The sequence below is a fragment of the Colossoma macropomum genome, unplaced genomic scaffold (assembly GCF_904425465.1).
Source record: "Colossoma macropomum unplaced genomic scaffold, Colossoma_macropomum, whole genome shotgun sequence".
NCBI lineage: Eukaryota > Metazoa > Chordata > Actinopteri > Characiformes > Serrasalmidae > Colossoma > Colossoma macropomum.
The window spans coordinates 3,424,348-3,496,436 of NW_023494787.1; the positions used below are offsets into that span (position 1 = coordinate 3,424,348).

The window sequence follows — 72,089 nt, forward strand, 5'->3', positions numbered from 1 at the left end:
AAATCCATTCATCATAAAATTTAAGTACAATGAAAGGACAACAGGTATTTTCAAATTATGTCAAAATCAGAAAAATGACAAAAATGGAGATACGAGGTCTTCTTCCGACAACAACGATATATTAACGTTGCCATACTGATAATAAGGTAGTTAAATATGGAAACTTTCAAAATAAAACCACCACGATAAGACTATCACAACGATTATTCGCAGAAAAAACAAACAGGCGACTGAAACTTATGAAAGCCATGCTGACGATGATTAGAACCGTTAGGAATAAAACATGATGGTTTTGCTTCCTAATGGGAATTGGCTTTATGGTTGCTGTTAGAAACCATTAGGAAACGATCAAATTTATCTGGAATCAGTCCCAAAACACCAGATTACCATTAGGGACTACAGAAAACCACCCAACAGACACTTTTAATGGGTTCTATGACATTTTTCAGCAGGGAGGTGCATTAAATGTAACTCTCTAGCCGAGTTATGGATGAAAAATGGATTAAGTGATGATGTCGCTAAGCAGAAGCAGCCAAAAGTTACCGTGCCGTCTGGCTGCTTCTGCCATTGTGGCAGAGAGTGCATGTGCACGTGACGTCACTGGGGCTGAGAGTGCATCTGTCTGAGAGTGCAGGTCTGCAGCCAGACCCTATTGGAAGCTGGAGGTCCACTGGTGTTTTGCTCAGCGTTTTCTGGGCGGTCCACCAGTAGTTATGCAGAGTATTAGACAAAATTCCACTTATCATCACTCATTTTCCACTCACAGTCCAATTTAATTATATTTCCTTCCTTCCTTTCTTTAGTTTAGTAAATAATTTTAATCCAGCACAGAGTCAGCAACAACATACAGCACACTAAATGGGCAAAAGTATTGGGACACCTACACATCACACCCACAGGAGCTTTTATGAGTCCCATTCTAAATCCATAGGCATTAATATGGAGCTGGTCCCTCTTTGCAGCTCTAACAGCTTCCACTCTTCTGGGAAGCTTCTACAAGATTTTGGAGTGTCTGTGGGAATTTTTGCTCTCCGTCCTTTTTTTAGATATACTTTGTGAATTAGTTTAGTAAATAATTTTAATCTAGCACAGAGTCAGCAACAACATTTCTATAAAATCATTTTATATCCGGCCTAGTCATGATTTTTCTCTCTCCTACTTGCTTGTAACATTTGTCTAAGTTTATCTTCTAAAATAAAAGTCTCTGTGCTTTTAAAATCTGTTTGAGGAGCTTAAAAACTAGTTAGATCTTGTATGCAGGACAGTAATCTGGGTGGTCTGAGGGTGGACCAGCAGTGGCGAACAGTCAGTGGGGTGCCAACCTTATCAAGCCGCCGATATATGCTTGCTATCTGGGACATACCACAGAACTCCCTTATCTGACTGTAACTGTCCTCACATCTCCTGCTTTATGACTTCTCAGCTCAGTCTATAAAGTGAAGCATTAAAACCTGATGGTTTTGCTTTCTAATGGGAATTGGCTTAATGTTTACCAATGGAGACCACTAGATTACTGTAGGACACCTTTAGCTCTCATTGGGAAACCATCAGATGTACCTGGAGTCCCAGAACATCTGTTAAACTATTACGGTCCTTTACGTTGTCATATCAACCCATCAGATAAATACGTGACTACTGGACACCACCAGACACCAACAGAAACTTTTAATGGTTTTTATTATTTGTTTCAGCAGGGTGGAGCTACGAGGCTAATGTAGCTAATAAGTAATGGAAGCTAACAAGTAATTAGCATGGTGCTAACTACATGCCTAAATCACACATTTTTCTCAAAGCGTGTGGAGCTGTTCAGTGTCTCTAATAGACATGATTATGTGGTTTCTGACACTAAAGCACACTAAATGGACAAAAGTATTGGGACACCTACACATTATTTACACCCACAGGAGGTTTTATAACATCCCATTCTAAATCCACAGGCATTAATATAGAGCTGGTCCCCCCAGCTCTAACAGCTTCCACTCTTCTGGGAAGCTTCTACAGGATGTTGGAGAGAGTCTGTGGGAATTTCTGTCCATTCATCCAGAAGAGCATTTGTGAGGTCAGACACTGATGTTGGACGAGAGGGTCTGGCTCACAATCTCCATTCTAATTTATCCCAAAGGTGTTGGATGGGGTTGAAGTCAGGGCTCTGTGAGGGTCAGTCAAGCTCTTCCACACCAAACTCACCCAGTCAGGCCTTTATGGAGCTGCTTTGTGCACTGGGGCTCAGTCATGCTGGAACAGGAAAGGTTCTTCCCCAAACTGTTCACACAAAGTTGGAAGCACAGAATTGTCCAAAATGTCTTGGTGCTGAAGCATTAAGATTTCCCTTCACTGGAACTAAGGGTTCTAGACCAATCCCTGAAAAACAGCCCCATAGCATCATCCCTCCTCCACCAAACTCTACAGCTGGCACAGTGCAGTGAGGCAGGCACTGCTGTGTCTGATCCACTCGTACCAGCACAACACACACTAACACACCACCACCACGTCAGTGTTACTGCAGTGCTGAGAATGATCCACCACCCAAATAGTACCTGCTCTGTGAGGGTCCATGGGGGTCCTGACCACTGAAGAGCAGGGTAAAAGGGGGCTAACAAAGTATCAGAGAAACAGATTGACTACAGTCTGTAACTGTAGAACTACAAAGTGCACCTATATAGTAAGTGGAGCTGATAAAATGGACAATGAGTGTAGAAACAAGGAGGTGGTCAGAATGTTATGCCTGATCGGTGTATTGGCAAATGAAATCATCTCAGATCTAGTCAGTATCTCTAATATTTCTATTATTTAACAGATGATATCCTAAAATGGGAAATATTAGATATATTTACAAGAAGGTTACTTATTTTTAGGTTTTGAAGTTAGTTTTGGCCTAAAACGTCTCTGACCTTGTTTACATCTCAACGATTGTGTGTGTGTGTGTGGTCAGTGTCTCTAATAGACTTGATTATGTGGTTTCTGACTCTGTATGACTCACTGTTATCTATAAACATGGGCTAAAGTACATTAGCATAGCTAGAAACAGTAGCAGCAGAGCCATTTGAGGACTGAACTTTGCCCGTGTTTCTTGTTGACCAAACTGCCGCTTTAAAGGAGCTCAGGGAGCAGAGAGAAAGCTCTACATGTATCACAGAAACCAGCTGACAGTAATAAATGACTTCATTAATTCAGAGTAAGGTGAATATTTCCCAGCTGCCTGTATGGTCAGCGATGGAAAAAAGGACGCATGTGATTTCGTGTTTTTCATTTTGAACAACACGCTGAAAATAACTCGTTAACCCGCCACAGCGGAAGTGACATGTCAATGGTCATTGTGTCCGTCTGCACCGAGCCAAGCGAGATAGCCCCGGGCCTTCTGTATCTGCACAGGCCTCGCTGCACAGGAAGTGATGTAAGGTGAAATGGAAAAGATGAATTTGTGCCTGAAGTAATGAGCACGAGCAGGTTTCTGCTGTGGAATCTGCGTCAAATTCTCCTGAGAGCAGTAAAAGTCTGGAGGCCAAGAGCCAGACAGAGTTTTTTCTGTGTCTGAGGGCAGTGCTGCAGCTGTTTGAGGCATTATAATGTGCTGTATTCTGTGTTCGCCACATCAAACCACTGAGTATGGAGCATTGAAAGCACAGATTTTTATGCAGGTCCTGTTAAACTAAGTTAAACAGCAGTGGAGAACCTCAGAGTTCAGAGAAAAAAAAACACGTCTGTAATTTTCAATTCATTGCTATTCAATATAATCATCATGCTTCTTGTATTTAAACTCTGCAAGGATTGTAATACTCTTAGGCCCAGTCCCATTTCTTATTTTTACCCTACCCCTTGTTTTTTAATGGTTGAAATCTTCCCTCTTGAAATGGGACCCTCAAATAAAAAGAGCATCACTTCATTAACAGCTACCAGCGCTGCTCTGTAGGCGACCCTGCCAGTCTGCAGTGACAGCAGAGGAGGGTAAAGTTCAGCTCCTCACTGCTGGGCTTTAGTTACATTTAGGGCATCATATGATCTTCAAAGAGGGGGGCAATTATTTATTATCACCCACCACTAATTCTTCAGTGATATGAAGCTGAAGTCAGATATTCACCAGATTCTTGTTTAAATTTTCCCGTTTCACCTTAAATGGAGCAGCAGTTACATCCTGGCACTTTAGGTGTCAGAACTACGTCACTACTATTTAAGGTGGAGTGGGTAATTTAGCTAGCTAGCTACCAAGACATCAGCATTAGCAATATTATTATGCTTCTTATGAAGAAAAGGACCATAATACATTGAAACGACATTAAACTAAGATAAAACAGTGGTTATTGTAATTTATAACAGACAAAATTCTCACATTTGTGTGTTTCTTTGGTCTCTTGTTCTCCATCTTGCTGGTTTTTCTTTTTTTCTCATAACTCTCTGTTTGGAGTCTCTGAAAAACCTCCGTTTGGAGGGTCATGTAGCCCCAACGCTTCGCCCTCCCCCTCTATCTCAACAAGAATCGGGACACCCTACCCCTAGACGAGAACGCTCAAAACAGAGGGCTAAGGGCTAAGTGGTGGGGGCGAGGGGTGAAATGGGACTGGGCCTTACTTTATTTTTCTGTTTTGCTTGAGGTTAAATATTGAAACGTCCAACAGAAAATTATCCAATCAGGATTACTCTCTCTGTGGAATCTAGGTACATACATCCATCGAGCTCTCTCATTGGTTAGAAATGACCTAATTAAAAATCAACCAATCACATAGTGATTTACAAAAAAGGAAAAAAAAGGAAAAAAGGTCACTCTGATCCTTCTGGAGGATCTAGATACGTCACTGACTGTGAATACGAGTCGTAGTCTAAGCAGGTTTGGGTTAGTTGTTAGGAATGTAAAACAGTGGCAGCAGCTCTATGCAGGACTCTTTACTAAAGACTACAAGTACGAGTGGATCAGACACAGCAGTGCTGCTGTAGTTTTTAAACACTGTGTCCACTCACTGTCCACTCTGTTAGACACTCCTACCTTGTCAGTCCACCTCGTAGATGTAAAGTCAGAGACGATAGCTCATCTGCTGCTGCACAGTTTGTGTTGGTCATCCTCTAGTCCTTCATCAGTGGTCACAGGACGCTGCCCACAGGACGCTGCTGCCTGAATATTTTTGGTTGGTGGACTATTCTCAGTCCAGCAGTGACACTGAGGTGTTTAAAAACTCCAGCAGTACTGCTGTGTCTGATCCACTCAGACCAGCGCAACACACACTAACACACCACCACGATGTCAGTGTTACTGCAGTGCTGAGAATGATCCACCACCTAAATAGTGCCTGCTCTGTGAGGGTCCATGGGGGTCCTGACCACTGAAGAACAGGGTAAAAGGGGGCTAACAAAGTATCAGAGAAACAGATGGACTACAGTCTGTAACTGTAGAACTACAAAGTGCACCTATATAGTAAGTGGAGCTGATAAAATGGACAATGAGTGTAGAAACAAGGAGGTGGTCAGAATGTCATGCCTGATCGGTGTATGTTAATGTTATTATCTTCAAATATAACACATGGAATGTGTCTATTTAAACTACAATGGCCAAAAAATGTTCATGTTAATCCGTTAGCTCACCGCTAACATAATACTAGAATCCCAGAGGGGCATTAACGAGAACACAGAGGTGTTTTTTTTTACAGCCCGAATTGAAGGCCTAGCTCTGACAGTCACAGCTCACCACTGTCATCCACACACCGTCCGTTATGACCCACATGATGAGACACAGGCGGGGACAAATCAGAGTGCATGGGGTTTGTTTACAGCTTGTATCTCTGAATCAGTTAAAACTGGCTTGTTTAATAATTTACTTCGTCAGTGAACTGCATTATGCTTGTAATCAGAATAGAGTCACTGTAGATAAACTAATTAGCGGCGACTGATAGCATAATCCCAGCGGGTGTGGAACATGCAGAGCCTGCACGTCACAGGAGTCTGTCCCAAATTAGTCTCGTGGGGCCAGACATGGTCTCGTAATGAGAATGCATGTCTAGGTACACCAAAACAAAACTGCAGCGAAATTCACTGCAAACACCCTCTAAACCCCGCCCCCGAATTCCTCTAGTCCACAGGTGCTCAGTCCTGGAGATCTACCACCCTGCACAGTTTAGCTCCAGCCCAAATCTAGCACACCTGATCCAGGTAATGAATATTAGTGACAGGCATGTTGGATCTATACTCTTCAGGGTGGTAGATCTCCAGGACCAGGACTGGGCACCCCTGCTGTAGTCCATTGGTCTTCAAATCTAGACCTAGAATCCAGTTTCCAGTCCTGGATTTTGGCAGGTATGACACTGGGTGGCCAATTAGTTACATCAGCCGTTCAAATAACTACCAGCCATTACAAAATCCAGAACTGGACATGGTCCAGATTTAAGAACCTCTGCTCTAGTCTGTGCTCTTTTGACATCTGGAGTACAGTCCGTAACACAAGCAAAACAAGCTGGCTAGCAAAACACCATCATTAGCTAACAGAACTGTTGTTTCTCTGTAAGAGGTACTGTTTATTTTCACTGCATGTAATGTGTTCACATCTACATGCTTGAATGTTGATGACTGGACCAGCGCCCCCTATTGTGAGCTCCACTCTCACCAGGTATTCGATCGGCTTAGAAATTTCACACTCAGTTTTTCTCATCCTAGTAAGCCTACGTTCCCACAAGGGCGGCATGATGAATCATATTTTTATTGTTATTGTGATATAAGTGCAATAAACACACTGTAAAGGCCCTCACATGCGATAGACTGGCTGCAACGTAACATTAAAAACTCTATAAGTGCTTCCCTGCACTTGGCTTGAACCCTGCTCTCCCGCATGGAGAATAACTAAACATGTTTAGCTGATTACAAAACACACATGTGCACAGCTGAACTACTACCCTGTAAAAATGCTTAAAATGTCATTACTGCTCTCACTGTGTTGTGTGTAAAATGCATTGACAGTATGGTAAAATGGCATACGTTCCAACAAACATGCATCACCATAAGCAGCTTTTCAAGAAATTAAATACATATTTATTCATTTTTGTAAGACTATAGAGGAGATAAAAGATAAACGCATTTATTCGTGTTTGTAGCCTGACTGACTGAAGCACCTCATGGAATGGGGGCACCATTAGCCGTCAAATAGCTTTAGATCAGGCATGTAAAACATTCCAGGTCAAAGCGCTGCAGAGATTAGTGTTTCTCCACATCTGACACTCTGAATTCAGTTCATGAAGGCCTTATTAGCTGATGAGCTGAATCAGGTGTGATTAATGAGGCAGTGCGTTGAAGTCTGCAGTGTTGCGGCCTGCGAGGACTGGAGCCTGACACGTGTGCTTCAGATGCTTCATAAGAGTGTTCTCATATTGTCAGTGTGATTTCCAGCAGCTTTTTTGAACATCACATTTTATGTCCATATAGCGCAGAGGCTGTGAAAAAAGCAAAAATGCCATTTTTTTCATTGACAACCTTCTTAAATCACTCCTCAGGGCTTTTAAAAAATGTGAAGATGCTGACGTCAAGCCGTTAAGTTGCGTTTTCATTTATGACGTATGCAGGACTCTGACTGAAATATGACCTACGACTGAGTTGTTTCTGTGCGTTTAGCGATTCGGAGGTGATTTAGGAGTTACAATCATGTTTCTAATTGAATTCAGCTTTACTTTTTCATTTAACCTTAAACCGGTGCAGAGGTGTCAGAATGTAACATTACTGCACTCAGTTCTTGTAAACGGGGCGTCTTCTCCGCTGCACATAATAAAAATATCTCAACGACTCTAAAGATATGGCTTGATGATCATTAACCAAATTCAGATTCTATAATTTTCTAAAACTCTATAATTCAAATGGGGCAAAAAGCCAGAGAAGTTCAGCTTCTCTGCCTGATCCGGACTGTGCGGACATTTCAGAAACAGTGTTGTAACCATGGCAACACGAACAACCCCACAGCAGGCGGCAGATTTCCTTTCAATTTATAAAGCTTTTATTTTTGGTAGGAATCAGACTTTGAATCTGCGACAAATTACGGAGATCTGCAGGTCAAAGTCTACTCTGACTATTAAACAGGCTACTTGTGACCTGTAATAAAATATATTTTCATTTGATTATTTTTCAGTTTTCTCAATTTAAATTTTTATTTGTTTTATTTTATTTTATCTGGATTTTATTGTTATTGTGGAGTTTGTATTTTTATGGATGCTAATGGTGTTTTAGTATTTATCAATATTTTATACCACTTACTCTTCTGTGTTAGACTTGTTCTTTATGATTGTGGTTTTGGTTTTACTTGGTATTTTTATTTCATTTCTTTTTTGTCTACACTGAATGTAAAACACCTTGAGATTTTGGATTCAAAATGAAAAGTGCTATGTAAATAAAGATTATTATTATTATTATTATTATTATTATTATTATTATCTTTGTGCTCTTGGGTGTGTGTAGATTCTGAGAACAAATCCCAAATAAGAAAACATTGGTGAATGACAGAATCTTCGTAAAAACTGTATAAGTGGGTTTTGAGAAGTAATTTCTTCTTAAGAACGGTTGATGACAGAGGCCCAGTGTTCTTGAAATATACGACATCAAATTTGATTGGGTATTATCGCTGGCACGCTCAAGTGTTTTTGAGTCGTTTTGCATTCTCATATGGAGATTTTCAGAAGTGCTGCTGGTTTGGATGAAAATTTCTTTTTGAAAACATAAGAAAAAATGTTTTTAAAAATATCCAGATATGCGTGGACGAGGCCGAAGACCCAGTACACACTTTTAAACCCAGCATCCTCGAGGACGCTGCCCTGTACGGTCACATGTTGTTGTTGTCACCGAAGTGTGGGCTTGGAGCGGGACCATAGGCCTCAGGGCGCCTTTGGAGACAGGCCCTTACTGGCCACATTATTAGAAACCCCATTACTGTAGGTAATTAACTGGCAACTGAGTCTGTGTGAACCTGAAGTATGGATGATGAAACATACTGGGAACACAAAACAGAAAGTAACTGGATGGAAACTTTGACATTCACGTTTGACTTGTTTACAGCAAATAAATCCCATCTGAGCTTTTAACATGTGATTAACTGGCTCGACTGTTGAACGGCGAAACGGTTCGACCTAAACGAGGAGAAACCGCAGCCAAAAAAGTCAGAACGAGCCGTTTAACAACGAGGCTCTTTTGTGGCAGAAAAAGCTCCTTACGGGTCTGATCTGTTTATCCTGCTGTGACCCTGAACGCCACATTTTAACAAACGCTGGAGCAACATTATCACAGAGCGATAAGATCAGCAGAGATTACAGTGGAAATGTTTCTCTGACGGACGTAGTTTTTCTCCTTCCAGCCCTCTTACTGCACATTTTCCATTTTCAGTCGACATCAGCTTAAAATAAAACATTCAAGCTGATAATGTTGATATATTTTCCATTAATTACTGCCTCTGCCTGTGTGTTATCAAACATGGCAAACTAACCCCACCAAGGGAAAGCATTTATTTATTTTTGCTACAATTACTGTGATTATCATTATTGCACCACTAAGCAAACAAAAGCTGTTCTGTTTCAATGACGTCATCAGGACCCACATCAAATGTGGATGAGCTTTGTCTCTTGACGCTCACGACGCTTCAGGAAACCACAGACAGCTAAATATGAGGGGCTGAAGGATGTAAAACAGCTGTATAGACTGGAGCTGCTTTCAAAGTCTAAAACTCACTGAATTTTCTTTTTTATTTGACTGTATTTGTCAGTGTAATTATCTTCTAAATACTCTCTGTACTGCTGCTTATGACCAACTCACTTTATATTCTACATAAACATCATTCATTTTACTTACGTATGAACCATGTTCTGTTCATCTTGCTGTGATTGTGACACACTGAGATTTTTTTAAAGAGATTATTAATCTTCATAATCAAACATAACAATACTATTTATATTATGGAATTTATTATATTATTCAGGCCCTCACGGTGGGGGGCTGGAGCCTATCCCAGCTGTCATTGGGCGGAAGGCAGGATACACCCTGGACAGGTCGCCAGTCCATCGCAGGGCAGACAGACATACACATGCACACACTCACTCACACCTAGGGGCAATTTAGCATATCCAATTAGCTTAACTGCATGTTTTTGGACTGTGGGAGGAAACCGGAGTACCCAGAGGAAACCCATACAGACACGGGGAGAACATGCAGACTCCACACAGACAAACTACCGCGACCCTAGCTGGACTAAGCGGTTAACGACGATGATGATGACGATGATGATGATTCAGGCCCTGCGATGGACTGGCGACCTGTCCAGGGTGTATCCTGCCTTCCGCCCAATGACAGCTGGGATAGGCTCCAGCACCCCACCGCGACCCAGAAGGATAAGCGGTTTAGATGATGTATGTATGTATGTATATTATTCAGTTTGCCTAAGGGTAACCTCTTAAAAATCCCTTTAGTTCTTAATATTATTACAGTATAATAACTGTGCAAATGTTGTCCTTATTACTGTAAAGATATGTATACCTTATGCATGTGTTTTATACTTTCAGGACAACCTTTACAAACTTTTGCATAGTTTTTATACTGTTACTGTACTTTTAAGCTGCAAAATATATACGCACCTACAATACTGTATATATATTGGCACATAACTGAGAATATCCCGAATGCATTTCATATACTGTACACTTTGTGTACAATGACAAACTTGCTGTGCTTCGCCAAGTTACATCACTATAAAAAATGTTACTGTAACGCCCTCTGGTGGCTCCTGTGTAAACCTGCACTCTTTCCTCTACTGAAATACAGGCCTGTCTTCTTTCTCCAACTTCTGAGTTCTCAGCCCATCCACACTCCCGCTGAAAGATCACTGTGAACGGCCTTCTAGCATTGAAAATCATTGTGAACTGCCTTTGAACACAGAAACATCACTATGAATGGCTTTTCAACACTAAAAGATCACTGTCGATTACTTCTAATGTTGTAAGATCACTGTGAGCAGCCATCTAACACTAAAAGATCACTCTGAATGGCCTTCTTACACTTTAAGATCACTGTGAACGGCTTCTGTCGCTGAAAGATCACCGTGAACGGCCTCTAACGCCAAAAGATCACCATGATCGGCCTCTGACGCCGAAAGGTCACTATGAATGGCTTCTGTCGCTGAAAGATCACCTTATACGGCCTCTAATGCTAAAAGATCACCGTGAATGGCCTTCTAACGCCAAAAGATCACCGTGATCGGCCTCTAATGCTAAAAGATCACCGTGAATGGCCTTCTAACGCCAAAAGATCACCGTGATCGGCCTCTAATGCTAAAAGATCACCGTGAATGGCCTTCTAACGCCAAAAGATCACCGTGATCGGCCTCTGACGCCGAAAGATCACTTTAAACAGCCTCTGATGCCAAAAGGTCACTATGAACGGCCTCTGGCGCTGAAAGATCACCTTGAACGGCCTCTAACACCGAGAGATCACCGTGAACGATGTCTAATGCTGACAGCCAATGACCTTTAAGCCCCAACTTGTTATAGGAATTTATTCCGCAACTATTGGCAAAATGTCTTCGGGACTGAGGTCACTGAACAGTTTTACTTTTGAACTTGCTTTGCCAGATGAACTCTTTTGAATGTGGTTTCATTTCATCACACAGCACTGATTCTTCTTAAACGAAAGTCCCACATGATTTCAGAGAAAAGCTGCCAATTCCAGTTAAACAGGCAGAGGGAAGCAGAGTGGAGGCATCAGCCTGAAAGGTCAGTATGAAAAACAGCTCATTTCAGGACGGCTGTGCTGCCGTGACGAAAACAGCAAACCGTCAGATCTCTGCAGATGCCGTTAAAGAGCCCATGTCCTACATTTTCTTGTGTTTTATTTTTTTGTCTCGAATCCGCTGGTGTGGTTTAGCACATCAAATACAGTCATATTTCATTATGACTATGCAACACTAACGATATTTGCTTAAATATTCCGGTAGTTATTGGTAGTAAACCTGGGACCAGCTTTTTAAGTAAGACAAAAGAAATGTTAAGGAAGAAGACAATTTTAATGATTTTATAAATATAAACAATATTGTTTGCATTGATCCTTCACCTCTACCTTTGTACTCCCAGCAAAAACACCCTGTAAACGCTATGATTTCACTAGTTTTAACAGAAGAAAAGGTCCAGGAATGATTCATTTAAACATTAGAAGCTTTCCTTAAAGGATAAAATGGATCAACTGAAAGTTCTGATTAAACAGTCTGATCCAGATATATGTCTTGTTTTTTTTAAATATGTGAAAAAGAAATATTTCAAACAATTTTTTTCCAAAAATGACATCATTCCTAGCAGCAGTCAACAAACATGCCCCCCCATAAAAAGCAAGAATAAGAGACAGATTGAGTCCCTGGTTTACCTGGGAGATTTTGTCATTGCTTAAAGCAAGAAATAAGCCATGGTCTGTTGTCAGACACACTGGGGAGAGAGAACTGGCTTATATTCAGGCGACTGAGAAATAAATGTACCTCTGAAATTAAAAATGCCAAATCAGATTATTATCTCAGCTTGATCTCCAACTCTTCTAACATTCTAATTTTCTGGTCAGCAGTAAATTCCCTCAAAAATACTCCTCTGTTCCCCCGAACACAATTTCAGTTGATAATCATTTGATATGTGACCAGGAAGAACTTTGCCAAGCGTTTAACGTTCATTTTTCTGCGGCTGGTCTTATGTTTGAAATACTGACTTGAAGCTGTTCAACTGCTACCCAGAGCCACAGTCTCTCCACACTCCAGACTCTCTCTCCACACATAGTGGCTAATGCCCTCAGTGCTGTCCACTCATGAAAAACTACAGGTGAAGGTGGTCTGGACCCCTATTTCCTGCGTCTCGCAACCCCGGTTATTTAAGAACATACTGCATACATTTTTAATCTTTCCATTTTACCTCGCAGAATTCTCAGTATCTGGAAAACAGCTCATTATTCTGCTGCATAAAGTAGACGAGGTGGCAAATCTCAATAACTACAGAGTCTCAAAACTGAAACTGTCTTGTGAAGTTAAAATTTTAGAATCTTTAGTAAAGCCAACTCAAACTATTCCTTTATGGAAACACTGTCCTGTTTAACTTTCAGTCTGACTGTAGAGAAAAACACAGCACCACCTCGGCGACTACACTGGTTGTAGATGATCCACATGGCCTTAGACAGGAAGAAGCACCGTGCTGCCATTTTTATGGATTTAACAAAGGCTTTCGACACTGTTAACAACAGTCAGCTTTTGGGACACTTAAAAAGGACTGACCTTAGCAATAATGCAATGCAACGGGCCCAAAAGACAGAAAACAGTGTGTGGCACTGGGTAACCATAAATCAGATTGAACTCCTGTAATCAAAGGAGTCCCACAAGGCTCAGTCCTGGGTCCAGTTTTATTTAACATATACACCTATTTATGTCTGTGTGTGCATGTGTGTGTGTGATCTCGCCCACTGTGCACTTGTACACAGATGACATGATTTTATACTGTTCGGCCAAATCAGCTCATGCAGCAGTAGAAAAGCTCCAGTGCTTGTTTAACGCCTTACAGAAGGCTCTTTTACTTTTAAATTACTTTTAAATGCAAAGAAATCTACGTTTACGCTGTTCTCCAGATCTTCAAATATAGTTTTAATGCTGTAAATATTACTACCCTGACAGGATCCAGCACTGAGCGAGTCACTATAGGCTGAATGAGAAACTCAGATTTAAATCTCATATTAATTGACTAGGCAGTAATTGCAGACAGAGGCTTGGATTCCTTGCATTGATCAAAATAAGGCTTGTCTGCCTGAGTATGCTGGAAAAACAGCTGTGGAAGCAAACTTACTATCAGTTTTGGACTTTGGACTTTGGTGATGTAGCCTATAGACATGCGTCTGCCAGTACCTTCAAACCACTGGACTCTAGACTGGATAGACTGGAGTCTATCACTCCACTCACTAGCAGCTCGGCAGGAAACTTATTTCTGGCCTATTTTTATTTATAAATGACTCTCCAGCCGTCTGCCAGCTTATATCTCATCTATGGTCTCTATAAATAACATTGACAGTAATTATCAGACTCGCTTTAGTGACTGGATCACCTGTCAGGTACTGAGTTTCTACTGAACTGGGAAAATCTGCCTTCAGTTCAAAGAACCACTGAGCTGGACTACAGGAGTCTCACTCAGTCACTCAGTCATTTAAACTTTTAGTCTCTGAACACCTTCAGACACACTGAACCTGTTTTAGTTGAGTTTAACTTTCATTTTATTATGTTTTTTTTTCTAAGAAATTGTATTTTTTCTTTTTATTTGACTTATTTTTTATTTGATCTGGTTATTGTTTATTTTATTTTATTTTATTTTATTTTATTTTAGTTTTTACTTTTTATAGTCCTTGTACTTTTATAATCCTTTTACTTATTTACTTAAAAGTTTATTTTTCCTTATTTATCCTTTTATTTTGAAAGTTGTTAACAGGTTTTAATTACTATATCTTGGTTTTATGTATTTTTCTTGCTCCTCATGTTAATTAATTCTTAATTGTTTTCTTTTTTCCATTTTTGTTTGATTTTAATGTTAATCTGTTCATGTAGTTCGGTTTATTTTAGTTTTAGTTTTCATCTCTTTGTTCCTTTGCGCTGTTAATGCTCGGCTGCACTGAAAATGAGGGTCACCCTTAATGTATTTACAAGTGTAAATAAAGGCTGATTGATCGATTGATTGATTTTATATCACCATTTTTAACCCTTAGAAACTGAAACAGTCATTATAGCCTCACCTTCAGATTTGCGCAATATTCCCCTTTAAACTGCCCTCTAATGTGTAAATAATGAATACTAGTCATCTATTTGTACTATTTTATTTTTATCTTTAAAACACCAGATTTTACCTTTTTACTTTTTCTTTTTTCGGATTTTTAAAATGTATAATTATTGCCTAAGCCAAGCGATCTCATCTCTAGAATGTATTTTTACTTTTTCTTTTTATTATTCAAGATTTTTTAAAATGTAAAATTATTGCCTAAGCCAAGCGATCTCATCTCCGAAATCTATCCTTACGTTTTCTTTTTTTTCTTTACTACTTCTGTTTTTAAATCTATCACAAAAATGAATAACTTTTAAATTAAAGAGCCTTTATTATGACTCGGCTCTAAACGTGTTTCGGCGCGAGCGTTCACCAGCGAGAGTCACTATGTATAACTCCACACAGGTGATATTAATGACGTCTGCTCAGTCAGATTCACGTTTCTGTATGAGTCTGGAAGCCCATCCCACAAAGCACCTTCACCAAAAATGTTTTCTGTCTTAGTTTTTTAAACAGTGAGTGTGTTTACACACACAATAATCTGATTTCTGCATACATACATCATCTAAACCACTTATCCTTCTGGGTCGCGGTGGGGTGCTGAAGCCTATCCCAGCTGTCATTGGGCGGAAGGCAGGATACTCCCTGGACAGGTCGCCAGTCCATCGCAGGACAGACAGACAGACAGACATACACAATCACATCTAGGGGCAATTTAGCACGTCCAATTGTCCTGACTGCATGTTTTTGGACTGTGGGAGGAAACCGGAGTACCCGGAGGAAACCCACGCAGACACGGGGAGAACAGGCAAACTCCACACAGAAATGACCCTGGTCACCCGGCCAGGAATCAAACCCAGGCCATTCTTGCTGTGAGGCAACAGCGCTACCCACTGCACCACCGTGCCGCCTCTGATTTCTGCAGTTATCCGATACTCCGATCTAGGAATCCGATTAAGAAATCTGATAAAGAGGCTGGATTTTAGCTCAGTAATCAGATTTCTCAGTGCATGTGAACTCTTACTCTGATTTCTTTCGGATTTCTCAGTCAGAGCATGCGTGAAAACAGACTGCGGTACTGGAAATAAGCGAGCAGCGTCGCCGCGAGACGCAGCAAAACACTTCTGGAGTGAAGCTGAAACCAAATACATGATTGACAAAGTGAAGGATTTAAATTTTCTTCATCTTCCAGATGATGTATGTTCATATTTTCAGGCAAAGTGGCGCAATGTTTTTTAAAAAAATGAGGTCTGAATTTTCCATTACGTTTACGTCACGTAAACATCTGATTACTGTCTGACTCATGTACACCTGGAGTTTCCCCATTATCTGATTACTCAAGTGCATATAAACACATTGATCAGATTACTGACAAAATCTTTCTGCAGTTATCAGATTATTAAGTGCATGTAAACACACTCAGTGTATAAATCTTTATAATGTTTTTGGTAGGTTATTTGTTTCCTCCTCCGCTGAATCGAGGACTGAGGTTTCCTGAACCTGCAAAAGAAAATAAAGCTCAGCATCAGCTCCAACAATCTAGTACACACATTTTAAGTGATTTTATGTTTTATTTTATTTTTTCCCCAGTGTGTTAAATTCAGTAAATAAAGTAATGGTGTATTAAAATGTACAGTAGTGTGACTCTGTAGAGGATGTGTAACTTATTTACACTCAGAACATCAACAAATACATGTTCAAACTTCAAACTTTTGCACACAATTATAGTTTTATATTTCAGGTTTTCATGTTTCAGAACAATTTTTAAATCATTTTAACAAAACCATTAATTTAATAAGAGGTAAACTGACAAAAACAATGAATATACTGTATTACTGTATTGCTCAAGCAACATAGATACATGTTTAAGTACGCATATTATTCAATAATCTGTCTAGAACAATTATTACTGAGTGAGTTCTGCTTTATTATTTGCACAAATTATTTTTTGTGAGTTCTGTAAATATAGGTGGTGATTTATGCAACAATATTTCTCTTATTCAAGTCTTATTCTATTATTCTACTACTTATATGTAAATAAATACACTCTTATACACACTTATACACTTCTATAAAGAACCATAATACTAAAAGAACCCTTTGCATGATTAAAGGGTTCTTTCCATCATGAAATGGTTCTTCAGATTGATGGAGAATGTGCTGTAGATGGTTCTTCATGGAACCTTTTTGAAAAGGGTTATATATATTCTTCTATTGTTACAAGCTTGACATATAACAATAGAAGAACACTTTTGGGTGCTCCATAGAACCCTTTTCAAAAAGGTTCTATATAGAAACATCTACAGCACATTCTCCATCAATCCGAAGAACGCTTTCATGATGCAAAGAACCATTTAATCATGCAAAGGGTTCTTTGAGTGTTCATGGTTCTATGTAGAACTATTTTAAGAACCCTTAAAGAACCATCTTTTTTAAGAGTGTAAATAAATAAATGAGAAAATAAATAAGTTATGTTTGAAATTGTTAGATTACATTTTACTCTGTTACACTTGAACAAACGTGCGCAATTCTGTCAACTAAAACGAATTTTAGAGTAAAAGACTAAAACTGATCAATATGATAAAGATAGACGACTTTTTAAAGGACATTTTGGTCAAAAGACTAAAACTATCACTAACTGATGTGTGGGTCAGTGTCTGTTATAGCGCCCCCTTGCTGCAGCACTCAATGCAGCTTGCACTTGTTATGAAGTGATGTTTTAGAACACGTAAACACAATGAATTGATTTTGCTCACAGTGTTGGTTTTTGTGCTCATGTTTCAGGCCTGAAGCTGAACTCCAGGAAGGCTCACCTGCTCGTCCTGAGGCTGAGCGCTGATGTTCTGCTTTGGTTTGTGTGTTCTCGCTCTGTGTTTGCAGTGCGGAGGCCGCGGGCCCGGTGTCTGTGCAGCTGAACAATGGAGAGAGATGATGTTAAACTAACAGTGCAGAGTAAAATCATGTTAAAGCAGCGACCCCACTTCCAAAAGCAGCGACCCCACTTCCAAAAGCAGCGACCCCACTTCCAAAAACCCGCATTTATTTTCACTTTATTCCTGCTCCTCCACAACAGGAGTTCCACCTAATCTGAGCAGTGCAGGGTGTCGTTTACATATTAAATACATGCAATGGTCTGTAGTGATGTATCTAGAAAAGTCACAATAATATTTTCAACAAACAACTTTGGATGGATGGATGGATGGATGGATGGATGGATAGATAGGCAGACAGACAGACAGACAGACAGATAGATAGATAGATAGATAGATAGATAGATAGATAGATAGATAGATAGATAGATAGATAGATAGACAGATAGATACAACTTTATTGATCCTGACGGGAAATTGCAGTGTTTCAGTAACAAGACATATAATTGCATGTTAACTTACACATACTATGCAGAAAATAAAATATAGATATAAAAATAGACATAAATTAAGTATAAGAGAAATAAAATAAAAGTATATCTGTATTATTTGCATATTTACATGGCATATAAGACAGATTTGTTGAATTTACATGACAGCAGGCACTAAGTGGTATAATGTAAACTAAAAGCACAGATTATAGACATAACTGACTCAGAGTTGCAGCAGTATTACAGTGTAAAGTGCGCAGTGAGAGTCATTACAGTAGCAGTTATGATGTATTGCACAGTGTGTATTAACAGGAGAGGAGATACAGTGATGTGGTTCAGCTCAGTTCAGACAGCAGGAGATCAGTACCGTCTCTGCAGTGAGGAGACTGGTTGTAGAGCCGTGTATCAGTGGTTAAGAAAGATCTCACATGGCGCTCTTTAACACAGCGTAGCTGTAGCAGTCTGACACTGAACATGTGTGAACTCTGTTTATCCAAAAAAATTCTGTTTATCTAAAAATTATGGTCAAAATGGCCATTATGTATGAAATCATTTTCCAGAAATATTTGTGAGAGGATTACATACAAGATAATTCACTTGCATAAGGAAGAAAAAAAAGAAAATAAATGAAAAAAAAACAGGAGTTACTAAAAGCTCCAGAGAAAATGTGTCTCCTAACAACCACCAACTAGCTGAGTTTGACTGGGTCGCAAGCTTAGAGACGTTTCACTGTGCTAGCTGGGTTTGACTGGGCCGGGCCGCAAGCTGAGAGATGTTTCACTGTGCTGACTGAGTTTGACTGAGCCGCAAGCTTAGAGATGTTTCACTGTGCTGACTGAGTTTGACTGAGCCGCAAGCTTAGAGATGTTTCACTGTGCTGACTGAGTTTGACTGGGCCGCAAGCTGAGAGATGTTTCACTGCACTAGCTATGTTTTACTGGGTTGCAAGCTGAGAAACTCTTCACTGTGGTAGCTAAGTTTTACTGGGTTACAAGCTGAGAAACTTTTCACCGCAATAGCAGAGTTTGACTGGTTCAAAGGCCGAAATGACTTTTCACCAAAGGAAACTTTTCACCATGGTAACGGAGTTTGAGGGTATTGATTTATTGCTTTGTTTAAAATGTAAAGTATTATTGGGTTTGAGAAAGGTGCCATATAAATTAAACTTATTACTAAAAAACAGGAGTTACTAAAAGCTCCAGAGAAAATGTGTCTCCTAACAACCACCTGGAAGACCTTTCTGTCCATCCTTCCACTGTGAGAAGACGACTCAGCGCTATTAATTTACTGCATGTTAACAACATTTTAGATGTATGAGATTTGCTTGTGACAGCAGTGTTATGGCATGAAAAGGATGTGCAGACATAGCTCAGTGAGAATGAATAAAATAAGAACAATGTTGAGAACGTGTGGACATACCAGCGCGTGGAGTGGACATCATGCGGGGCATCTGCAAAGCTGGCCTCATGCCTCTCTGAGGCCTGGGAGTTGATGGCCGCATGTTGGCCGGCATGTTTTGGAAGCCTGGAGAAAGAAATGCCACTGTTTATAATCTGAACAATGAACTAGGACTTTGCACCACCACAGCAGAGTCTGACTGGGCCCTGAGCCAGGAGACTTTTCACCACGGAAGTGGAGTCTGACTGGGCCCTGAGCTTGGAAACTTTTCACCATGGTAGCAAAGTTTGGGCCATGAACCAGGAGACTTTTAACTGCGGCTATGGAGTTTGACCAGGCCGCAAGAGAGTTTTCACTGCACTAGCTGAGTTTGACTGGGCCACAAGCTGAGAAATGTTTCGATGCACTAGCTGAGTTTGACTGGGTCGCAAGCTTAGAGACGTTTCACTGCGCTAGCTGAGTTTGACTGGGCCACAAGCTGAGAGACTTTTCACTGTACTAACTGAGTTTGACTGGGCTGCAAGCTAAGAGATGTTTCACTGTGCTGACTGAGTTTGACTGGGCCGCAAGCTGAGAGACGTTTTGATGCGCTAGCTGAGTTTGACTGGGTTGCAAGCTTAGAGGTGTTTCACCGCACTAGCTGAGATTGACTGGGCCACAAGCTGAGAGATGCTTTACTGCACTAGCTGAATTTGACTGGGCCTCAAGCTGAGAAACTTTTCAATGCGCTAGCTGGGTTTGACTGGGCTGCAAGCTTAGAGACGTTTCACTGCACTAGCTATGTTTTACTGGGTTGCAAGCTGAGAAACTTCTTACTGTGGTAGCTAAGTTTTACTGGGTTACAAGCTGAGAAACTTTTCACCGCAATAGCAGAGTTTGACTGGTTCAAAGGCCAAAATGACTTTTCACCAAAGGAAACTTTTCACCATGGTAACGGAGTTTGAGGGTATTGATTTATTGCTTTGTTTAAAATGTAAAGTATTATTGGGTTTGAGAAAGGTGCCATATAAATTAAACTTATTACTAAAAAACAGGAGTTCCAGAGAAAATGTGTCTCCTAACAACCACCTGGAAGACCTTTCTGTCCATCCTTCCACTGTGAGAAGACGACTCAGCACTATTAATTTACCGCATGTTAACAACATTTTAGATGTATGAGATTTGCTTGTGACAGCAGTGTTTTGGCCTGAAAAGGATGTGCAGACATAGCTCAGTGAGAATGAATAAAAGAAGAACAATATTGAGAACATGTGGACATACCAGCGCGTGGAGTGGACATCATGCGGGGCATCTGCGAAGCAGGCCTCATGCCTCTCTGAGGCCTGGGAGTTGATGGCCTCATGTTGGCCGGCATGTTTTGGAAGCCTGGAGAAAGAAATGCCACTGTTTATAATCTGAACAATGAACTAGGACTTTGCACCACCACAGCAGAGTCTGACTGGGCCCTGAGCCAGGAGACTTTTCACCACGGAAGTGGAGTCTGACTGGGCTGTGAGCTTGGAAACTTTTCCCATGGTAGCAAAGTTTGGGCCATGAACCAGGAGACTTTCAACTGCGGTTGTGGAGAGATGTTTCACTGCACTAGCTATGTTTTACTGGGTTGCAACCTGAGAAACTTCTTACTGTGGTAGCTAAGTTTGACGGGGCCACAAGAGACTTTCAACTGCGGCTGTGGAGTTTGGAGGCTGTGAGAGAGTTTTCACTGTGCTAGCTGAGTTTGACTGGGCCACAAGCTGAGAAATGTTTCGATGTGCTAGCTGAGTTTGACTGGGCTGCAAGCTGTGAGATGTTTTACTGTGCTAGCTGAGTTTGACTGGGCTGCAAGCTGAGAGACTTTTCACTGTGCAAGCTGAGTTTGACTGGGCCGCAAGCTGAGAGAGTTTTCACTGTGCTAGCTGAGTTTGACTGGGCCGCAAGCTGAGAGATGTTTCACTGTGCTAGCTGAGTTTGACTGGGCCGCAAGCTTAGAGACGTTTCACTGTGCTAGCTGAGTTTGACTGGGCTGCAAGCTTAGAGACTTTTCAATGCCCTAGCTGAGTTTGACTGGGCTGCAAGCTGAGAGACGTTTCACTGTGCTAGCTGAGTTTGACTGGGCCGCAAGCTTAGAGATGTTTCACTGTGCTGACTGAGTTTGACTGGGCCGCAAGCTGAGAGATGTTTCACTGCACTAGCTATGTTTTACTGGGTTGCAACCTGAGAAACTTCTTACTGTGGTAGCTAAGTTTGACGGGGCCACAAGAGACTTTCAACTGCGGCTGTGGAGTTTGGAGGCTGTGAGAGAGTTTTCACTGCGCTAGCTGAGTTTGACTGGGCCACAAGCTGAGAAATGTTTCGATGTGCTAGCTGAGTTTGACTGGGCTGCAAGCTGTGAGATGTTTTACTGTGCTAGCTGAGTTTGACTGGGCTGCAAGCTGAGAGACTTTTCACTGTGCAAGCTGAGTTTGACTGGGCCGCAAGCTGAGAGAGTTTTCACTGTGCTAGCTGAGTTTGACTGGGCCGCAAGCTTAGAGACGTTTCACTGTGCTAGCTGAGTTTGACTGGGCTGCAAGCTGAGAGACTTTTCAATGCCCTAGCTGAGTTTGACTGGGCTGCAAGCTTAGAGACGTTTCACTGTGCCAGCTGAGTTTGACTGGGCCGCAAGCTTAGAGATGTTTCACTGTGCTGACTGAGTTTGACTGGGCCGCAAGCTGAGAGATGTTTCACTGCACTAGCTAAGTTTTACTGGGTTGCAAGCTGAAAAACTTTTCACCGCAATAGCAGAGTTTGACTGGTTCAAAGGCCGAAATGACTTTTCACCAAAGGAGACTTTTCACCATGGTAACAGAGTTTGAGGGTGTTGATTTATTGCTTTGTTTAAAATGTAAAGTATTATTTGTCTTGAGAAATGTGCCATATAAATTAAACACACATCTTTTAAGCCACTTATCCTTCTGGGTTGTGGGGGGAGCTGGAGCCTAGCCCAGCAGTCATTGGGTGGAAGGCAGGATACACCCCCCCGCACACACTCATCTAGGGGCAATTTAGCATGTTCAATCTGGATGACTGCATGTCTTTGGACTGTGGGAGGAAACCCACACAGACATGGGGAGAACATACAAACTCCACACAGAAATGACCCTGGTCACCCGGCCGGGAATCGAACACAGGCCCTTCTTGCTGTGAGGCGACAGCGCTACCCACTGCGCCACCGTGCCGCCCTGATTAGTTCACAAATAATAAAAATAAAATAATAAAATCTAACCAAATTTTCCTTCACTTTCATTTTTTTTATTTTTGCTAATGTTTTCTTTAAAAGATCTTATAATCTTTTAATCTTATAATTAGTTTTGACACATCGTTACAAGTGGGTGGGTCTTAGAAGAAGGTGTTCATTCTCTATTGGTCAATTGACCTGGAGAATTCTGGAGTGACAAAAAAAAGAGTATTAGAGCACTTATGCTGAGGTCGGATACCCTGGGTTGTCAGGCGTGGGCTTGGTCGCAACTGGGCCTTCTGACTGGTGGGGTAATAAGGAGCTCTGTTCCACACCTTTAGGGGTAAAAACAATTCAACATTAATAACAAATATACATAGGCTGTACATCACTAACTTCCCTCAAAATCATTCATCATATAACCCACATATCCTCCTGGGTTGCGGAGGGTGCTGGAGCCTATTCCAGCGCTCATTGGGTGGACAACAGTAAACCTCGGTCCAACTCAGGGCAGACACACACACACACGCCTAGGGGCAAATTTAGTATTAAAAATTGGTCTGGCTGCATGTTTTTGGACTGTGGTAGGAAACCCATGTAGACATGGGGAGAACATGCAAACTCCACACAGAAAGGACCCTGGTCACCCTGCTGGGGAATCGAACTCAGGCCCTTCTTGCTGTGAGGCAACAGCACTACTTGTTTTACATTTTTCAAGAGATAATAGACATAGACAATTTATTATGGCTCTAATCAGATCCAGATTCCTCCAAGCAGAAGCTCCTTACGATTCACCAACTCCACCAGGTGTTACATTAGGAGTGTGGAAAGACCTAAAAACTGCTCAGTGTTTGGCTGGCTTTACACGGTGAAACTTACACGCAACTTTGCTGCTACATGAAACTAAATTTTACTCACGACGCATAATGAAAAGCATCCTGCAACTCGTTTGAAACTCAGCCACAACAAGTTCACGAAACAATTTATTTCCCCCAGTCGATGGACAAAAAATAAAACAGAGATGTGCACCGGTCAGGCATAACATGATGACCACCTCCTTGTTTCTACGCTCATTGTCCATTTTATCAGCTCCACTTACTATATAGGTGCACTTTGTAGTTCTACAGTTACAGACTGTAGTCCATCTGTTTCTCTGATACTTTGTTAGCCCCCTTTTACCCTGTTCTTCAGTGGTCAGGACCCCCATGGACCCTCACAGAGCAGGTCCTATTTAGGTGGTGGATCATTCTCAGCACTGCAGTAACACTGACGTGGTGGTGTGTTAGTGTGTGTTGTGCTGGTCTGAGTGGATCAGACACAGCAGTGCTGCTGGAGTTTTTAAACACCTCAGTGTCACTGCTGGACTGAGAATAGTCCACCAACCAAAAATATCCAGCTAACAGCGTCCTGTGGGCAGCATCCTGTGACCACTGATGAAGGATTAGAGGATGACCAGCACAAACTGTGCAGCAGCAGATGAGCTATCGTCTCTGACTTTACATCTACAAGGTGGACTGACAAGGTAGGAGTGTCTAATAAAGTGGGCAGTGAGTGGACACAGTGTTTAAAAACTCCAGCAGCACTGCTGTGTCTGATCCACTCATACCAGCACAACACACACTAACACACCACCACCACGTCAGTGTTACTGCAGTGCTGAGTATGATCCACCACCCAAATAATACCTGCTCTGTGAGGGTCCATGGGGGTCCTGACCACTGAAGAACAGGGTAAAAGGGGGCTAACAAAGTATCAGAGAAACAGATGGACTACAGTCTGTAACTGTAGAACTACAAAGTGCACCTATATAGTAAGTGGAGCTGATAAAATGGACAATGAGCGTAGAAACAAGGAGGTGGTCATCATGTTATGCCTGATGGGTATATATGTGTATCAGATGGCTGACAAGGTGATCCTCCTGACTGACTTCATGTAAGGTTGGTAGTTTTTCGTTTTGTCAGTTTCCTGAGCCGTGATGACGAACACACGTGAGCTTCTCAAAGCTAAGGTTTCTGTAACCAGCAAGCGAGCTGGCAGCTCCTGCCAGCGTTTATTCTTCTCCGTTAGCCTGCTGTTAAAAAGAACGGCAATGACAGCTGGAAAAACAAAAATATTGCAAAAATAAAGATTTATATAACACCTCACAGATGACTTTATATAAAGAGATACAATTTATCAAAATGACAAATTTAGCTAACTAGTGGTGTAACTGAAAGTGCTGTGTGCAACTTTGCTTTTGACTTGCTTTGTGTAACTGTTAAGTTGCACAGAAAAATTTTAAATGCAACCTACAACATGCAACTAGTTGCATGTCAGTTTCACCATGTAAAGCCAGCCTACAAGACTGTTATCAACAAAGAGTACAGCACTTCACCAATGGAATACTCTGGAACAAACCTCTGTACGCTTGTGTGTTCTGAAACATATCTTGGTTAAACTAGAAATGTAAACATGATTCGCATATTTTGGAATAGAGGTCTAATAATATGAAAACCATAATGCTGACCTGAGGAATGGGAGCCGTGAAGTATTCGGACAGTGGGGCGGGCTGGAATGGGTTGTGGACAGGGCTGGGCATGGCGCAGGTGCTGGCCACCTTCTGCCTACGCTGATTGATCAGGAATTCCTGGCGCTCCTCTTTACGCTGAGCCAGACTCACATACAGCGGCTTGTTGTCCACAATTCGCCCGTTCATCTCCATCATGGCTTGGTGGGCAGCCTCAGGTGAGGCGAAGCAGACGAAACCAAAGCACTTACTGCGGTCTCCGTCCATCATAACCTGAAGAGGAGAAAGTAGGGATGTTGATTGGGATCTGAGTGGATCAATAATATTCCACAGTTAGTTTTGACTTTAATGTAATCTCCCAATATTGTTTTACTCCACCTTATTCACCTGTAACCAGCATTGGCCACTAGCCTTTGCAAAAAAGTAGACTGTTTAATGAAAAAATTTCCTTGGCAAAATGTTTCTAGTTAATTTTTGAGTGATCATTGTCTTAAAATAATAATACATTTAAGTATCAAAACTGTGACATTGCAATAAACCTTATGTTTGTAGTATGTCACAGTCAATATCTAGTTATAGCACCACCTCCAGGGTCATATTGAACTTAATCAAATCATTTCTGGAGGCTATTGTACCCTATAGTTAGTACTCTGATGACATCACGATCGTGCTGCCACCATTTTGGTAGGTCATTCAGCGGTGCTGTGGTTGTTTGTAATGAGATAACAAAGCCAAAACTGATCCAGCAAAGGTAGTAAAACACCTTTTTTTAATCACTTTCTAAAATCTTAATTATAAAGAGTATTAACTAATATATTTGAGTGCATTGCTTTGATTTTATTTGATTTGCTGCTGTAGGGATAACAAATGAAAGCTAAAATCTAAATGGCTGAGATTTCCCACTGCGGTATTATTTTAGCATCCAAAACTGCGTACTAGCACAGTAAATAGTATGCCAACAATAGTGCATATACCATTAGAAGTGCACTTATTAGTGTAGTAGTATCCATGTATCCATGGTAGTGGAGTTTGACTAGGCTGCGAGCTGGGACACTTTTTACCATGGCAGTGGAGTTTGGCTTGGCCATGAGCTGGGACACTTTTCACCATGGCAGTGGAGTTTGGCTTGGCCATGAGCTGGTACACTTTTCACCATGGTAGCAGTTTGACTAGGCTGCGAGCTGGGACACTTTTCACCATGGTAGCAGTTTGACTAGGCTGTGAGCTGGTACACTTTTTACCATGGTAGTGGAGTTTGACTAGGCTGTGAGCTGGGACACTTTTCACCATGGTAGTGGAGTTTGACCAGGCCACAAGCTGGTACACTTTTTACCATGGTAGCAGAGTTTGACTAGGCCATGAGCTGGTACACTTTTTACCATGGTAGTGGAGTTTGACTTGGCCATGAGCTGGGACACTTTTCACCATGGTAGCAGAGTTTGACTGGGCCATGAGCTGGGACACTTTTCACCATGGTAGCAGAGTTTGACTGGGCCACGAGCTGGGACATTTTTCATCCCGGTAGCGGAGTTTAACTAGGCCATGAGCTGGGACACTTTTCATCCTGGTAGCGGAGTTTAACTAGGCCATGAGCTGGGACACTTTTCATCCTGGTAGTGGAGTTTAACTAGGCCATGAGCTGGGACACTTTTTTTTTATCCCAGTACTGGCGTTTAACTAGGCCATGAGCTGGGACACTTTTCATCCCGGTAGCAGAGTTTGACTGGGCCTTGAGCTGGGACACTTTTCACCACGGTAGCAGAGTTTGACTGGGCCTCGAGCTGAGACACCTTTCACCACGGTAGCAGAGTTTCACTGGGCCCCAAGCTGGGACACTTTTTACCACGGTAGCTGAGTTTGACTGGACCTCGAGCTGGGACACCTTTCACCACAGCAGCGGGGTTTGACTGAGCCTCGAGCTGGGAGACTTTTCATCCCGGTAGCAGAGTTTGAATGGGCCTTGAGCTGGGACACTTTTCATCCCGGTAGCAGAGTTTGACTGGGCCTCGAGCTGGGACACTTTTAACCACGGTAGCAGAGTTTGACTAGGCTGTTAGCTGGGACACTTTTCACCACGGTAGCAGAGTTTGACTAGGCTGCAAGCCAGGACACTTTTCACCATGGTAGTGGAGTTTGACCAGGCCACAAGCTGGTACACTTTTCACCATGGTAGCACAGTTTGACTAGGCCATGAGCTGGGACACTTTTCACCACGGTAGCAGAGTTTGACCAGGCCACGAGCTGGGACACTTTTCATCCCGGTAGCAGAGTTTGACTAGGCCATGAGCTGGGACACTTTTCATCCCGGTACTGGCGTTTAACTAGGCCATGAGCTGGGACACTTTTCATTCCGGTAGCAGAGTTTGATTGGGCCTCGAGCTGGGACACCTTTCACCACAGCAGTGGAGTCTGACTGGGCCTCGAACTGGGACACTTTTCACCACAGCAGTGGAGTTTGACTGGGCCTTGAGCTGGGACACTTTTCACCACAGCAGCGGAGTCTGACTGGGCCTCGAACTGGGACACTTTTCATCCCGGTAGCAGAGTTTGACTGGGCCTCGAGCTGGGACACTTTTCACCACTGTAGTGGAGTTTGACTGGGCCTCGAGCTTGGACACTTTTCACCACGGCAGCGGGGTTTGACTGGGCCTCGAGCTGGGACACTTTTCATCCCGGTAGCAGAGTTTGACTGGGCCTCGAGCTGGGACACTTTTCATCCCGGTAGCAGAGTTTGACTGGGCCTCGAGCTGGGACACTTTTCATCCCGGTAGCAGAGTTTGACTGGGCCTCGAGCTGGGACACTTTTCACCACTGTAGTGGAGTTTGACTGGGCCTCGAGCTTGGACCTTTACACTGTGACAACAGTGTATGATTAGAGCATGAGCCTGGTACTTTCCACTGCGACAAAATCATTGGCAGCAGATCTCCAAGCTGATTTCATATTTGTAATCATCAGTGTCTTCCAAGTACATTTCCACATATGTTTAGTAGGCTGTGATTTTAGTAAGGGTTCTAAGTGCAGTGCCCAGTCCTTGCTTGGGCCGTTCATTCAAATGTAAGTAAGTACTGTTAGATTTCTCTTATTGAATTGGTAGCATCTTGGGGCTTGTCAACTCTGTTCACACTGATGGTCAAGTGTGGGCAATCGCAGGTGACCCCGTGTGAGGAGCATTTTCCTGCCTCATATGACGTGTAACTCTAGAGATGTGGTGGTTGTAGCAACAGCTGCACCTTCCAATGGCTGTCACTCATTCTGCTCAGCTGAACTTCATTTCAAAGCTGCCTAAACTGGTGTTGCAACATCTGTGCCCTTTCAGACACATAGCTCCCCTCTGGCTTGTTGAGCTGAAAGAGTTCTAAGGGAAGCTACAGTGTTGAGCAACACTCTTTGCTTGTGCTCTCCTGACACTAGGGAGGGTTGGGCCGGACTTTCAGAATTCCTTGCCCCAACACATTCGTGACTGCTCATCCATTTCCTCTTTAACCTGAACTGAAAACCTCTCTTCACTCAGTACTACTCTTCTACCTCAACTTCAAAGTCTTGTTGTATATTGAACTCTCATTTCTGTCTTGTCTATTTTATTCTATTGGTTTGTATTGGTCCTTACTGTCCTTATTTTGCTTTTCCCTTATGATCTCCGGTGAAAATGTTTGTTATTCTTTTTTATTACTCTACATGTCTTTTGTGTTATTTGCTTTTCTTCACATTCTCCCTCTTGTTTTGTTTTCTTTATGATATTCTTGTGTTTCATAGTTGACTGTTTGCTCACCTTTTTCGGATGCTCTGTAAAGCGACCTTGAGCTTTGGCAAGAGCCTTTTCACATCTTTTCACTGCACAAAATTATGGAGAGTAGTATCAATAAGTTTATGGATAAGTATCGGTATTGATAAACAATATCAGTATCAGTATCAATAAAATCCCAACGATACCCATCCCACTTATCTCTCCTCTAATACTTGGTTAAGCATCCAATTCAGTTAATGAAAGCGCCAATCCTGTAAGATAAGGATTTAACGAGTCTCTTTTCCAGTTCATTTTTTTTTAATCTACTCTTCCACAAACCTGCTTCATTCCCAAGCAGATCACAACACTGACACTCCCACATTCCAGGACGATGACTGTAGGGTGCGTGTATTAGGGATGTGCATGGGTTAACCGTCTAAGGTGCCAGTGTTTTGATCCTGAAATCAACATTCAGGGATTCGTTACACTTCATCCCGAGAAACCGGAGAGAATATTCAGACTAATAACTCAGTGAAAAGCTGATTTTATGTTTTAACAGAACTTTAAAACCTTTTTTTTGCTCATATTTGCCGGTATGTTATGTTTAGCCAGTTAGATAACTCTGGTTAAAGCATCTTTTCTCATTTGAGATTAATGTTTTTGTACATGGTCCCCGATAAAATAAACACAATAAACAAATGTTATGCTTTGCTACTCTGTAATATCTGTGATCTTTCATAACAGGCCAAGGACGCGTTGTTAAGCATGTGACTGAGACGGCAGAGATAGAGCATCTTTTATCACTAAATAGGCTGATATTCAGTAGAGAAAGTTAGAATACGTTTCTGTGAAAGACTGACGTTTGCACATCGTCCTCTGAAGAGGAAAAACTCGACTTTTAGAATCCTAAACCGACAGGACCGATGCTATTAACGTTATCAAGGCAACCAGACACGTAACCAACTATTAGAGGAGAAATGAGGAAGAAATCTGGCGAGCATGTCGACAGTGTGCCGCTTTACTGGTTCTACTGGAATGAAGGGGTGATGATATAACATATGTGTGTTTATAGAGAGAACCAGTTCTGCGAGGGTCTCGTCAAACTGCTGGTCTGTCACAGCAGTTCACTGAGATAAAGCACACTGGCAGTACAGGACAGCTTGGCCAGGCTTGGTGGTCGTTATAGTGGCCTTTATGGCAGCGCTCATAATGCAGCTTGCTCTTGGGTTTCATTATGAATTGTGCCTTGGCCTGTTTAAGGCCTCAGCGGCAAAAAGGGTTTTTATATTGTTTTGATGTGATTTATTATTATTTCAACCTCAGATTCTTGGTCTTTGCTCATTTTCTGTGAAGAACATATAAAATAACCCATTTTCAGTGTCTTCACTCTGTTCACCCCCCACACATTTATATTACACGTGTTGGGTGAACCTGCGGGGAGTAAAAGTGTGGAGGTGCTGTGTCCTTCACTCTGTTCTCCTCCTACATGGCCTGCTGTTAGTGTGTGTGTGTGTGTGTGTGTGTGTGGGTGGACAAAATGGACAGGCTGCTGACTGGCTACAGCTGCTACAGGAGAACCCTACGCTGGACACTTGTGATATTTTTAAACATCTGGTATTTTTACATAAATTGTTATGACTATTGATTTAAACATACAACAGACCGCTGAGTAACAAACACACCAACACCACACAAGGGATAAAGAATAGTCCAAAAAAAGCAAAATATATCAGTTCAGGGTGTCGGATTACCCCCGTAGTCAAACAGCAATTTAAAGAAACTGGTATCCTGGCATATTCAACCTGATGTGGATCAGTTTTACTGACTGAAACGTAGCTGCACTGTGTGGCTGTGTTTTCTACAAAAATACGAATACTGAAGCGATTCTTGGTATCTGAGGCCTGACATAGGCTCAAATCCCTGCCGCCACAAACACACACTTACCTTGGCACTGGTGATGGTTCCAAAAGGAGAGAACTCTTTGTGCAGGCGTTCGTCATCAATTCCAGGGTCCAGGTTCTTCACATAGAGATTAACACCCTAAAGAAAAAAGCATATTTTTTATTTTAAAAACTTCATCATTACAAAATGTAGTATAATATCGTTGCTGTTGGGACAAAACCTTGTATCTCCATGTTTGTTGTTTTTCATTTTTTGGCATCATTTCAAAAAGGTAGTTGCCCTTTACCTTGTGCTAAAATTTCACGATGAATGGACCAACAGAAATTGTCTAAAACTACTTTAAAAAAATATATTTCTCCATTTACTTCCATTAGAAGTTGAGAACATTTTTCCTTGTCCTGTTAACTTTTGGAGATATGAGGTTTTGTTCCCACCGCAGCGATTTATACATGCCAAGGCCATACAAATTCTGGGGCACAGGCCTTTTAAAAGCTGGCCTATTTAAACTCTGCAACATGGTAAATGAGGGTCACCCTCAATGTTCTCCGAGATTAAATGAAGGTTGATTGATTAAAAGAAGGATTGAGTACCCGCTGAGGTGGTAACACTGAACCCGACAAGGCTGCAAGAGGACAAGTGTAACGACTTCAACCAGGACCTGGTAACGAGTCATGCAATCTACAGTTATCTGTATCTTTTCAGCGTTATATTACTCTTTCTCCATTTCCTTTACTCTGTCTTCTCTAAAGCTGTACTGTCTCGGAGTGTTTATCCAAAAATCTATACACTGGTGAGAAAAAAGCATGTTTGTCCTTAATCTAATCAACTCTCTCTGAGACTAAATGCATGCACTGTTTTTTCAAAGACTGCTTAATAACATAGAGGTTTTATTTTACTTATATTGGCTGCTTTACTTATTCACTGATCTTTTTGCTTAGGGTGCTGGAAAAGACACAAGTGCGACTGTGTGTCGGTTTTCCTTTTGGAAAAAGGTTCTATATAGCACCAAAAAGAGTTCTATTGTCACGATATCAAGCTTGGTACAGTAGAAGAACCCTTTTCAAAATGGTTCTATATAGAATCATGAACATTCAAAGACCCTTTTGCATGATTAAAGCGTACTTTACGTCACGAAAGCGTTCTTCAGATTGATGGAGAATGTGCTGTAGATGGTTATATCTAGCACCAAAAAGAGTTCTATTGTTACGACATCAAGCTTGTTACAACAGAAGAACCCTTTTCAAAAAGGTTCTATATAGAACCATCCATCATCTAAACCGCTTATCCTTCTGGGTCGCGGTGGGGTGCTGGAGCCTATCCCAGCTGCCATTGGGCGGAAGGCAGGATACACCCTGGACAGGTCGCCAGTCCATCACAGGGCAGACATATATAGAACCATCTACAGCATATTCTTCATGAGTTATTCATAATGCAAAACCCCTTTAATCAAGCAAAGGATTCTTTGAATGTTCATGGTTCTATTCAGAACCATTTTCCTTACTAAAGAACCCTTGTAGAACCATATTTCTTAAGAGTGTATTGGAAACTATTAAACCAATTCCAATTAGAAAGCAAAGCCATTATGCTCTAATCCTGATGGTTTCTAATAGTCCTTTTTCAGCAGGGATGTTCCTGTAAAGCTCAAACCTCACAAACAGATGCTGACTTATTATGGGATGCTCAGTGGCAGACGCACCTGCGAAAAGCCGCAGAGAAACTCCAGAAGTTTGTTTTTGAGCTGTTCGGCTTGAAGTCGGCCGAAGCCTTTAACGTTCACGCTGTCCTGCGCTACAGTGACATCAAAATTAGGATACGTCGGTTTGAGATCATCCAGCAGGTTACTTAAGCCGATCAGCTGGAGTTTGGTGGGGTCAGACACAGGTATCTGGAACTCCACTGGTTCTGTGTCAGACTGAACCATCACTGTTGCATCTTTTTCAGCATCTTCCAATGGAAAAGCTGTTGGAGTTGGAGTAGCAGGACTGGGAGGCTGTTTGGATTTTGGGCTGGAATCTGCATGATGGTGAGCTGTTCTGGGGGGCTGTGATGAGCTGCAGATCAGGAGGTCAGAGAGAGACTCGTTTAAAGACGTGAGAGAGTTAGCGCCAGTCTGGTTCTGGTCATCCGAGAGCTGATTTATCCCATGTGGCGATTTCACAAATGCTTTGTTTCCATCTGCTTCCAAAAAAGGAAAGCATGGTTTTACTAAGAAGTTTGTTTCCCCCAGTTTGTGGGACTTCTGGAGCACACGGTCCACACCTGTTAGACAAATAAACAAAGTAAGAACACTTGAATGGATGTGGTAGAACTGTATTCGTGCGGTAGAACTCAGGTATGGATGTCTGTTACTGTATTAGTGTGTAGAACTCAGGTATGGATGTCTGTGTTACTGTATTAGTGTGTAGAACTCAGGTATGGATGTCTGTGTTACTGTATTAGTGTGTAGAACTCAGGTATGGGTGTCTGTGTTACTGTATTAGTGTGTAGAACTCAGGTATGGATGTCTGTTACTGTATTAGTGTGTAGAACTCAGGTATGGATGTCTGTTACTGTATTAGTGTGTAGAACTCAGGTATGGATGTCTGTCACTGTATTAGTGCAGTAGAACTCAGGTATGGATGTCTGTGTTACTGTATTAGTGCGGTAGAACTCAGGTATGGATGTCTGTTACTGTATTAGTGCAGTAGAACTCAGGTATGGATGTCTGTTACTGTATTAGTGCAGTAGAACTCAGGTATGGATGTCTGTTACTGTATTAGTGTGTAGAACTCAGGTATGGATGTCTGTTACTGTATTAGTGTGTAGAACTCAGGTATGGATGTCTCTGTTACTGTATTAGTGTGTAGAACTCAGGTATGGATGTCTGTTACTGTATTAGTGTGTAGAACTCAGGTATGGATGTCTCTGTTACTGTATTAGTGTGTAGAACTCAGGTATGGATGTCTGTTACTGTATTAGTGCGGTAGAACTCAGGTATGGATGTCTGTGTTACTGTATTAGTGCGGTAGAACTCAGGTATGGATGTCTGTTACTGTATTAGTGCAGTAGAACTCAGGTATGGATGTCTGTTACTGTATTAGTGCAGTAGAACTCAGGTATGGATGTCTGTTACTGTATTAGTGTGTAGAACTCAGGTATGGATGTCTGTTACTGTATTAGTGTGTAGAACTCAGGTATGGATGTCTCTGTTACTGTATTAGTGTGTAGAACTCAGGTATGGATGTCTGTTACTGTATTAGTGCGGTAGAACTCAGGTATGGATGTCTCTGTTACTGTATTAGTGTGTAGAACTCAGGTATGGATGTCTGTTACTGTATTAGTGTGTAGAACTCAGGTATGGATGTCTGTGTTACTGTATTAGTGCGGTAGAACTCAGGTATGGATGTCTGTTACTGTATTAGTGTGTAGAACTCAGGTATGGATGTCTGTGTTACTGTATTAGTGTGTAGAACTCAGGTATGGATGTCTGTGTTACTGTATTAGTGTGTAGAACTCAGGTATGGATGTCTGTGTTACTGTATTAGTGTGTAGAACTCAGGTATGGATGTCTGTTACTGTATTAGTGCGGTAGAACTCAGGTATGGATGTCTGTTACTGTATTAGTGTGTAGAACTCAGGTATGGATGTCTGTGTTACTGTATTAGTGTGTAGAACTCAGGTATGGATGTCTGTGTTACTGTATTAGTGTGTAGAACTCAGGTATGGATGTCTGTGTTACTGTATTAGTGTGGTAGAACTCAGGTATGGATGTCTGTTACTGTATTAGTGCGGTAGAACTCAGGTATGGGTGTCTGTTACTGTATTAGTGCGGTAGAACTCAGGTATGGATGTCTGTGTTACTGTATTAGTGTGGTAGAACTCAGGTATGGATGTCTGTGTTACTGTATTAGTGTGTAGAACTCAGGTATGGGTGTCTGTGTTACTGTATTAGTGCGGTAGAACTCAGGTATGGATGTCTGTGTTACTGTATTAGTGTGGTAGAACTCAGGTATGGATGTCTCTGTTACTGTATTAGTGTGTAGAACTCAGGTATGGATGTCTGTGTTACTGTATTAGTGCGGTAGAACTCAGGTATGGATGTCTGTGTTACTGTATTAGTGTGGTAGAACTCAGGTATGGATGTCTCTGTTACTGTATTAGTGTGTAGAACTCAGGTATGGATGTCTGTTACTGTATTAGTGTGGTAGAACTCAGGTATGGATGTCTGTGTTACTGTATTAGTGTGGTAGAACTCAGGTATGGATGTCTGTTACTGTATTAGTGTGTAGAACTCAGGTATGGATGTCTGTGTTACTGTATTAGTGCGGTAGAACTCAGGTATGGGTGTCTGTTACTGTATTAGTGTGTAGAACTCAGGTATGGATGTCTGTTACTGTATTAGTGTGTAGAACTCAGGTATGGATGTCTGTGTTACTGTATTAGTGCGGTAGAACTCAGGTATGGGTGTCTGTTACTGTATTAGTGTGTAGAACTCAGGTATGGATGTCTGTTACTGTATTAGTGTGGTAGAACTCAGGTATGGATGTCTCTGTTACTGTATTAGTGTGGTAGAACTCAGGTATGGATGTCTGTGTTACTGTATTAGTGTGGTAGAACTCAGGTATGGATGTCTCTGTTACTGTATTAGTGTGTAGAACTCAGGTATGGATGTCTCTGTTACTGTATTAGTGTGTAGAACTCAGGTATGGATGTCTCTGTTACTGTATTAGTGCAGTAGAACTCAGGTATGGATGTCTGTTACTGTATTAGTGTGGTAGAACTCAGGTATGGATGTCTGTTACTGTATTAGTGTGTAGAACTCAGGTATGGATGTCTGTGTTACTGTATTAGTGTGTAGAACTCAGGTATGGATGTCTGTGTTACTGTATTAGTGTGGTAGAACTCAGGTATGGATGTCTGTTACTGTATTAGTGCGGTAGAACTCAGGTATGGATGTCTGTTACTGTATTAGTGTGGTAGAACTCAGGTATGGATGTCTGTTACTGTATTAGTGTGGTAGAACTCAGGTATGGATGTCTGTTACTGTATTAGTGCGGTAGAACTCAGGTATGGATGTCTGTTACTGTATTAGTGTGTAGAACTCAGGTATGGATGTCTGTTACTGTATTAGTGTGGTAGAACTCAGGTATGGATGTCTCTGTTACTGTATTAGTGTGTAGAACTCAGGTATGGATGTCTGTGTTACTGTATTAGTGCGGTAGAACTCAGGTATGGGTGTCTGTTACTGTATTAGTGTGGTAGATTTATTAGTGTGGTAGTTTATTTATTTATACCACACTCTGGCTTTAAAAGTTAAATTATCTGCCCAGTGGCTTTACATATCAAAGTGTACAGAGCTGATATGATTTACTTACATTCTACATCTTTGAAAGTGATCTTGGTGGATCCTCCAGCCGTCCTGCTGATGTCCATCACCTTTCCCTCTCCACCACGACCGCTCTCAAAATACAGTGTCAGCATGTCCTCCCCAACACTGGGGGGCAGATTCTCCACCAAAACAGAGTCTGTGCGTTCCACCTGCTCCAGAGTGATTGTCGCTCCATCCCATTTCTTTTTGGAAGCTTTGCTACAAATCTTCTGAAAATCTGCCAAAGAACATTATCATATTAGAATAGCTTCTGTTTTTTGTACACTGACATTCAGTTTTACGTTGTATATATATATATGTGTATACAATACACACACGCTTATACACACACACACATATAATATATATATACATATATATACATCACTGCTGCTATCATTTGGCAGATGTTCTTATCCAAAGCGACCTACAGTTTGATCATTTTACACAGGTAGGCCAAGGTAGTGTCGGTTGGTATAGTGTAGTGGGTAACACCTATGTGTTCTACACTGTAGACTGGGTTTCAAACCCCTGCCTGGGTAAACACCCTGCACTATACCAATAAGAGTCCTTGGGCAAGACTCCTAACACTACCTTCACCTACCTGTGTAAAATGATCACATTGTAAGTCGCTCTGGATAAGAGCATCTGATAAATGGTGTAAATGTAAAGGAGTCTTGGCCAGTGACTCTTGCTGGTGTAGGGTGCTTGCCACTATACACACACACACACATTTTCTAAACCGCTTATCCTTCTGGGTCGTGGGGGGAGCTGGAGCCTATCCCAGTGGTCATTGGGCAGAAGGCAGGAAACACCCTGGACAGCCCATTGCAGAGCAGACAGACAGACACATATATACATGTATCCACACACACAGAAAGGACCCTGGCTGCCCAGCTGGGGAATCGAACCCAGGCCCTTCTCGCTGTGAGGCGACAGTGCTACCCACATATATATAGCACCTCTCAAAATCTTGTGAATGAAAGAGTATTAGTGTGTTTTCACACCTGGACTCAGACCAGTGAGTCAGGGTTTTCTAAATGCTGATGTGATGTGAACTCAGACCCTCTAAACCCCACGTCCCTATTCCTAATGGTTTATAATATTAGACTGTTTCGCTGCACTCCAGTCCCCAGCATGCACTGCAACATTATATGTGCTCTGACTCTCCTACGCCAACACCAATCTATGGGACGGAGGTTACACCTCAATTCTACTCAAATCTATGCAATTCCACACCAGTCGTATCACCAAACGCACCAGCTGTATTTCAGCTGCAGTTCAACCAAAATAAACACCTAAATTCAGTGCAGCAGCTCAGAAACTGAGCCCAAGTCTTAATGAACTCGCAGTAAAGAAAGGCTGTCAGGGGTCTTCAAACAGATAGGTAGGTTTAAAAGACTGAGCACTGGGGTATTTAAATTTTGAATATTAATATTTTGTAATATTTCAAGGTCTACTTCTACAAGTGCCTGTATTTTACTGCTGAGGTTTTTGCATATTTTGAATAAACAATGGCCAGTTGTTCCTGTTGCAGCACAACACTAATTAAAAATGATACTTTTTTTCTCTGGCCCACAGATGTGTTGAATTTTTTAATATGGCCCTTTAGTGTATGAAGGGAATGGTTCTATTTAGAACCATGAGTTCTACAAAGAACCATTTCATGCTTAAACTACTTCTTGGGATAACATAGCATAAGCTTGTACCAATAATAGCTTCAAAAAGGTTCTATACAGAACCATACACAAGACATTATCCATCAGTATAAAGAACCATTACACCATTTTTTTTCTTTAATTATGCAAAGGGTTCTTTGAGTGTTCATGGTTCTACATAGAACCATTTTTTTTTCTAAAGAGCCCTTGAAGAACCATCTTTTTAAGTGTGTAGATATGAAAACACTCCCAGTGCCTCACCCTGAGAAAGAGGTGTGTGGAGGTTTATCAGGACCAGGTCTTTTCCAGCTGAGGGGTACAGAGTGTAATCATCAGAGTTGATTCCCATCAGGTTCTCCACGTACAGCTCCACCAACTCCAGGCTGGTGCTGGAGGAGAGCCCCCGCAGCAGAAACTTCCCACGATCCTTTGGGGGTTTCCTCCGCACTATCAGTTCGGCATCACTGAGCTTGTGGGAGCCTTTAGATACGACTCTCGCAGCCACTAGTGATGAAAAACAAAAGCTTTTACTGCCGTAATCATTACAGACAGATACAGCGCTGTGCAAAAGTCAGAGACCACAAATCATTCATTTAATTTCCAGTCAAAACAGCCACTGAGTACAAGTCATTCACTTCTGAGGAGATTAGATATAAGATGATCCACTAGCATAAGGAAAGAGAAAGTCAAAGGAAAATAAAAAGTGATTAGAAACTACAGAGGAAATGACGCCCCTAACAACCACCTGGAAGACCTAGTAGACACCAAAACTACCCCATCAGATAAACAGCACTTAAAGCTTTCATCTTTGAGAGAGAGGAGAAAATCAAGCTGCTTCAGATCTGAAAACATCCACAGGTGTGTGCTGGATGGATGTATAGGTAGATAGATAGATAGACAGACAGACAGACAGACAGACAGATAGATAGATAGACAGACAGATCTACAGACCGACAGACAGAGGGACAGATAGATAGATAGATAGATAGATAGATAGATAGATAGATAGATAGATAGATAGACAGAGGGACAGATAGACAGATAGATAAATAGATAGATAGATAGACAGATAGATAGATAGATAGACAGAGGGACAGATAGATAGATAGACAGACAGATCTACAGACCGACAGACAGAGGGACAGATAGACAGATAGATAAATAGATAGATAGATAGACAGATAGATAGATAGATAGACAGAGGGACAGATAGATAGATAGACAGATGGACAGATAGATAGATAGATAGATAGATAGACAGACAGACAGAGGGACAGATAGATAGATAGATAGATAGATAGACAGACAGACAGAGGGACAGATAGATAGATAGATAGATAGATAGATAGATAGATAGATAGATAGATAGATAGACAGACAGACAGAGGGACAGATAGATAGATAGATAGATAGATAGATAGACAGATAGATAGATAGACAGAGGGACAGATAGATAGATAGATAGATAGATAGATAGATAGATAGATAGATAGATAGACAGAGGGACAGATAGATAGATAGATAGATAGATAGATAGATAGATAGATAGATAGACAGACAGAGGGACAGATAGATAGATAGATAGATAGATAGATAGATAGATAGATAGAGTCTCATATTCTGTATGAAATCAGATGTATGGTGGGTTATAGGTTTAATTTATATAGTGCTATTTTAGAACTGTTCCCCTCACTAAAGATGAAAGTACAGACTCAGACCTGCCCAAACAGAATGTGAACTGAATATAAATGTTGATTTATTGCTACATCATTAATGTGTAATTACATAATTACATTTGAATAGCTGAGCAAAATTCTCAGACACCCCTTATTTTTCCTAAATCAAATCATGAAATTGAGATGCTGTTTCAGATCAAACTCTAAATTTCATCACAGAGCTGATTTTCTCACCCTCAGGCTGTTCGAACACTAGCAGAGCTCTGTCTCCACTCCGCTCCACAGAAATGACGGTTCCTCCTTCAGAGCGTTTGCTCTCGAAGTAAAGCAGCAGCAGATCGTCGTCCACATGATCAGGGATCTCCAAAACCTCCACACTCCTCTCCTCCAGGTTATCATCAGCCATCCTGACCGTCAGGACACACTGCATTTAGTGAGGCTTTTCCACAGTTCACCTGTAAACGCTCTCACTCTGTAGAAATGCTTCCTTAACCTGGCAAACAGTTTCACTGAATACCCAAAACCTGCTTCCCAACGATGAAATGACACTTTAAATTAAGACACCAGTGAGATTTATTACTGATTCCTTTCATATGTGAATCCTAAAATGTTACAGAGGCTGTGGAGGCTGCTATTAAAGCACAATCTCCAGGAATAAACACAAACACATTCTGTCAGTAATGGTATTAATATGTGATTAATGGAATAACGATTGCTCAGATTTGATTCTCAGTTCTGAAGAACAGAAACTGAAACCACCCACTTGTCTGTTCACAAGTCTTGAACTGGCTTCTTACTGGAATTTTCAGTTCCACCTTAAATAGTGCAGCATGTTGGAAATTTCTATTCCACCTTAAATGGTGCAGCATTTTTTCCCTCTCCACCTTAAATGGTGGCTTGAACCTGTTTTTTATTAGAATTTTCCATTCCACCTTAAATGGTGTTGCATTTTTTCCCTCTCCACCTTAAATGGTGCAGCATTTTTTCCCTCTCCACCTTAAATGTGGCTTGAACTGTTTTTTTTTTATTAGAATTTTCCATTCCACCTTAAATGGTGTTGCATTTTTTTCCTCTCTGCCTTAAATGGTGGCTTGAACTGGCTTCTTACTGGAATTTTCAGTTCCACCTTAAATAGTGCAGCATTTTGGAAATTTCTATTCCACCTTAAATGGTGCAGGATTTTTTCCCTCTCCACCTTAAATGGTGGCTTGAACCTGTTTTTTATTAGAATTTTCCATTCCACCTTAAATGGTGTTGCATTTTTTCCCTCTCCACCTTAAATGGTGCAGCATTTTTTCCCTCTCCACCTTAAATGGTGGCTTGAACTGTTTTTTTATTAGAATTTTCCATTCCACCTTAAATGGTGTACCATTTTTTCCTCTCCATCTTAAATGGTGGCTTGAACCGGCTTCTTATTGGAATCTTCTGTTCCACCTTAAATGGCGCAGTATTTACATTCTGGCGCCATGGTAACTGCTGCAACATTTAAGGCGGAATGGAAAATTCCAATACAAAGCCAGTTCAAGCCACCATTTAAGGTGGACCATGAAAAAAGCTGCTCCATTTAAGGTGGAACAGAAAATTCCAATAAGAAGCCAACCTCAGTTTCTGATTCTTTGGCAGAACCAGTGTTTGTGGAGCTTCTCAGACTTGTTACTGGCTCTATCAGGAAAAACTAAAGTGAACTAAGGAATGAAAGCGTCAGTAAACGAGGGCTATCAGGAAATTTCAATGAAGTCATCTCATGTGTAACCATTAGATTAGCATAACTGAATGTGGTGTCCATCAGAAGTGGACAGAAGGCAGCACGGTCTGTACACACTGTAAATATCCGCAAAGTTTCAGTCCGTAGATCCAGTTTTCTACACTCACCTGAAGTCTGTGGGCTTGTTGGAGCGGAGCTGAGCTGAGTGTTAGTGAAGGTGAGGGCAGAGCAGCCGGTTATCCGGGGGAGGAGCTGCTGCAAACCGTGAGCCATGACACGTTCACAGGTGCAGCTAGAACCTTCGAGTGGGGTGGCCAGGTAAGACCCAGGGGCCATATTACAGAAAATTCTTAAGTCTGAGATCATATCTTATTTGCTCTGTTGTCATAGTAACTTCAGTTAAGACTGAGTTTAGGACAGAAGCCATTACAGAACAACAGTTATTAAGTCTGTAATCTTCTCTTATTTCCAGATAAGAAAACATCCAAAGTTGCCAAAATACCCTAAATATAGTTAAGCTGTCTTAACTTCTGTTTAACTGTCTGTTTCTATTGTTTTATGCAGTGAGAGCAGCTCAGTTCACTGTAACCAGCAGAATGAAGCCACATTTATCTACACTGAAAACGGAGCTTTGACTGAGTTTTTTAATTTAAACAGCGTTTTTAAAGATCTCAGACGCTGCAGACTCGATCTCCACCGCCCCTCTGATCACCTTCGTGTGTTAATGTTGATGATGAAATATTACAGTGACGGTGGTGAATAATGAGGAGACGGAGCTGAACGTGTGTCTGTTTATTAGGAGGAGTAACGTTAGCGCGCTCGGCTAAAGCGTCTGGGAAATGGAGACTGAAACTGAGAGAGGCGAGGCTCTGATAAACAGCAGGGGGCGCTCTCACAATATTATTAACTTTTAGTTAATAATTAGCTTTAGTTTTATTTGACCTTTTTTACCTCGGTAATGGTAGCTAACGTTAGCTGTCTGGCTAACTAACTTGATTACGTGTTCACGTTTCAGCTGTGTGCGTATGGTCGGTTGCTAGGAAACAGACATTGTTGGCTTCAGTCGCGAAAGTTAAGATTTCCTAACTTGAGATCAGATAAGATGCTGTGAGATAAGATCAGATTTGCTTCTGTCATATGAATTTGTGAACAATCTTATCTTGACCTGTCAGATCTTAAGTTAGGACAAGATGATGGGACGTTTCCAGGGGCCGTATTACAGAAACTTCCCATATTTTTGTCTTAACTTCAGATCTGACGGGTCAAGATAAGATTGTTCACAAATTCGTATATAATGGTGAGAATTTTTAGGCACCTCACGATTCGATTCGATTACGATTCAGAGGCTGCGATGCGATTATAAAACGATTATCGATGCATCTTTTTTTCTATACAGCATTTCTATTTTCTCACTGTCTGAGGACTTGGTAATGTTAAAGCTAAGTTTCTGTAATGATCCATAATGAATTTACTTCCAATATCTTTTATTAATAAGTCAAATGGAAGTGATGTGGCAAGTGAACTAGAAGACTCTCATTCACTGCTCTTGTTTGGAGAAGCTGCTGCCACTCATCTGCGATAAAATGCGCAGTTACGGTGAAATAAGGTCCAGTGGCAGTGGATGACCACGCAGCGCGTTACAGCCGTCCTGCCAGTTTTCTTTAGTGATTTTATCACTTCGGTTTTGGTCTCGTTGTAGAGGCGGTCGCTGTGTCAGTAAAGTATCTTCGAAACGGGTCGTGTGCAACATAACGACTGAGAATTGGCGTGCAGACTGCAGGTCACATAGCAACGATGCGGTATTCACATTTATGAGCAGCGCAGTTGGTTTCCTGGTACGTGAATCTGCAATGAGAGACAGTCACACACTAAAAAGTGGCGAAGCTGAAGTCGCTTCTCTTTCGAATTCTCCCGTTCCACCTTAAATGGTGCCGCATTTACATTCGGCACCTCAGTCAGAAAGGTGGAACGGAAAAATTCGAACAAGAAGCTGGAGAATAAGAAGCGACTTCAGCCTCGGAAAACAGCCGAACACTGAGACATTTTACAATAAGCTGCTCTACTTCTGAGGAAAAGTTTTCTGGCGGAGATGGGAGGAAAGCGGCTATAGCTGAAGCTTAAAGCAGAGCAAAGTAAATCTGTGCTCTCGTTTATACTGTTTAGCCTAAACTAGGACATTAACCCATACTGAGACATACTGGACATAAATGTTGTGGCTCCCAAGGTGGTTTGATTTTTGTTGAAAGGACAAAATGGCTCTTCTTATCATTTGTGTTGTGACTCCTGACCTAACCTGGCTTTAATGCAGAGGGAGCCGGTCGGATTTCTCACTCATCCATGTGTGTTTCTGTTGTGTGCCGCCACAGACTGTCCGGGCGCTGCACTTCCGCACTCCCAAGTTCCGCCTTTTGCGTTCCGTCAACGTTCCATTATACATTAAATATTTTTGATTTTTGACATTTATGAATCGATTCAGAATCGTTCACGTCCGCATCGCGATGCATCTAAGAATCGATTTTTTCCCGCACCCCTATTCGTATAACAGAAACAAATCTGGGGCCGTATTACAGAGAATCCTTAAATCTGAGATCTGCTTTGTTGTCATGGCAACTTCAGTTAAGACTGAGTTTAGGACAGAAGCCATTACAGAACAACAGCTCTTCCAAAGTTGCCATAGTATCCTAATTATTTTCCAAACTGTAAGACAAACCCAGAGCGTCTGAACTTATCTGGAGTTGATGATGAGATTATGAAGTTAGGAACTGTTATTCTGGAATAGCCACTGTCCGAAATTCAGTCCATGCTGAAGTCGTCATGGTGACTAAGCAGATAAGGTTTCAGACTTAAGACGGTTCTGTAACACGGCCCCAGATTTCCACCATAAAGCATAATTGATGCTTTATTAATGATGTATGACTGATGATGGCCGGCTGTCTCTTTCCATAACTGGGGTGGTCAGAAGGGCACTGGCCACTCATGGCCGCCCCTTGGCTACCCCTCTGGGCACATTTACATATTAACTTGGTTTCTAATATTTCTAATATTTCTAATATTATGAAAGCAATCAGTACAAACGCTACACTTTGAGACATGCTGTGTTCAGGTTTGCAGCTACACACTTCCACACTACAGCACCCAGACACTTTCCCCACTTTACGAAAGGAATTGGCTAAAAGGGGAAGCCCACCAACTTATCAAAGTTTCTATTTGAACCCAAGGCATCACTTGAGATAATAATAATCTCAATATATGCATAATCATCACTTATAGGGTGCTTTCCATCAGTGGCGTAACTAGGATCTCATGGGCCCCAGTGCAAAAAAATATGAATGGGTCCCCCATATGAAAATTACTTTCAATTAAAAAAAATTACATGTAATATGTTTGATTTTTTCTGTTGTGTCTCAAATGAGTAGATGCACTCAAGCCATCCACCCATCAGCATCTAATGTTTGATGTTAGATGTTCCTGTGGCTGACTGGCTTTCCTATAAAAAAAGCTTATCAAAGATATCTCATTTATCACTAATTAGCACCCCACCCACAAATATTCACAGGGTTGCTGATAATAATAATAACTCTTATTGTACTTGTTTGTATTTGCGCTGAAATTTCCTTCACTTTACTGTAATGTTCATCTTTCTCTCCACTATAAAACACTTTGAGATCTTCTAACTAAAATCTAACATTTGATATTTCAGTTTGCCCGTACATCCATCAGCACGACCACAAGTAACTGTAAGAGAGAACTTGTAGAGAGGAGATTTTCCACTCTGTAATGTCTCCTGGGTTTCTTAAACACTAGAGGGCGCTGCCGATCCTGTCCAAAATGAATGGGTTAAGATGGAGCATTTGAGCAAAATCATAGTTTAAAAATGCTTAAAGATTTTTAATATAAACAAATTTACTTAGTTCCTGAACACAGAACAACATAAAACATTTTAACACTGCTGTTATATTTTAAGAGCTCTTAAACTCGAGTTATAGGAGTTTAAAACGGCGCCTCATGTACGTTGATAACATCAGTGAGCGCGAACAGCCAATGAGCTGCTCCGCTCGCCAACCAATCAGCCTTCAGAAGCAGTAATGTTAACGTCCTGCTGCCCAAAACCTGTTTACTGTAGAAAAAGGAAACATACAGGTGAGTTTTCTTTGCTTTTTTACTGAAATCCATCCTTCTACTGTCTAAAATTAAAGGAAAGTTCTGGTTCAGTGATTAGAAACTATTTTAACTTTTCGTTTTTAGCCGTTGAGCTCCATTCACTCCCATTCATTGAGGACTCACTCGTGGGTGCCCTCTGCTGTTTAGCGGTCCTGTTTTTAATATAATGGGGGAAATAGGAAGTGGCCAGACTCCTCATAAATCAGCTCTGACTGTAATATCACTACACTACATCACCATCAAAAGTACTTTAGCCTCCTCCAGTGGCCACTGCGGTACAGGCTGAGGCTGTAACTGCTACACCGTTTAAGGTAGAACAGACAATTAGAAGCAGCTGCAGGCAAACAGGAAGCAAACTTCAGCCTCGTCTCAAAACCTACAAACCTAACAGATCTCAAAGATCACCCAGGACCAGTCAGCAGACCAGGCCTAGACTTAACACCATGGAGTGTAACTGGCGAGGCAGCGTTCGGCCCCAGATCTCCGCTCCAGTTTTGTCCATCTTTAAGTCTGGACTAGAGACACTTGCCTTTGATATTTAAGCTTCTTCTGTCACAACTTGACACTAATCTAAGGTTGAGTCTCAAAGTGCTCCTATTTTGCACTTCACAGGCCAAGAAACTACAGCTTCCACACCCAAACAGTGCTGGGAATGTTATACGGATCATTCTGCTGAAATCAGAGCTGGAACACATTTGGGACTTTTAACTAAACTTGGACTTCAGACTAAAACCCTTTTGAGAAAATTGAACAGCCAGTCATAACTGTACCCAAACTTTACCAGATGTTTCAGTCGTGACTATTTTAACTCATTTTGAGCTCAGAAACTCAGCCAGTACATGACCAGTAAACACAGCTTCGAACAGCTGTTCACACAGAAAATCAGAATATATTTTTTATTAAAACACTAAAAAGTACTTAAATGGAAAAAAAGATCATCCTTAATGTTCCACACTGATTTTCAGACTTTGGGACACATTTAAGTCAAAACAATGGGATCTAACTGCTCACCATGTGGCCATGAGGGACAGGGATGCAGCCTCACTCCCTGCTCTAAAATGCAGGGGCGTTGCTAAAATAAGTCCTACAGACTGGGGCCGTGTCTTATTTTCACAAGTGTAAATTTAGGGGTTAGGGTTTGGGACAAACACCTACCAACAGAAAGAACCCTATAAATGATGATTTTGTATATATTTAGCTTTTTAATATCTCTATTAATGAGTTTAAATAACAATCTTTGTATATATCTAATGTCTGAATCCTTAAAGCAACACTATGTAAGATTTGGGGATTTGGAGCCCTCTCTGGTGGAAATATGCAATTGCACGCAATGTGAGGAAGAACATTTTGTAAAGTCAGTTGTGCTTCGGACCCCCACAAGCAGATGAATCTGAGATTTGCAAGTGCACTGAAAGAGAATTCAGAGAGAGCTCAGTCTAAACTTGGTGAAGGAGCATCTTCTGAGGATGTGAGTGAATCATCTACTATGGTCATCACATCTTCATCAGTATGATGTCGATTTTGAGATCATTTGAGTCTGTGTGTGTGATGTTAATACGTATGGGCCGTATATGGAGTCGTGCAGCTAACAGAATATAAACTGCCGTCTATTCGACATGGGTACTGTTTGGCTGTAGTATGACCTTGACCTGTGTAGTGCACTACATAGAGAGTAGGGAGCCATTTGAGACTCAGCCTATTCTTTCCTTTTGTTTCATTCTGCTTTTAGTTCTGCTTTCATGTAAATCACTGTGAATGGCCTTTGTGTTTGAGGTGAGAAACGCAAACAAACTTTTGCCTTTGATTACCGGTAACATTTTTCTCACGCTGAGGTCATGGCAGGGTGTAAAACTTGCTCTGCCAGATGATCTGTTTTAAGTGTGCTATACTATCCGAACACAGCGCTGAGTCTTCTTAGACAAACTCAGACGTTTTCAGTTAAACAGGCAGAGGGTTTGGTTTTACAGGTAATTACGTCGTGTAATTAAAACAGAATTTTTCCATTTCTGCCTTTCCGCTGTAAATTTTCTGTATTTCCGAGCACACGTTGCATGCTGGGCGGTCAGTTAAGATTTAGAACAGGACTGAACCTCCACCATGAAAGAGCAGCTACTCTTTCAACCATGATCAACTCATGTGTGTTAATATCATTGTAACTACAGGACAGCGTTAGGTACCATAGTAACTAAAGACGTTACTACACTATTGAACATTAATTATTCTAACTTCAGCTAATTAAAGTAGCTGCTAAATTAGTGAACGAGCCAGGATAATTTGAGCTGTCAGCTATATATTTTAATATTTTTTACTTTTTGCAGCAAAATTAACTACTTTAATCAGCACAAGCTACAGTTTCTTACACACTCTCTGAAGAACCATTTCACGATGCAAAGAATGGTTTCCTAATGTATCTAAAGGTGTTTTACAGGAAACCATTGGTCTCTACACACAAGATGGTTCTTCACAGGTTCTTTAGATTCTAGACAGAACCATAAACATTCAGAACCCTTTGCATGGTAAAACAGTTGTTCAGATTGATGGAGAACGTGTTGTAACAATAGAGGTTCTGTGTAGATCTCCAGCACATTCTCCATCAACCTGAAGAACCATTTCATGGTGCAAAGAACCATTTGATCATCCAAAGGGTTCTTTGAGTAGAACACGACATACAGGGGCAGATGACAAAATGAGAGACACATTAAACTTTAATGAACCTGTTATGTCTTTTGTAATGCAGTCTGTTTCTTGAACACCTGAAGGTGGGAATACCCAGAATTCTGAGGTTTTAGTTTCTCTTAATTACCTTTTTAATCAGATCTCTTCAAACAAAACCTTTGTTACAGCATTTTATCTTCATGCTAAAGTGCAGGTTTGAATACGTTTATGATGCTGTGTTCATATTTAGCAGCACAGCTTGTCTTGCTGTAACAGATTAAACAGGTGGTGACTCCATGCTTAGTAATCAGTAATTGGGCTTTCAGTAGGCAACCTTTAAAGTTTTGATTTGTTAGGACATCACATTTAATTGCTGGTGATATCACAGCCTAAATAAGTCTTTATTGGCACATTGATATAGTCAACCAATACTGGCTGGGTTGGACTATAGAGAAGAGTTTTTAGATGTGAAGAGCCTCATGAACCTGGTTTGTAGCTCATTTAAGAAGACTGTCCAAAGAGGGAGCTACTGGCACAAAAAACAAACACACTGGGTACTCAAGGATGGTGCTTCACATCAATGACTGTCCTTTTATGGATGAAATTAAAAAAATGAAGGAATTTCTTATGTGAAGTAAAGCAGTGCTTATATATGTACATGTAACATTTACTGCAATTTAAGAGTTTTTCCTTTAGTTATGCTGTGTTCAAATGTTTGCAGTAGACTGACAACAGCGAACTGGATGCCCCATTGTTTTCTGGAAATTCTGCCACTGTCAGCAACAACATTCCACAGACTGCAGCGATAAGCGGAACGTTCCATCAAGAGTTTATTTTCCCAACTTTTGCCATCGACTGCAGCGATAAACAAAATGCAATAAACAATAACTGGACGCTGATTTTTAGGAGCCAAGGGCACCAAACATCTCGTTTAACTCCAGATGAACCCAGTATTATAGAAGAAAAACACAAGTGCAGAGCACCTCCTGCCTTTCTCCATCTAAAACAGCTCTCCTCTGGTAATCACTCAGCAGCACCAGTCACCATGGCAATGTCTGCATAGCTTCATGTCGCATTATCGCTGTGAAGTGTGGAATGACTTTCAATGCAAACATCTGAACGCATGATGATTTGTTATCTTCACAGAAAATGCACCAGTGATTTTTACTATAAAAGACTCAGCCATGCAGATATTTTAATTACTTTATTTGAGCAAGCATATTTTCAATGAGAACCTTCACAAACGCCAGTGTAAATCCGTCCTCGCCTCCCCTCCCAGGACACACCAGCCTTTCCAAAATAAAAGGAGTAAAATAAGGAATGCTATAGGGCTATATTCTCCCTATTTTTTTATGGAATTTCTTTAAAACACCAGATTTTACATTTTTTACTTTTTCCATTTTTCATTTTTTCTGACTTTTTTTTTTTAATTGACTAGGCCTAGCATCCTTCTCTAGACCTGGCAGTCTAGTTTAGTTTTTTTTCCTTTTTTTAAAATTATTTTAAATCTTTTTGCAATGTTTTGTGTTTTTTCAACGTTTAAATTTTTCCCCCCTCGGTGAAGCAAGTTTCGAAGTTCCGCCCCTGCAGAGAAAAGGCAACCATGAGAAAAAAAAGGTGGCATGGGTTGCAGCTGTAAAGCCTTTTGATATATTATTTGATGCATATAAAAATAACAGAAAACCATATTACCTCGGCTTAGACGCTTGGCACACCAGCAGAGTTGGTCACATTTTTCTGAGCGGCTTCCTTAGCCTGGTGAGCCTGGAGCACAGCAACTGCCTCATCAACCTGAAACACATTACACCACATTTAAACTACAATAAAAAGATAACTGTTACTCAATATTCACATTACCCCTCCCATGCTCACATAATTACACAGACCTAGTCATAGAGCTGCCAAACATTTGTCATTTCTTTCTTTCGCAATACCCAAATGGGTTTAACCAACCAGTTTATTGACTTAAGCGCATCACTATTCACTATTTCTGCATTCATGTTCATCTTAACTCAGACATTTACTCTCTTTACATTAGATATTTAGCCACAATTATCCAAAGCAAGCAAAACTCTTTAGTGAGTAAATTTACATCCAAAAGGTAAAGGCAGTGACCTTAGAGCGCAGAGACTCAGGAGACTCCAGCATGTGCAGCAGCTCAGAGTTATCGATCTCCAGCAGCATGCCAGTGATTTTCCCCGCCAGGGTGGGATGCATGTTCTGAATCAGTGGGAAGAGTCGCTCACCTGGAAAAGAAAATGTTACATTTGTAAACGGCAGAAAAACCTATGCTATAGGAATGGCTGTGGTTATTTGAATATGCAAGACATCCAAACTCTTCACAGTGTTCACACAGTTAATCAGGTATTCAAATAAAGCAGCTCAATATGGAATTCATCAAATCATGTATCCTGTTGTGATTTAGTTTGTGTAGAACTGCAGAAACAGATTTATAGATCCTTACTCTTGCTGGCTGCACAAACAACCATTAAAGTTGTGTTTTTATTCATAATGTTTGTGGACATCCAGATACCATGTTAAAAACATATATGCTGAAGGATAACATGCTTAAAAATTCTCTTAGGGTCACTCACCCAGCATCTGCTTTTGCTCTTGTGGAGGTGCTGCGGCCAACATGGAGGCTGTGAGAGGCTCCTGACCCTGCACGTGCACAGCAGGCTGAAGAAAAGGGTGGGGGGGAAGGGGAGAGAGAGAACACCACATATTAGTCCTTCTCCCTGTAGTGGACCTGCAGCCTATGCAAGTCTAAACAGTATGGAGGCTCACCTGCTGCATTGAGACCTGAGGCTGAGTGTTCATGTGCTGCTGTGGGTTGCGCACTCCTGCGGCATATTTGTACTGCGGCACGCTGCGCACTGGAGCTGCGGCAGCAGCTGCAGCAGTCGCAGGCCGTGGGCCCATTGTCTGTGCAGCTGGGGATGAAGAGAGAGATTAATACAGAGAAATTAACAGCACAGGGTGCAAACAGGTTAAAAAAAGGCTCTCCATCAACAGTTTTCCTGCAGGAGATATGCTCTTGCATCAGAATTCACAACTCAAAAAGGGGGTGTATGTTGTGAACATGGCTCAGTAAAAGAAAAATGAATTAATTAACTCACCAACACGCTGAGTGGACATCATGCGGGGCACCTGTGAGGTAGGCCTCATGGCACTGAATGTCTGAGGCCTGGGAGCTGATGGCCTCATGGTGGCTTGCATGTTCTGGAAGTCTAGAAGAGAAATACAGACACCACTGTTTACAATCTGAAGAATGAACTGACAAAAATGCAAAGTAGTTGATTTATGAAATTAAATTAGACTAAAGAATAATCTTTGGATTGATGGGCTAACTTTAGACTAAAGTATTTTCAAAAGCCAATCTTATGATTCTGTTTGCCTGTAAAGGTCCATACATATTGCAGAAATTAGGTTTCAGTGCTTGTACATAGCCCAATTATCCCCACGTATCTACTGTACCAGAAACATGGGGCCCATGGACTATCATCACTGTAGCAGCCATTTTGGCCAGTGTAGCCCACTGAGGGGGTTGCACCGAATTTGACAAGGCTGCAAGAGAGCAAGCTTACCAACTTAAGGACAGAAGAGTAATCTTAATTACTGAGCTGGTTACTCCAGCACCCTGACGGCACTTAAGCCTAAAGTGAAGTATTTTCAAAAATGTGAACTGGCAGTGTGATTCAGTCCAAACTAGTTTTAATCCATTACTGGAGAAACTGGGCCAAAATGTAGGTCAGAATGAAACCACCAATGTCTACAGGAGAACTTACTTTGAGGTCTGACACCCTGGGTAGTCCAACGTGGGCTTGGTCGGAGCTGGGCCAGCTGACTTGTAGGGTAGTACGCTCTGTTCTGCGCCTTGGGATAAACGCAACACTAAAATGTTAGTCTCAAAAGTATATGTATACAAAACAGCCAAGTTGGGAAGAAACTAAATTTACGTAGTATGCAATAATAGTAAGCCACAGTTTGTTTATATATGTATATAATTGTACCCATTCAGATGCAACTAACAGCTGCGTTACATTCAAAGCTTGGAAAAAATTAAATGGCTTAGTACAAAGCACTGCTAGCATGAACGCTGCTCTCCACATAAAATACACAAGAACAGCAGTACAGTATGGCAAAACATTGGAATATTCCATAACAAATGGCTTTGATAACATGTTTGTTGCCATCCAGTTTTGAGTTGGTTGCTGGTAAACAAAGCACCATTATGAAGCTCAAACTAACCACTGCTTGCTTCCATACTTTCAGCTTAATGATGTACTGAAAACCACTGACAACAATACTTATGAAAATGCCAACCTGCGGAATGGCAGCCATGAAGTATCCAGACGGCGGGGCAGCCTGGTACGGGTTGAGGACAGGGTTGGGCACAGCACGGACACTGGCCATTCTCTGCATGTACTGGTTAGTGAGGTGGGCCTGGCGCTCCTCTTTACGTTGAGCCAGGGCCACATACAGCGGCTTTGTAGCCACGATTCGCCCATTCATTTCCGTCACAGCTTTGGTGGCCTCTTCAGGGGACGAAAAGCAGACAAAACCGAAGCCCTTGCTGCGGCCTCCGTCCATCATAACCTAAAGAGGAGAGACAGCGTGAGAATTTTAATGGATCAGCATCAGTTATGAAGCCCAGTTCAAGCCTCATCCTCTGCAAATGCTATTTTTGTTTACATCACTGGGCCAATAGACATCATCCAAGTAGTAAAAAAAGGGTCTCTGATGGGGGAAATACCTTGGCACTGGTGATTGTTCCAAAAGGAGAGAACTCTTTGCGCAGACGTTCATCATCGATGCCATCATCTAAGTTCTTCACATAGAGATTGACACCCTAGAAATTTAAAGCATAAAAACAACTTATAAAAACTTAACAACTAAGATTTAAAATCAAGGACATTAAGGCATAGCTCTACTTAAAAAGTTTGAAATATTACACAATTTTCTCTTTACCCCAAACATTTGGTGTCCAGGGTTTGCTTCCTTAGTCGTACACAGAAGCTACAAGTCTAATGTTACTAACGAGTAATGAAAGAACAAAAAACCCCACAAAAACAAAACCTTGGACACCAGATACATTTCATAATTTTTCAGCTGTTTGGGAACCATCTCCCTCATCAGTTCTGGGGGGAATAAGGTTTCAGCGGTTGTACATAGCCCTATTTATCCCCAGTATCTACTGTACTAGAACATGGGGCCCATGGACTACCTCCTCGCTGTAGCAGCCATTCTGGCCAGTGTAGCCCACTGAGGGGGTTACACTGAATTTGACAAGGCTGCAAGAGAGCAACTTTTAATACGTTTTCAACCAGACTGACCTGATAACGGGTCATACGATCCTGCTTCATCTGCTCAAACTTGCGCTTAAGTTCGATCTGACGCTCCACCTTCTTCTGAGCACGACCAACATAGATCAGCTTCCCGTTGAGTTCTTTTCCATTCATTTCATCCACAGCCTGGATCAAAGATCAAAGAATGAGTGAATGAAGCAATCCTCTCCATTAGGTACAATTTAAAACAATCTGTTGAATATGCATGATTATGCAAATTGGCACCTGCAGTGCACATGCGAACATTAGCCAGGTAATAAACAAGAAAATTATTTTTAAAAAAACAAATTTTTGAACAGAATCTGTTCATGGAACAACCAAAATTGATTTTAGTAACTAAAATACCTCGGACACAAATCTATATAAAAAGCTATCCAGGAGTGAATCTTAAATTACACCTCTTAAAAGACTACATGCAAAAGGCCTTCAAGAACAGCAAAATGCATTTCAGTGCTTAAGATATACTAACCTTCTGAGCATCCTCATGCCTCTCAAAGCTAACGAAGCCAAAGCCTCTGGATTTGCCGGTGTCGTCAGTCATCACGCGGATACTCATGGCATTGCCTAGGAGAGAAAAAAATAAATAAAATTATATATGCGCACACACCTTGGCTAAGCTCAATGCCTAAGTTTAGTAATAGTTGTTCACTGCTGTGTCAACGCTGAGGCCAAGTGTTTAAAAACGTCAGGCTTACCATATTTGCTAAAGACCTCCTTCAGTTTCTCGTCATCCATGTCTTCCCCAAAGTTTTTGATGTACACGTTGGTAAACTCCTTTGCTCTGGCTCCAAGCTCAGCCTCGCGTTCTTTGCGAGATTTGAAGCGCCCCACAAACCTGCAGTTACATTTAGTTTAGAGATGAGCGCTTTCCTGTAATAAGCACTGTTACAAAACCAACATTTAGGCATAAGATGCTGCTGTACAAAGCTATTCTACAACCCAGAACACACCAAAAACAATGCATGTTAGTTTCTACACAACTACTGGTCAGTAAGTGACAGTCCAATTGGCTTATCCATGCTCTAACCACAAATGCATTATTTTTCATACCTAATGCTTTTGAATAGAATAAGATTCACAGAATGCTGGTAAAAATCCTCTTAACCTCATGAGAAACTAGCGCACAATTCTGTTTGTCAAAATCGCCACATTTAAAGTGTGCCATTAATTTAAAACGATATTTTGTGTGTTAAGTGTCACACTTGGGACAGATCAGGACGATTTATTTATAGAACTGTTAACATGGTAGCTAATTGTGTTCTCACTTACAACGAAAAAACAAAGCTTCGATTAGAAATAACACTCCAATTCACTAGTGCAGCGTTTTAAACTGCACGTCATATAGCAACTTGCACTGTAGGAGGCCCAAAGTGAATAAACTGAGCGTGCTCAGGGCAAATGAGCCTTTTACCAATGCTCTGTAAACCTTGTCCAAACCCACAACCCTCGCTATGAAAGAATGCATTTGTGGGCAGAGCATGGACAGTTTGAAGACACCGGCACCAAGAGCTCACTTACACTTTTCTGTCATTGAGCAACATGCCGTTCATTTTCTCAATGGCCCTTTCAGCTGCCTCCTGGGTCTCGAAGTGTACAAAGCCATAACCTTTTGAGCCATTTTCATCACAAACCACCTTGGAAAGAAGACAAAGGGGAGCAAACACAAATCAAAGTCATGCGGCCACCACAAGCAGTCATGCACAAAGTCAGATGAGAAGCATCAACAGTCCACCAGTGCCTAATGAGTCTTACCTTGCAGGACAAGATGTTGCCAAAAGCAGAGAATGTGTCGTAAAGGGCCTTGTTGTCAATAGACTTGTCCAAGTTTTTGATGAAGATGTTGCCAACTCCACTCTTCCTCAGCGAAGGGTCACGCTGGGACCACATGATGCGGACAGGTCTGCCCTTGATCACGTCAAAGTTCATTGTGTCCAAAGCACGCTCAGCTGTAGTTGTGGGGGGAGAAAAATTCTTGATTTAGTGTTTGTTCACAAAGCTTTCAATTACAAGATAAACTCAAAAGATGCCTCAAATATGTTGTTCAGGTGCCAACATTTTGTTAACTGCAAGACAAAAATCCAGCAGTTAGGGCTGAGCAATTGAGAAAATATCTAATTTGGATTTTTCTGACTATTATGGTCGCAGATTTATATTGCGGTTATTTTCTATAAACAAGGCTGCAATCCAGGTACTTTGGCCAAAAAGTCCAGAATATGTACTTTTTCTTGCTTGAGACTTGAACATTGAATATAGTGTGCCTGATTGGCAGTTTGCTATGGTTGAGATGTCACAGTACATGTGTGTTTGGTTGCTTCTGATTGGTTTTACTCGCCTACAAGCAGCTCACAAGTTACTGGGTCAAATTTCGCCACTTAATTCAGCTGCTGATAATGTAGGCTCAAGTTAAAACTGCAGCTTCTGCGATTTTAAAATTGCAGTCTTTCAAAATGCATTTGATATAAAATGATTAATCTTTGAGCCCTGCCAGCACTATAAACATTTACTTGGTAGCTAAACAAAGCACACTGCATTTATTTTATACTCATGTTAACGCCTTATTCTCTGTTCATATTGCACTTTGGTTTCGCTATCCGGTGTCAACCAGAAAAGGATGGGTTTCCCTTTTAAGTCTTGGTTCCTCTCAAGGTTTCTTTCTCTTAGTCTTAGGGAGTTTTTCCTTGCCACAGTCACCACTTGCTCGAGGGGGCTTGGACTCAGATTTTTCTGTAAAGCGGCTTTGTGACAATGGCTGTTGTAAAAAGCACTATATAAATAAATCTGGACATGTTCTCAGGAGCCAGCCCATACAGTACAACATTCGGATCCTACACACGCAATTACATGACAAAAAATGAATTACAATGGAAGTGCTTAGAAATGTAAATTAGACAAATAGCTTGCCATCCTCAAACAAAAAGCAAGAAAGTCCTTTCATTGTTCCACTTGCAGTCACTCGCCTTTATCTTCTCACTCACTGCATTCTCACTATCAGAAAACGTGCTTGTGTAAAACAGGCTACACAGATGCATACCTTACTGATCTACCTATTAGTCCTTTCCGCACAAGTAGTTTAAGGCATAACCTGTTACCCCAGATAAGGATTTGACCATGGTACAAACTGTAGTGATGCCCTTCCTTCACATTTAAGTCCAGTTTATCATATGGAATACAGCCTTTAAATTCCAGGAAATGCTGCAATGATGAACCACAGATTTAATGGAATCATCCAAAATTTAACACTGAGATGGCTAGGGATGACTAATGCACAGATCATAGTTCTCCAAGGACTATAAGGCTATAAGTATTGCATGGTATTAAGCTCCACTTTGAGTCTGATCACATGTTTCAACAGTTTTAACCACACAGGGAAGGAAATGTTCTTTAACCCTTTCACGCACAGTTCTGTAATCAGTGATTTAGGTTTCAAATTGACATGTTATACTGTTTGGAGGTTGAAAAAAAGGATATCCAATAAAGTATAAGTTTGAAATAAGCAGAAAACAACAATCAACAGCAAAAAAACAATCCAAATATACAAGCGTATCCTTCCTTTTGCCAAGATCAATATGCAAAAGTTGATTTATTGACTGTATAATAATATATTGGGACATTTTGCTCACCTGTGTGCTTTGGGCTGGTTCAGCAAAACAAGCAAATTTAGGTTTTCCCACTTGCCCCAAATGTAATCGGTTAGTAAAGACCTGTTTAGAAGCAAACTTAAGAGCTATAGTTTGGCATCAGATCTACAACACTAGCGTATGAATCACTGGAAATGATCTGGCGTCACAGGCCTATATTACTTGTTAGCTACATTAGCACGTACCTCTAGTACTAAAACAAGCAGCAAAGTTCAGAAACAAAACATGTTCTGGCTGATTACATTTGGGCTAAGTGGGGGAAACTAAATTTGATTTTCTGCCAAACCGTCCCTCCCATCTGGGTGGGCTGTAAACCCTATCTTGCTCTTCCACGCAGTCAGGCCTTCAGTTTCAACTCCGACATGCTAGCAAAGGCCATGTGCGCCTAGAGCACACATGCTTTTGGTCAACATGGAGGGAAACTGTTTCACGCTTTATTAAACTGCCCTCACATCTAACTGACCTCCCCAAACCCCTATGATTCAGTATTTGAGCCTGTTAAAGCTGCTCCTTGCTAATGAGCTTAACACATGGTTAGCACTGAGGAGCTAGCAGGCCCATGCTGGGTAGGCCCAAACCAGCCAGCTAAATAACCTTCATTAAAATAACTTTCATTTTCATACAGGGAAGCATCTCCAAGTGCTTTCCAGCCATAATAATGTCAAATTATAAATGTTGAATAATAAATAGCATAAAGCAAGCAAAGGCATGAATTTACAGTTAAGATCACAGCCTTTAAGAAAAGGTTTCTCATAACTAAACTGATGTCAATGCAGATTAATGCAGAGTCCCATCTAGACAGCCTAAACAGATTAATGTGCATTTTTAAGGGGCAGAAAACAGAACAGAAAGTGAGGTTTCTTGGTCAAAGTGCCAATGCAGAGTAACAGAACATGCTACAGAAAAACTGATGTGTCTATACAAAATGCAACATACAAACTAAACCGTGAGGAGTTAAGCAAAGACTTAATGACCATGTCAGACTAGGGAAGCCCACCTTTGGCCCTAAGAGATGGGAATACAGCACAGTTTGAGAGTTTTCACCATAATTACTTAGACATTACCAGCAAACTATCACCTTAACATACATAGAGATACACAACTGAATGAACTCAAACACTCACTGAGCAAATGGTGGCTTTCACAAATAGCTGAGATATTTCCATAATGAGACTTCCCTATTCTAGCTAGTTATAGCTAAAGAGGAATTCCACCAATTCTTCAAAAAAAGAGGTTTGGTGTGAAGTGGTTCAGATTTCTTTACAGTGGTGGTGATAGGATCCAGGGGTCGACATAACATTTTATTTACTAACCAAAACCACCAGTGAACCTACACGAGCCTGAGTTTATATGGAATTTAGATAAGAAAACGGTGGAGAATCTGGAAAAGATAGCTTTCTTTGGGGACTACTCTGGCATACATGTAACTTGCTCCTCCAGCAAGAAGGTATTCAAGTAAATATATTAGTCCAGAACCTTGTCAAAACTGCCATAAAACAGTGTCTGACATCAGGCAGTGAATTCATAACCATTACATGTAATACCTTTCTGAGAGGGAGCTTTTAGAGGTGGACGTCTGGTTCCTATCACCACCACTGTGAACAGTTCTGACAGAGCACTTCACCAAACCACTTTGACGGTTAACATCTTAACCATTTCAGAAAATCTGAAGAACTGGTGGAGTTCCTCTTTAACTAGCCTACTTGCGTCGGTCAGAGAAGACAAACCACCCATCTGTGCTGGCCCTCCAGGCCTAGTGTGGACCTATTAAAGGGTCAGCGGGCCACGTTGCGAGGCCAAACCGAGTGAAACTCACCGTCCGCCGGCTGCTGGAAGTTGACGTAGGCGTAGCCGAGCGAGCGGCGGGTGATCATGTCTCGGCAGACTCGGATGGAGAGGATGGCCCCGGCCGGGCTGAACTTCTCATACAGCATGGCCTCAGTCACATCGGGATGGAGATCCCCGACGTACAGGGAGGCCATCGGGTAGCCGGGAGCGCCGGGATTCATCTACGAAGTCGACCCGAACTCGAGCGGAAAAAAACGAGATTTGAATTTTCTCGACGCTAACGGACAAGCTCCGCTTTAGCACGCAGGCTAACGCTAACGTAACCTTAAAAACGGACTACGTTTTAAAATATCTTCGTGTTAAAATCGTCACCGGAGAGCCAAATAAGAATCTTGGGTTAATAAATTAAGAGATTAAATTAAGAAAGTGACGCTTTTTCTTAAGAGAAACGGGGGAAAAATCGACACAAATCCGTTCGCTCGGCCTGGAAGCTCGGGTTTCGGGGTTGAAGAGTTGTCGTTGAACGTTAGTTTCTCCTGCTGATGTGCCGCGTTCAGCTCCTCCTGCTTCACCGACTTGTTTTCTTACAAAAACAAAAAAAGGATTTTTTAAGAGTTTTTAAGATTTTTAAATTTTTTTTTGTTTTTTATTTTTTTATATAATGTGTGCCGAGCTCAGCAGCACACACGCACTCACACCGCACTGACAGCCGGGGGGTTTCGGGGAGAGCAAAACCCGCAGCGCGGCGCTATTTATATGGCAGCAATACGTCATCGGAACAAACCATTCTAACCAATCAGAAGGGGGGAGAAGGGGGTGTGTGACACAAAGCGAACACATGCTTGGTGTTTTCTACTAAAACTAAGCATTTTCTTAGTCTAAAGGGCAATTCCTCCAAATCTTTCCACATTTGTGCAGAATTAGTTGATTAAGATGTAAACAGAGTCATTCAGAGTGGTTTGGTGCGAAATGCTCCATTCTACAGAAACTTACCGAGTCAGACTTGTTCATAGTGGTGGTGATAGGAACCAGGCGTCCCAAGCGTTTAATGCCTTTAAAAGCTGCCTCACGGAAAGTCACTTGCATACGTTGCTTAATGTATGAGGCATTATTTTAAGGATTTGACATGAAATGTGTATTTTTAAAAGCCATTATCTATTTTTCAGATTTACTATTTCTCCGTCATCAACATTCCATATAAACTCAGAAGACTCGTGTAGGTTCACTGGTGGTTCTGGATAGTAAATAAAATGTCTATATTTGTGTTGTAGTCATGGCGACCCCTGGTTCATATCACCACCACTGTAAAGACATCTGAACCATTTCACACCAAACCACTCTGAATCACTCTGATTACATCTCAATGATTGAATTATACAGAAATTTTGACAAATCGGTGAAATTCCCCTGTAATGTAAGCTGTTCATTGAGTCTCTTAAATGCCTTGGGGCTAAAAAAGCTATTATTACTATTAAATATCGTAAAGATTTGGCTCGTTGTTTCGTTTCCTTCTTGTTGTCGAACACCTGTCTTATTATGGCTGTGTTCCAAACTGCCTATTTCTTGTGAAAGAAATCTAGAAGTGATCAAGGCTCTATATTGTCTGTCTGACTCATCAGTACTCTTTTATCTCCACTAAATCTGTAGAACCAATTCACACGTCCAAACCATTTTTTATGTGCAGCATAGTTTTTTAGTGTTTTTCCTGCTCCCAACACACCTGACCCAACTTATCAGGTCATTAGCAGCCCAGGATTGATTTAAAGTGGCTGTGTTAAAGCAGAAAAAGCACTACAATGGGCAGGAAGGCCTCCAGGACCAGAGCTGAGAAACACTGCTCTACTCCACACACCGGGCCCAGCCAACGAGGCGCTTGTTAATTAGTTAACAAGTTGAATCAGGTGTGCTCTGTGAGGCAAAGCACAAAAATCTGCATAGTTGATCTACACAATGTTTACGACCATGTTATAGGCTGAAGAGGTATAAGATTATATTGAAATGTCACAAATTAATTCTAAAATGCTAATAAAATGCCGATTTTAAACACAATAGGAACAACCGCATTGAATTCTCTGTTTCCCAACTGCAGACTGCAGTTCATTTACTTTTCCTGTCATGTGTTTGTTACGAGCGCCTCCTTTAGTGAGCAGAAGTAGTGGAAACCAGAAGCACGTGGCAAACACCAGTGCATACAGGAGGAAATGAGAATAAGTCTGATGTAACAGAATGATTATTAAGTTGTTATAATACAGTGGTGGTGATAAAACAGTTGATTTGACTTTACTAATCTTTGTGATCATTGTATAAGCAGCAGATATACATGAAGATAGAACATCTTATGAATTACTTGTGAATCACTGAACTGTTGATTTGGATGTTTGATTCATGGTCAGGACAACGATGCAAAGAACCCCTCAGTGTCCTGTGGGCAGCGTCCTGTGACCACTGATGGAGGACTGGAGGATGACCAACACAAACGGTGCAGCAGCAGATGAGCTATCGTCTCTGACTTTACATCTACGAGGTGGACTGACAAGGTAGGAGTGTCTAATAGAGTGGACAGTGAGCGGACACAGTGTTTAAAAACTCCAGCAGCACTGCTGTGTCTGATCCACTCGTACCAGCACAACTCACACTAACACACCACCACCACGTCAGTGTTACAGCAGTGCTGAGAATGATCCACCACCCAAAAAGTACCTGCTCTGTGAGGGTCCATGTGGGTCCTGACCACTGAAGAACAGGGTAACAAAGTATGCAGAGAAACAGGGTGTTCATGGTTCTATGCAGAACCATTTTCTTTACTAAAGAACCCCTGAAGAACCATCTTTCTAAAGTGTGTAGCTAGCTTAGCTTAGCTCACTGAGGCAGGAGCGTCCCTATTTAAAAAATCTGTTCCTCTTTGTCCTTTTTATGACCTCTGGTGACCCCAGGACACTACACATAACCTCAGAACCCTTTAAAGGTCTCCTTAATGTATCACAGTGTTCTATTTAAAGATCTAAGACGATGTACAGCCCTGGGAACATATGTACGCTCCCCTGAGTTAGCCATTAGCTTACTGCTACGCGGTCAAAGTCGAGCGTGTAGTTTGTTGTTGGTTCTCTATTCCAGTAAATATGATCTGTTCCAGTAAATCTAGATCCTTTAAGGACCTGATCAACCAGCTGAGTCAGCTTCATTCCTCAGACAGTAATGAAGGTAACTGGGGTCCAGTTTGAGACACACTGACTCTACTGGAGTGCTGAATAATCACTAACTGAATGACAGATTATTGTTGCGCACATATAAACGATGTACGATATAATTAGTCTGATTCCTTTGATTCTGTTATAAACTGATGAGTCAAGTGAATGAATTACATAAGAAAGCATGACGATAACTTTATCTTTGGTTTGTGAGTCACGGCCCAAATCTCCGGATTAGAGCAACAAGAAATCATTCATTATTCATTAAAAGAAGATGCTCACCATTTTCATACGTTTTGTAGACGACACTGTTCAAAAAGACGGTTCTTCAAGGGTTCTTTAGTAAAGAGAATGGTTCTATATAGAACCATAAACACTCAAAGGATGCTTTGTGTGATTGAGGGGTTCTTTGCATCGTTAAATGGTTAAATGTTTAAATGGAATGTGCTGTAGATGGTTCTCTATATATAAACCTTCTTGAAAAGGGTTCTAAATAGCACCAAAAAGGGTTCTTCAATGTCAAGCCTGTAGCAATAGAAGAACTCTTTTGGTGCTATTTAGAGCCCTTGTCAAAAAGGTTCTATATAGAACTACATAAAACACTGTCCATCAATCTGAAGAACATTTTCACAGTACAAAGGGCCCTTTAATCATGAGAAGGGTTCTTTGAGTGTTCATGGTTCTATACAGAACCAGTTTCTTTACTAAAGAACCCTTGATGAACCATCTTTTTGAAGTGTGAAGCTAGCTTAGGTTAGCTCACCGAGGAACCATGAACACTCCAAGAACCCTTTGGATGCTCAAATGGCTCTTTGCATGGTAAAATGGTTCTTCAGATTGATGGAGAACATGCTGTAGATGGTTCTCTATAGAACCCTTTTGCAAAGGGTTCTACATGACATCGTAACGGTAGAAGAACCTTTTTGGTGCTGTATAGAACTCTTTTCAAATAGGTTCTGTATAGAACCATATAAAACACTCTACGTCAATCTGAAAAGTCGAGCGTGTACTTTGTTACTGGTTCTCTATTCCAGTAAATATGATCTGTTCCAGTAAATCTAGATCCTTTAAGGACCTGATCAACCAGCTCAGTCAGCTTCATTCCTTAGACAGTAGTGAAGGTAACTGGGGTCCAGTTTGAGACACACTGACTCTACTGGAGTGCTGAATAATCACTAACTGAATGACAGATTATTGTTGCGCACATATAAACGATGTACGATATAATTAGTCTGATTCCTTTGATTCTGTTATAAACTGATGAGTCAAGTGAATGAAGTACATAAGAAAGCATGACGATAACTTTATCTTTGGTTTGTGAGTCACGGCCCAAATCTCCGGATTAGAGCAACAAGAAATCATTCATTATTCATTAAAGAAGATGCTCACCATTTTCATACGTTTTGTAGACGACACTGTTCAAAAAGACGGTTCTTCAAGGGTTCTTTAGTAAAGAGAATGGTTCTATATAGAACCATAAACACTCAAAGAACGCTTTGTGTGATTGAGGGGTTCTTTGCATCGTTAAATGGTTAAATGTTTAAATGGAATGTGTTGTAGATGGTTCTCTATATATAAACCCTCTTGAAAAGGGTTCTAAATAGCACCAAAAAGCGTTCTTCAATGTCAAGCCTGTAGCAATAGAAGAACTCTTTTGGTGCTATTTAGAGCCCTTGTCAAAAAGGTTCTATATAGAACTATATAAAACACTCTCCATCAATCTGAAGAACATTTTCACAGTACAAAGGGCCCTTTAATCATGCAAAGGGTTCTTTGAGTGTTCATGGTTCTATACAGAACCATTTTCTTTACTAAAGAATCCTTGATGAACCATCTTTTTGAAGTGTGAAGCTAGCTTAGCTTAGCTCACTGAGGAACCATGAACACTCCAAGAACCCTTTGGATGCTCAAATGGCTCTTTGCATGGTAAAATGGTTCTTCAAATTGATGGAGAACATGCTGTAGATGGTTCTCTATAGAACCCTTTTGAAAAGTGTTCTACATAGCACCAAAAAGGGATCTTCTACTGTTACGATGTCATGCTTGTAGCAATAGAAGAACTTTTTGGTGCTGTATAGAACTCTTTTCAAATAGGTTCTATATAGAACCATACAAAACACTCTACGTCAATCTGAAAAGTCGAGCGTGTAGTTTGTTGTTGGTTCTCTATTCCAGTAAATATGATCTGTTCCAGTAAATCTAGATCCTTTAAGGACCTGATCAACCAGCTCAGTCAGCTTCATTCCTCAGACAGTAATGAAGGTAACTGGGGTCCAGTTTGAGACACACTGACTCTACTGGAGTGCTGAATAATCACTAACTGAATGACAGATTATTGTTGCGCACATATAAACGATGTACGATATAATTAGTCTGATTCCTTTGATTCTGTTATAAACTGATGAGTCAAGTGAATGAATTACATAAGAAAGCGTGACGATAACTTTATCTTTGGTTTGTGAGTCACGGCCCAAATCTCCGGATTAGAGCAACAAGAAATCATTCATTATTCATTAAAGAAGATGCTCACCATTTTCATACGTTTTGTAGACGACACTGTTCAAAAAGACGGTTCTTCAAGGGTTCTTTAGTAAAGAGAATGGTTCTATATAGAACCATGAACACTCAAAGAACTCTGTGTGTGACTGAAGTGTTCTTTGCATCGTTAAATGGTTAAGTGGAATGTGCTAGATGACTCTATATAGAACCCTTTTGAATAGGGTTCTATATAACACCAAAAATGGTTCTTCTACTGTTACAATGTCAAGCCTGTAGCAACAGAAAAACCTTTTGATGCTATATAGAACTTTTTTCAAAAAGGTTCTATATAAAAGCATATAAAACACTCTCCATCAATCTGAAGAACCATTTCATGATGCAAAGAACCCTTTAATTATGTAAAGGGCTTTTTGAGAGTTCATGGTTCTATACAGACCCATTCTTTCTGTACTAAAGAATGCTTGAAGAACCATCTTTTTTAAGTATGACTATAGAACCATTTTCAAAAGTGTTCTGTATAAAACCATTTTGTGACGTAAAGAACCATTTAAGCATGCAAATGCTTTTATATAGAGCTCATGGTTCTAAATGAAACCCTTGCCTTTACCCCTGAAAAACCCTCTTTTTTAAGAGTGTTCTTTAGCCCTGAAGCTGTTGATTCAGATCCAGAGAGTACCTTGTCTTCACGCTATTGCTAATGTACACTCTTAAAAAGATGGCTCTCTAAGGGTTCTTTAGTAAAGAAAATGGTCCTATATAGAACCATTAACACTCCAAGAACCCTGTGTGTGATTGAAGGGTTCTTTGCATGGTTAGATGGTGAATTGGATTGTGTTATAGATGGTTCTATATGGAACCCTTTTGAAAAGGGTTCTATATAGTACCAAAAAGGGTTCTTCTATTGTTATGATGTCAAGCCTGTAGCAATAGAAGAACGCTTTTTGGTGCTATATAGAACCCTTTTCAAATAGGTTCTATATAGAACCATGTAAAACACTCTCCATCAATCTGAAGAACCATTTCACGACCATTTAATCATGCAAAGGGTTCTTTGAGTGTTCATGGTTCTATACAGAACGACTTTTCTTTACTAAAGAACGTTTGATGAACCATCTTTTGTAAGTGTGTAGCTAGCTTAACTTAGCTCACTGAGGAACCATGAACACTCCAAGAACCCTTTCTGTGATTAAAGTGTTCTTTGGATTGTTGAATGGTTAATTGGAATGTGCTATAGATGGTTCTATATAGAGCCCTTTTGAAAGGGGTTCTATATAGCACCAAAAAGGGATCTTCTATTGTTACGATGTCAAGCCTGTAGCAATAGAAGAACCTTTTGATGCTATATAGAGCTTTTTTCAAAAAGGTTCTATATAGAACCATATAAAACACTCTCCATCAATCTGAAGAACCATTTCACGATGCAAAGAACCCTTTAATCATGCAAAGGGTTTTTTGAGTGTTCATGGCTCAGACTTAGAATAATAGAAAATTAAGGGTTCTTCAAGTGTTCTTTAGTAAGAAAATGGTTCTATATAGATCCGTGAACACTCATAGAACCCTCTGGATGCTCAAATGGCTCTTTGCATGGTGAATTTGCCCTTCAGACTGATGGAGAACATGCTGTAGATGGTTTTATATAGAACCTTTTTGAAAAGGGTTCTGTATAACACCAAAAAAGGGTTCTCCTACTGCTACAATCTCCCTTTGAACCCTTTTTGGTGAAGAACCATCTTTAAGTGTGTAGATTTTTCTTTGAAACCAGCCAAAACATTTAATTAATCCCAGGCTGGGTCTGAATAAACGGTTCAGCGTGTTGAGACTGTGTGGAAATGAACTGATGATGTGATCAGGAAAAGAATGAAGCCGGTCAGGTTTCTGATTGTGTTACAGACTGTAAAGCAGGTCTGATGAGGTAGGAAATGATTTCTGAGGAGACAACTGATCAGACTGAGTGCTTATCAGATGATCAGATAAGGGCTGTGAGAATGAGAGCACTGCTCACCGGCTTCCTGCCTTATCCTCCTTATTGGAGATGGGATCAGCGGTGGGCGATATAGTGATATTTTATAGTTATTGTGATGGTTACAGGCTGATACTGTGGAAGATGTTCTTTATGAAAAATAGTCATTTCACTTATTAATGTTTGATTTTATAGTTAATCACACTGTACTTTATGGTAAACTTTCTTTTGCCCTCTCTGTACACGCAGACCGGATGACACTGAAGGGTAGACTGGAGTTTTGTTCCAGAGTGAAACAAATAGTATCGCTGTGTTTCAACCAGGACTGAGAAACACTGCTCAGTTCAAAACTGTATCTGTGGTGCTTCAACCAGAGACACTTGGCCATTGTTTATGACCTTGGAGCTGCAGACTAGCACATGCACTTAAAGGGGAACTCCACCGATATGTCAAAATCTCTGAATAATTCAGTCCTTATGATGTAAACAAAATCATCCACAGTGGTTTGATGAGATGTCTTTACAGTGATGGTGATAGGAACCAGGGGTCGCCATGACTACAACACAAATATAGACATTTTGTTTACTATCCAGAACCACCAGTGAACCTACACGAGTCTTCTGAGCTTATATGGAATGTTGATGATGGAAAATAGTGGAAAATCTGAAATAATAAGCTTTCTTTAGGGACTATTTTGCCTTTTAACACTCTTCATGTATCCCTCCACCATGAATAAAATTCAAATAAAGGGATTCAAATACATTTTAAGACAAAACTTTATCACAAAACGTCAAATTACAATCAAATTATTTAATGTAATCACTTCCTGTGAGGGAGCTTTCAGAGGCAATTAAGTCTTCAGATGTCTGGTTCCTATCACCACCCCTTTTTAAACAATTCTGACTCGGCATGTTTTTCTAGAAATGGAGCGTTTCACACCAAACCACTCAAATGACTGTTTACATCTCAGAATTTTTAAAAAATCGGTGGAGTTCCCCTTTAAGATATCAGATGTGAGAGTTTTATTTGCGTCCTTCTTATTTACTATGCGCATATATTAACACTCTCATGTTTCAATAGATTCTAACTTCTTTTATACTGCCTTGACCAATGAAACACAGAGAAGTGAGATATGTGAATTGATGTAATCAGGGAGAACAAGGATTAACCTTCATGTTCAGAGGAAAGAACTGTTCTAACTGAGATCTCCTTTTGATCTCGGGTTCTTCTCCCAGTCCAGTTTGAAATCAGAGTGAGGCTGAAGCCGTTTTCTCCTGTTTCTGAAATTCGGCTCCTGAGAAATAAAACTTTCTCACTTTGATCTAAATATGGTCACACGTGGAATAATAACTCTGTAGTCTCTGACTCGTCTCAGTCCAGTCTGAGCTGGATAATATCTCCATGAGAAAAGTGTGAGATCTCACCGTTCTCTTATACAGCTCTGTTCTAGATCACAGGACTCTCTCCGCAGTCTGTCAGCGCAGAAGGAGAACTCACGCTTTTCTCCTTCATCACCAGATCTTCAGTCGCACACTCCTCTTTCCTCCTAAGAGAAAGAATTCAGAAATCAGTGATCCTTCATTAGTACAACACCGAGATCTGCTTTATTTCTCTGAAACAATCTTAAGAAAGACATTTTCCTCTGGGTTAGTCAAAGTCAAGTCAAAGTTTATTTATATAGAGCTTTTTACAGCAGGTGTTTTCACAAAGCAGCTTTACAGAGAAATCCGGGTCCGAGCCCCCATGAGCGTCGCCAATGGCGACAGTGGCAAGGAAAAACTCCCTAAAAGCAAGAAGAAGAAACACTGAGAGGAACCAAGACCCAAAAGGGGAACCCATCCTCCTCTGGACCACACCAGATAGTAAACAGTGTTAGTATAAAATATTAGAATACAAAACGGGAAAAACAGGTGGAGCAATGGTTAATTAGATAGACTGAGTTTATGCAGCAGCAGCAGGAGGGTCAGTTCATGAGGGTGAGGTTTGCACAGCGTTGTACAGCATGAAGCTCAATGGTGGTCAAACCGGTTACCCCTTAAATGGACAGGCCCCACTAGAAGGCCCAAATATTTATTACACACTTTTCAAAGTTAGCATAGTAGTCTCTGTAGTTACTGAATAATAAGCCTTAGTATGTAATAAGCCTGGATTTTAAGGGTTAATCGTGAAATAAATGATCTTTTTATTCTGCCACTCTCGGTGTTTATACTGCTTCTGTTTTGAATTAGATGGAAGCCATTTCTCAAAGACGGTACTCTTCTCTGAGTAGATGATGGGCTCGATCAGTGGTTCTGGAACAATAAACAACTGCAAGGATCATAAAACGACAGACTTAAACCGACTACATGCTTCCCATGATGCTTTAAGGGAAATTACGCACGTCTTCAGGCCAAATGTAAACAGACGATACGTTAAATATTTATAACATCCAAACATGATAGAAAAGTGGGGATAAATAAAATGTTCTAAAAAAGTAAATAATATTTATTACTTTAATGCTCGAAAACTTGTGTGTCGATGTTTGTAATTAATATGTCAGCAGGAAGCAGAACCCAAACCGCTTTAGTCAGAGGATCTTAATTTTTAGCCTACACACTTATAAATGATAGTTCTAAAGGTTCTTTAGTAGAGAAAATGGTTCTACATAGAACCATGAACACTCAAAGAGCCCTTGGCATGATTAAAGGGTTTTTGCTCGTGAAAGCGTTCTTCAGATTGATGGAGAATGTGCTGTATACGGTTCTATATAGAACCTTTTTGAAAAGGGTTCTATATAGCACCAAAAATGGTTCTTTTATTGTTACAAGGTCAGGCTTTTTTACAATAGAAGAACCCTTTTGGTGATATATAGAGTAAACGGTAAGTTTGGTGGAGGAGGGATGATGGGCTGGGCTGTTTCTCAGGGTTTGGGCTCCTCAGTTCCAGTGAAGGGTGATGTTGATGTTACAGCACACAGACATTTTACACAGTTGTGTCGCTGCTGTTGCACCAAAACCTCGTATCTCCATTTTTGTTGTTTTTCAGTTTTTGACATATTTTTAAAATGTTTACTGTCCTTTATATTGTGTGTAAATTTCATACTGAATGGACTGAAAGTAATGGCCCAGAATTACTTGGCAAGATGTCTGGTTCCATTGAATTACATTAAAAGTAAAGTATGTTTTTCTCTTCTCCTGTAAAGTTACCATTTTTGAGATTTGGAGATAAAAGCGATATGATTCCAGCTTTGTGTCAGCAGTTTGGGGAAGAGCCTTTCCTGTTCCAGCATGACTGAGCCCCTGAGCACAAAGTAAGCTCCAAAAAGACATCGATTGAGGAGTTTGGTGTGGAGGAACTGACCTCAACCCCACTGAACAGCTTTGGGATGAACTGGAACATCATTTGTGAGCCGATTTCATTCCATAATAGTTTTGAGAAGGTTTTTTAATATGAGGTGACGCCATCTATAGAATGATGACTTCAGAGATCCACCTGCACAATAATACCTAATAGCACTGCTACTTAAAAGGGTAATTTCTGAATAATTAAGTGGTTAACATGTAAACAGAGCGGTTCAGAGTGATTTGGAGTGAAACGCTCTGTTCTAGAGAAACTTACAGAGTCAGAACTGTTCACAGTGGTGGTGATAGGAACCAGACGTCCACCTCTAAAAGCTCCCTCACAGAAAGTTACTACAGGAAATGGTTATGAATTCACTGCCTGATGACTGAGACACTGTTTTATGATAGTTTGGAATGTTTTGGGTCTAAAACATTTTGGAAGGATACATGCAGGGCATTATGAGGCAAAACAGTCCCCAAAGAACATTTCACACCAAACCATTTCACACCAAACCACTCTGTTTACATCTCGCACACTGAATTACGCAGAAATTGTGAAAAAAAGATGAAGTTCCCCTTAGCATTAGCATTGCATTATGGGACAGCAGTGCAGGCCATGCCAAAATGCCACGTATTTTTTTTTATTTACCACTAGAGGGAGGTATAGACTTCACAAAAAAATAAAGACCAACTAACCCATTCATGTCCACTCATTTTATTTAGTATGATCACGAAAAATGCCATAGAACTTGTTCTGATCTGTCTGAAGTGAAGACATTCTGTACAGTTACGCCTTGGATGAACATCTAACAGAACACTTTTGATTTTTTTTGATTGCATGCAGTCTTTGCAGTGCTTTTGTGCTGTTAAAAGTCGGTAGGCTAAAGTGACCATGTGACTAAATTTAGTGTAAAAGGTGATAAAACGTCACTTTTTAGCTGTGTGGTGTGACTGATTTGTGAGATCTCTTCAGCTGTGAGCTCAGGCAGGATCAGAGAACAGCAGACCAGATTTCAAGTACGGACAGATTCATAAAAATGTGCTGAATCACACGTTAAGGCTGTCAGTAACGAGCGGTGGCTATCTGGAGGACCACACCTGAAAAACTACCATGAGTGTGCGAATCTCCACATAAATAGCTCATGCAAAATGTCTCAGAGGAGCAGTATTCAAATCAGCCACACAAACACACTCAGAAAACAGACGCTGCTCAACACCAGACTGTATTGTTGTGAGCAGGAGTGGATGTTGCCTGCTGCCCAAAGCCCCTGGCCACAACATTTCACATCTTGGCCACTAAAAGTGCAGATCCTGTGGCCTGAGTGACCACCTGCCTTTGAGATACTTTGTGTTCTTTTTCCCTTTAAACAATCCTGTTTGGTCAGACTCTGAACTAATCAGACAAATTACGTTTATTTGCTGTTCCACTCCAATAATCTGGGGGTGTAGTGACTGGGGTGGTCACCCCTGCTGAGCTGGTCTTCTTAAGGTCGGCCCCCCGCTGACTGTTAGCTGCTGCTCGTCACCCTCGGACCACCCAGATTATTGTCCTGCATTTTCCTGGAAGGTCTAACTAGTTTTTATCTCCTCAAACAGATTTTAAATGCATTTGGTCTTTTATTTTGGAAAATCAATTAAGACAAATATTCCAAGCAATCGAGAGAAAATAAAAATGATGACTAGACTTGATATTAAATGATTTAGTTGAGAATTCTGTTGCAGACACTGTGCTAGATTAGTTACATCTGTATAACTATATTAACTATAACTATAGCTGTATAATATATGATATTGCTGCTAAAATTATTTATTAAACTAATTTATAAAGGATAACAAAAGAAAGAAATGAAGGAAAAATAAGTAAATTGGACTGTGAGTGAAAAATGAGCGATGAAAGGTGGAATTTTACTCAGCTTAAGCATCAGTGGGCCGCCTGGAAAACACTGAGCTAAAAGCCGTCAATGGAACAACAGTGGCCCTCTATCCTCTTACTATCTGGGACCCCTGATCAAAATCACTCAGTGTTGGCTATATATACTTGTGTGTTTGTACTATGTATGTTTATAGATTACAGTGAGTCATACAGTGTCAGAAACCACAGAATCAAGACTGTCAGAGACACTGAACAACGTTTCGAGGCAAATGTGTGATGATTTAGGCCTGCAGTTTAACTCGATGCTAAGTGACTAACGCTAATAAACGCCCAATAGCTACATTAGCCTCGTAGCTCCAGTGCAAAGATGTAAAGAAGTAAACCTCAGACAACATAGATCAGTTTTTAAGTCTACTTCCTTCCATT

General features: G+C 41.0%; 3 protein-coding genes and 2 non-coding genes across 5 annotated transcripts; all 5 read right to left on the bottom strand.

The window, feature by feature from the left end:
* Positions 1 to 16,102: 16,102 nt before the first annotated feature.
* Positions 16,103 to 31,520, bottom strand: LOC118805227 (polyadenylate-binding protein 1-like). Its single transcript, XM_036565885.1, has 8 exons — positions 31,506 to 31,520; positions 30,890 to 30,985; positions 25,221 to 25,493; positions 22,974 to 23,049; positions 20,782 to 20,886; positions 19,543 to 19,647; positions 17,576 to 17,673; positions 16,103 to 16,262 (listed from the first exon to the last, which is right to left on the bottom strand). Exons 1-8 carry the CDS (start codon positions 31,518 to 31,520, stop codon positions 16,197 to 16,199), a joined length of 834 nt encoding a protein of 277 aa, XP_036421778.1. The 3' UTR covers positions 16,103 to 16,196.
* Positions 31,521 to 32,516: 996 nt separating this feature from the next.
* Positions 32,517 to 41,429, bottom strand: LOC118804840 (protein mono-ADP-ribosyltransferase PARP10-like). The gene is made up of 5 exons (XM_036565463.1): positions 41,401 to 41,429; positions 39,763 to 39,935; positions 38,114 to 38,356; positions 36,202 to 36,432; positions 32,517 to 33,106 (listed from the first exon to the last, which is right to left on the bottom strand). Exons 2-5 carry the CDS (start codon positions 39,932 to 39,934, stop codon positions 32,517 to 32,519), a joined length of 1,236 nt encoding a protein of 411 aa, XP_036421356.1. The 5' UTR covers position 39,935; positions 41,401 to 41,429.
* A 7,809-nt stretch (positions 41,430 to 49,238) lies between these two features.
* On the bottom strand, positions 49,239 to 59,562 carry LOC118805228 (polyadenylate-binding protein 1A-like). Its single transcript, XM_036565886.1, has 15 exons — positions 58,852 to 59,562; positions 55,150 to 55,343; positions 54,916 to 55,031; positions 54,093 to 54,232; positions 53,867 to 53,961; positions 53,386 to 53,523; positions 52,806 to 52,901; positions 52,376 to 52,648; positions 51,838 to 51,925; positions 51,169 to 51,279; positions 50,837 to 50,982; positions 50,644 to 50,728; positions 50,165 to 50,295; positions 49,742 to 49,840; positions 49,239 to 49,633 (listed from the first exon to the last, which is right to left on the bottom strand). The coding sequence occupies exons 1-14, from the start codon at positions 59,042 to 59,044 to the stop codon at positions 49,748 to 49,750; spliced, it is 1,899 nt and encodes a 632-aa protein (XP_036421779.1). The 5' UTR covers positions 59,045 to 59,562; the 3' UTR covers positions 49,239 to 49,633; positions 49,742 to 49,747.
* On the bottom strand, positions 51,487 to 51,621 carry LOC118806259. Its single transcript, XR_005007095.1, has one exon. It is a non-coding gene; the product is annotated as a small nucleolar RNA SNORA5 (small nucleolar RNA).
* LOC118806258 lies at positions 53,213 to 53,348 on the bottom strand. The gene has a single exon (XR_005007094.1). It is a non-coding gene; the product is annotated as a small nucleolar RNA SNORA5 (small nucleolar RNA).
* Positions 59,563 to 72,089: the final 12,527 nt, after the last annotated feature.

Excerpts from the sequence above, each read along its gene's own strand:
- LOC118805227 (XM_036565885.1), bottom strand. Across the intron at positions 25,494-30,889 it reads GAACCATCACCAGTGCCAAG|GTTATGATGGACGGAGACCG; the intron begins GTAAGTGTGTGT and ends TCTCCTCTTCAG. Across the intron at positions 19,648-20,781 it reads GATGTCCACTCCACGCGCTG|GCTTCCAAAACATGCCGGCC; the intron begins GTATGTCCACAT and ends TTCTTTCTCCAG.
- LOC118804840 (XM_036565463.1), bottom strand. The coding sequence starts at position 39,934 with ATGGCTGATGATAACCTGGAGGAGAGGAGTGTGGAGGTTTTGGAGATC. Across the intron at positions 38,357-39,762 it reads AGTGTTCGAACAGCCTGAGG|TGGCTGCGAGAGTCGTATCT; the intron begins GTGAGAAAATCA and ends TTTCATCACTAG. Across the intron at positions 36,433-38,113 it reads CCACACACCTCTTTCTCAGG|ATTTTCAGAAGATTTGTAGC; the intron begins GTGAGGCACTGG and ends GTTCTTTGGCAG.
- LOC118805228 (XM_036565886.1), bottom strand. The coding sequence starts at position 59,044 with ATGAATCCCGGCGCTCCCGGCTACCCGATGGCCTCCCTGTACGTCGGG. Across the intron at positions 51,926-52,375 it reads TCATGGCTGCCATTCCGCAG|GCGCAGAACAGAGCGTACTA; the intron begins GTTGGCATTTTC and ends GTTTATCCCAAG. Across the intron at positions 50,729-50,836 it reads CTCAGGTCTCAATGCAGCAG|CCTGCTGTGCACGTGCAGGG; the intron begins GTGAGCCTCCAT and ends CCTTTTCTTCAG.